The 72,089-nt window shown below is 43.4% G+C and overlaps 1 protein-coding gene across 1 annotated transcript; it reads right to left on the minus strand.

Annotated features, from left to right (window-relative positions):
• Positions 1 to 11,890: 11,890 nt before the first annotated feature.
• Positions 11,891 to 59,047, minus strand: ly6pge (lymphocyte antigen 6 family member pge; the record flags this gene model as incomplete). Its single annotated transcript, XM_084321849.1, has 3 exons — positions 11,891 to 12,084; positions 41,669 to 41,785; positions 58,987 to 59,047. 3 exons carry the CDS (start codon positions 59,045 to 59,047, stop codon positions 11,891 to 11,893), a joined length of 372 nt encoding a protein of 123 aa, XP_084177975.1.
• Between the last annotated feature and the right edge of the window lie 13,042 nt (positions 59,048 to 72,089).

The raw sequence follows: 72,089 nt of genomic DNA on the forward strand, positions 1-72,089 counted from the left end.
AGATAAGTCTTCCAGAATAACTATTTGAAAAATTTTCGGGAATGAGACCCACTGTGTTATCTCCTGGACAGAATCCAAAAAGAAACAATTGAATTGGGTGGCTAGAGTCAGTGGGGTTTTCACTAATTCATTATTAATTTTGAGTTCTAATTCTTTGTTGCTTTGTTTGTTTTGTCTACCAATTAGTTTATTAATATGTTGCCAAATTATCTTACCATTCCTTTAGCATCTTTGATCATGTCCATAAAATAATTCGCTTTGGCCATTCGCATAGTATTTATTACTTTATTCCTCATTGAAGTGAATTTCTGTCTGTCTGTCTGCCAGGCCAGAATTCAGAAATGTTTTGAGCAGAAGGTCTCTTTCTTTCATCTGTCTCCTACATTCATCATTCAACCAGGGTAACATTTCCTTCTTTCTTCTCTTTTGACTCCTCATCTTGGTAAAGGAGGACACAACTTCATTAATTGTTGCCAAGAATGAATTGCAGCCACTCTCTATGTCCTTACTTAGGAGAACTTTACTCCAGTCCTGCTCTTTAAGAGCTGCCACAAGATGGTGCTGTTGACTCTTTGGAACTGTGTTCTGATACACAGTAGGTCTAGATTTGAATTAATTAGAGAATTGTTGTTTTGTTAGCTTTCTTGAAAAAAAAAATGCATTATGATCTGATAGACCGGTCAAAAATTATAGGTCTTAGTTATTCTTTCTGGTCGATTGGTAAACAATAGATCTATTCTAGTTTTTGAAGTAGGAGTTATCCTAGTAGGCTTTTCTATAAATTGAGTAAAACCCAAGTAATCAGTAATCTGTTCAAGATTTTTCCTTTCCTTATTTACATCCCAGTTAATGTTAACACTTTGGATGTCAGCGACGCGTTTTGTCGTTAGTTCATGCCGACCTATGAATGCCACCAACGCTATATAGCGTTTGTTTGTCGTATTTTTTTTTTGGCGATTTGAATTCATATTTCATCAATCGAGCAGGAAATGAGAGAATCGATATTTCAGCCCGCTTCTATAGCGTGCATAAGTACACATATACTATCGTTAATCTAGCGTTTATTTGAAAACGATTTATAAATAGGCCAAAAAATTACCGTTTTTGTATATGCCAGAATATTCCAGTAAATGCCGTTTATCACGGAATCTTTATATTTTCCTGAAAAACTAGGGCTTTTCAAAATGCTATAAAACGGAAATTAAGCAATTAAAAAACAATCCGTTTCGACAATGTTGACTGCAAACAAGTCATTGATAAGCGACGGGCAGATTAGACACATAGCCATAATTTAAGACAGAGATTATGCGTTCACAACGCTATCATTGAAGTGGTGCTGGCATTCAGCCAGATAAGTACGACACCCCCTGGTGGCTCTGAAAGTGTTAAGGTCACCAACAACAATTATTTCCTTCTTAGAATCACAGTGATTGAGGGCGGCCTTCAACTCATCATAGAAGTCTACCTTTGTTGAGGGTTTCCTGTAAATACAAATGACAGAAGGACATTTCGGGAGAAAGTGAGATGTTCACACCAACACACTCCAAATCTACTTCTCTTGGCCATTCGATTTGAGTACATTTCAAGGAGCTTTTGACATACAGCAGAACCCCTCCATGCCTGTCTTGGTCCCGGTCTTTCCTAAAAACATTATAACCGGGCATAATTATTGCTGCCTGTGGAGAGGAATGGGTTAACCAAGTTTCTGTCAGACCTAGAAAGTCAATATTAGAATTGCAGAGTAGATGCTCCAGTTGTTCATGTTTAGGTATCATACTCCGAATATTTAGGTGTCCACCAAATAGCCCCTTTGCTTTACATTATGGGTTCCAGACTATTTTGGATGATTCAATGTTTTGAAGAATTTAGTTTTTCTGTGTCTTTTGAAAACTGGATTCCTTTGTCTGGTTGGCCTGGTTTGTTGTCCATTTTGTTGGTCTAAAGGTGGCAGAGTCAAACACTCCCCACTGGAAAGATCTGCACTTTGCTGAGCCATTTGCACCATAGTTGAGTGCATTAACTCTGGGTGTAACAGTTCCAAATTGATCAGGGGCGTATGCAGCATCTGAACTGGGAGGTCTGTGGAAACAGCATACTAGGACTGGTTTCAGATGGGGCAGGTGGACCTTGACATTAAAATAACCAGGGTGTGATGTTGGAGTCTCTGAAAAAGTTGGTGTTCAATGTACAGTCTGTCAACTACCAGAGCGACCCATCTGCCTTGGCTTCGATGTTCTTTCATGATAGGGATAAGTACTTTACGCCTGTCATTGATCATCATCTCAGGGTGGAATTGGTCGTTCATGCCAAAGGTGGTATTTCTCAGCTCTTTGCCCCTCCCCTTGACATGTTCTGTATCGTATGGCTCTCGCTCGGCGTCACTCTCTGCACTGTCCTCGCACACGTGCACGCGCACTGAATAAAGACCACAATGTACCTTTAATCCCAATATTTGTCTGACCACACCCCTATCAGCTTACCCATATAAGCAGGGGTGGGGCCACCCACTCGCCTCCTTTTTCGCTTTCACCACAAGGAAGTGCCTCGGTAGATCCCCACTTGATGTGATGTGATGGTAGGAGAGGAGTTGGAAAACGAGATACGTTGACATCATATCTTTATTTTCTCTCTCACTATATTCGAGAAAATACGGCGATATTGTCTTCGTACTGGAGTGTCTGGAAGATGATGATCATTCTAAAAATCCTCCACCGGTTTTCGTATTGGGAGTTCGCGCCGCTGCATGCCTTCCAACTGCAGTCCTTGCTGTGTGCTGGTTGCGGTAAAGGCACAGCTGGACTGTAGGACGCGCCGCTGTTGTGAGAAGCGGTGGGTTCCAGATTTGGTGAGTTATGTTTTGCTGGCGGGCTGCACTTGTCTGTTAGTGCTATGGGGGCTAGTTGACAATGTTTATGAAAACCGGCCCCAGACTAGGGTCTTTTGTTCAAGCCTCTTAGGCAACAGCGGAAGACCTTGGTCTGAAGCCCATTATAGAAACTAGTGGGCCACGACCATTAACACCTGTGTTTTCTGGACGAGTGGATGTTTTCTCTGTCACCGTGTTAGGCCCCATCTTTCATATCCAAATGAGAGTATTCCCTCACGAGGAAATATGGGCATGGATGTTCGTTAGCGGAAGATCTGTGTTCAAGTCAGCTACACAGGCCGGTTGGGTATTGTGCTGGCTCCGTCGGGTGTTGGTAAAATCACTGTTGTAAAACTGTGTTAACATCTTGTTTCTCTTTTCTCTTAAAAAGTGAGGAGGGTTTCAGAACGGCGGCCTGTCTGGGTGAGTGTTATATCATTGTGTACAAGTTCAGGTGATAGCTGCTTAGCTTACGTGCTAGTGGTGGCCTACTGTTAGCCAGTCAGCTGTTAGCTGTGGCGCTAGCCTGCTGTGATCACTAGGTGGCCTGCCTAGGTTAGGCTAGGAAACGTTAGCTTGTTGCTATCGGCCGAGGCCCAGCGCGGGGTGGCTCCGGCCCCTCGCGCGCCGCCGCGGTTCCCAACTCCCCTCTCCCTCGCGGGGAGAGGCGGGGGGGATTCGAAGTCTCCCCTCTGGTCACGTGCGCCGTTCGCTCGGCGTCTCGCGGGCAGGGGCGGTAGCGCCCGACGGTTAGAGCGGCCGTTAGCTTAATGCTACACTGTTGAACGTGCTTTGATTATAACATGTTTTAAACACTCTTGACTTCGACGTCATCTTTGACAGAGGATGTTCGTCGACCCTGCCCTGAGCCAGGACGGCAAGGACTGCGTCAACAAAGGGGACCGTAGCGACGAGCGGCGACGCTGCCCGGGTCGACAACACAGAACGGCTGTGTTTACTTCGGTGCCTTGAGACTGCACTTCGCTTGATCTGCGCTCCGGGTAGGCTAGGTCTGGACCAGACCTTGAACACTTCTTCTTGCTTTCCCTTCTAAATGTTTTGTAAATAACGATGTTTTCCAAAACGAGTGTTGCTGCACTACATTTAGGATACGATGCGAGTTATGTGTGAATTGTCTTGTCACTGGTATTAGCTTCTCCATGCAAAACGGGTTGTTTGTTACAGATGTGGAAATGATCTGGTTTGTTGTGTTGAGAAACATCATGTGTGTTTATGTACTGTGTACTCACAACTAAGGGGGTTAAACTAACCTATAAAGCTATGCTTAGTGACATATGAGTAAAGAATGATTCTTTTCTCAGCCTGTAATGACAATGAACAGTGTGTTCACATATTAACAGGTTTACCTGTTCAACTGGCCGTATTAAGGGTAGTGTTGTTGCACTACATTGTGTCACTGTGTGGTAGGGATACGATGTAACCCTTAGCTTGATTGCTGAGGTTGTGCTAAACACTGCTTGAGAAACTTTATTTTCCTAAAAGAAAAGATTGTTTGGTCGCTTTTCGTGTGTGCTTAGCAAGGCCTGTGGCCGATACTAATCGAGAATTATGTATTCTCTCATTATGAAAAACGGCGTTCCTCTGTAGAGTGTTTTTGCCATTTTTTGTAGGTGATGATGGGTTGTGTGTGTCATGTGACCTACAACTGGGTTGGGCTGGCCACAGAAGCACATGTGTAAGTGTGGTACCGGGGCTCTTGGAAAGCCCTCTCTATTCTGTGTTTTTTCCTTAGTAAAAATCAGATAGCGGTTAGCACATGCGCTGTGTGAAGCTGTTAGACGCTTCGTGGAGCTGACTATGACTGTGTCATACTCTCTTTTTGTCATTACATCGTATCATGGGTGTGGGGTCGTAAAGGGGTGAACTGGTAACCTTTCCTCCCCCTTTTTTCTGTTGGTCAGGGGTAAACCCACCTGTCCTTCAAGGTTCCTGTCACGTTGCGGTTCGGCACGTTACAAGGTGAGGGGGGGGGGGGGGGGGGGGAGGGAGTTTCCTGGTCCCACGCCCTGGAATATTGGGCGTGTGCACCGCAGAAATTCCCCCGCCATAGAGTACGTCACCGTGCGCGTCTCTGTTGGTAGGACTTCCGTGTGCTGTTCAGGTCCATATGATGGATCTGTTTAAAACGGGGGGTGGTCAGGGCTCCTCCTCACGAAGCTCCTATTCGGGCCTTCTGTGAGTTGGGACTCTCCTTCCATGTGAGGGAGCCTCCTCAGAGTACAGAGCCTCCTCCTCAGATTGATAAGGTGAGTGGAACCTCAAGAAGGAGTCCTACTCTATTGTGTATGTATTCGATTCAATTCGATTATTGAGTGTGTATGGGTTCAGTGCCTCCTCCCCGGAGAGCCCTAAAACCAAACTTTTACATGGCTCAAGGTGCAATATATTCTTTTCAATCTGTACAGCTTGCGTGGGAAGTCTCTCTGGGGATTCCCGTCTCCTCTCTATGGGAGGGTGGTGGAATGTAAAAATGTAAAAAAAAATTACCCCCGGCTGTGTAGACTGTTGGTGCTTCCTTCTTTTCTTTAAAAATAGTTGGAGTTAGGAAGTGTCACACCCCTCTTGTCGTTCCCCTGGGCGCCTTGGGGATTCAATGACAGGTCTAAATAGCCTGTTCATTGATGTGGGTGTGTCCCGACGCACGCATAGTGCTAGCTCGGGGTGTTCTGTAAACAGGCGACTGACTGGCACGCCTTGGTTGCTTGAGGTTAAAACGGCGTTTTTATAAAGCAACTGGGATGGAGGTTTTTTCCTCTTCCGACGACCAAATCCGACGACCTGGTTTGGTTATCGACGGATTCTCGTTCATATCTGGGGGATGATGACGGAATGGATCTAAACATATGTAGAGGGGTCTCACGCCCTGGGGGTGGGCCACCGGGCGCGGTTCGCCCCGAACGTCTGGGTGGCACCTTCTTTTCATGTTTAAGATCAACACGCATATCTGCCCCTTCTTCTGGAGTAGGCATGTCGGCGTGGTTAGGGCACGGGACTGGTTCTGGTCACGCTGGTCCGGATCAGTTGAACCCGTTGTCCGCCGGGGATGCAGATCTGCTGTTCTGGTACCCTGAGGGACTTGGGCTTTTTTCAGGGGGAAAAATGCCAGGTCGGTCCGGGTGTCACAGGGTTAAGCGCTATGGAGACCCTGGTTGGGTAAGTTTTTTACTCAGCACTGTCGTAATGGCTTACGGCCATGCCAACCTGTACACGCTCGATCTCGTCAGATCTCGGCCGCTACACAGGTTGGTCCTGGTTAGTACTTGGTTGGGAGACCGCCTGGGAATACCAAGTACGGTGTGCTTGGGGCTGGTTCTCCATTCTTTTTCGCTCCTCTCTCACGCATGGCGAAGAGGGGCCTGTTGGGGTGGTCTTTGACCTCCTCTGGTGACCCTGTGCTTCCTGTATCGCCGGGCCCGGTCCGAAGTAATGTTTCGTCGACCCGTAGGCCTGGGTTAACCCTTTTTTGAAAACTGAAACACTTGTACTGCGGTATAGCCAGTGTATACCCGCAGGTGTGTTTTGGAGTTTTTTCTTGAGGGGTTATAGGAACAACCACCACATTGGGTAACACCAAGGTGGTTGATTCACTGGTGTGTTGGAGCAGTGTCAACTCCCGGGTTACCCGGTTGAGGGTGCCCCTGCACGTTCATGACGTCTGCCAATCGTGTCAGCCTTCTCTGCCTCAACCCCTCTGGGTGGGGGTTTTTAAATGGAGGCTTGGTCATGCAACAACGCCAGCATACGCCCCTTCCGCCGGGGCGACTGTGTTCAGCTGTCCCCTCTGGCGCCTGTCTCGTCCGCAGTCTCCAGGCTAGGGTTAACAGCCTGTTGCCTGGTTTTTCCCCGGTGCGCTGCCTGCTTCCGTTGGTTAACCTTTTTTGTGTGCTTACGGCCATGCTGACTGCCTGTTCTGCAGGGTCAGTGTGCCAGGCGGTGTACTATTGGGGGGACAGGGCCCGCTCGGCTGAGGGGCCTTTGTCCGAATACGCTGGCGATGTGGGGGGCGGGGTCACTAAGTGCCCACCTGGTGGGGTCTTGATGCTGGCATCATGGACTTCTCTGGGCCCCCATTCCAGGGGGTCCAGTCCCTTTGGTGGGTCTGGGCCTTCCTTCGCGCTCCGCTGCTACGGCCTTGCCACAGGGTTTGGTTTGCCCTTGACCCCGTGATTCTGGGGGCAGTAACGAGGTTGTTCCCTCCGTTCGTTCCCGGGTGGCATGCGGGTTGTGCGTGTGTGTAGTCGTGGGGTCAGGCCACGGTCTGCTCACCCTGTGCGTTGAGTTGCTTGAGTGCCTCTTCGCACGGTCGGGTCCGTCGCCCTCCCGGGAATGAATGAATGAATGAATGAATGAATGACTTTATTTGACAATATAAAAATAAACATGTGACAGAAGAGCACAGTCGGGATATACTGCCAAGGATGTAACACAAAAAAGCTCAGAGCTTATTTCCATTGTGGTCCTTGTAGGGGGGTGGGGGAATGTGATGCTTAACACATGCATCATACAAAACGTGACATCACAACACATCACATATACCATTTAACATTTATATACATACAGACTCATACAACATGCAAGGGTGCCTTAAGCTAAGTGTCTAGGTATAGTCCCTTTTGAGCCATGTCTTCAGGCTGGACTTGAATCTAACGGCACTGTCTATGGTTTTCAGTTCACTGGGCAGACTATTCCAATAGACAGCTGCTGAATATAAAAATGACTCCTTCCCCATACAGCTCCATTGGAAACCTCCAATAGGGGGGGTGCCCTCCATTAGGGTGGGTCAGGGGGGCTCGGCCCTCCCTGTTCTGATGGTTGTGGGGGGCTTTCAGCGGGGTGTATTTGTCGGCCGATGGCTCTCGCTCGGCCTCCCTTGTGCAGAGAGTGACGCCGAGCGAGAGCCATACGATACAGAACGTTAGGTTATGACTATAACCAAGTTCTGTTAGTAGTGGTGACGCTCGGCGTCCGACGCCGCTGCAGCCCTTGATCTAGCCTTGTGGTGAAAGCTTGGGAAGGAGGCGAGTGGGTGGCCCCACCCCTGCTTATATGGGTACGCTGATAGGGGTGTGGTCAGACAAATATTGGGATTAAAGGTACATTGTGGTCTTTATTCAGTGCGCGTGCACGTGTGCGAGGACAGTGCAGAGAGTGACGCCGAGCGTCACCACTACTAACAGAACTTGGTTATAGTCATAACCTAACGTTCCTTTTGCTTATAGTGTTCGAAACGAGCCACAATTGCACAGGGTCTGTCCTTGAGGGTCTTCCCATTATGTGCACCCGAGAGAATGTGATACCCCTTGGTTGAACAGCTTGTAGCGCTGTAAGCAGCTTCAGGTGGTGGGGATCATGTATAATGGACCTGGCCACAGGTGGTGGGATCATGTATAATGGACCTGGCCACAGCTTCAGGTGGTGGGATCATGTATAATGGACCTGGCCACAGCTTCAGGTGGTGGGATCATGTATAATGGACCTGGCCACAGCTTCAGGTGGTGGGATCATGTATAATGGACCTGGCCACAGCTTCAGGTGGTGGGATCATGTATAATGGACCTGGCCACAGCTTCAGGTGGTGGGATCATGTATAATGGACCTGGCTACAGCTTCAGGTGGTGGGATCATGTATAATGGACCTGGCCACAGGTGGTGGGATCATGTATAATGGACCTGGCCACAGGTGGTTGTCATAATCACAGCAAGAGCATTCTTCACTCCTCCTCATCCCCCCTTCACATTCACCACACACCCTCCTCACTCCTCTTCATCCTCCCTTCCATCCACCATGGAAGCCTCACGCCCATATATGGTCAGCACCCCTTCACCCCCTGTCACTCAACTCAGCTGCACCTCATCTCCTGATTTGCACGCTGCCAGGCACCTCACTCTTCACAGCTGTATCCCATTCCCTGATGATGAAGACTCTACCGGAGGATGCTGACCAGCAGTCGTCGTGGTATTATTATCATTACCTCAGTCCAAAGACCTGCTAGACACTCTCGTGTGATTATTCCCTGTTCTAACATTCCTTCTCTTGTGCCCAGGACCTCCGTTCCAGCGAGCCCCTGTCTGGACCCCCTGGATCTTACCAAGGAGTCCCTGCTCACTCTCTCGACACGGACCTGTGTCTTCCGTCCGCAGTAGCACTGGAGTGCACCTGCTCTCATTGCCCCAAGAACATTCCCAATTCCTATCTGTTGTACATTTCTGGATGTAACTCTTGTCTGCTTGGGAATACTATTAAATATCCTGAAACGCTCCATTCTCTCTTCTCCTGTGTTCAGCGATTGGGCTCTGCTTAAAACCAATTCTCACAGTGGTGGGATCATGTATAATGGACCTGGCCACAGCTAAAAGGCTTACGTGCGGATCTGCACCACGTGGTCTCGGTTCTCACACGGGTCCAAAATACCTCCCGGCGCTAAGTACGGTCTTACGTGTGTGAGACCCGCGGTACACAGATCAACAGGTCAACCACTTAGGCTGCATTAGCCTCTGGATCCGGGCCGTATATTTAACCCCTGTAGTATCTTTCGAGTGACAGCCATCTAGACACAAACAGCCAATCAGAGACGTTGGTAGAGGTTTCTAAAGTTGGTAACTATATACTATATACAACTAAATTATATATGGACTGCATTTATAAAAAAAGAAAATTCTTTAAATGCATACATTTATATACACAATATATACATTTAAAATGCATAAATGAAGTCCATATATTATATGTTTCATAATGTGAGTTTGTTCATTTTTAATTAACAAGTGTTATGGAACTGACCAATCAATGTGAAGAATTCCCTAATCAGTCCATATGGACACAGATTCCCCCTATAGTGTCCTGCTCTGGTCCAAAAACACCATTACATTTGCTTTTGTCCATTACTTAAACATTAAAAAAATCAATCAATCAATCAATCAATCAATCAATAACATTTATGGAGGACTTGTTCACAGTAAAACCAGTCTTGATCTGAAAAATACAATGTGGTAGAAATATTACACTTCATCAACAAGAGTGGAAATACAAATAAATTGTAAACCAAAAATAGGAATGCAGTGACATGAAACAAATGGGAGCAGAGGAAATATATAATAATAAATAATAGATAAGGATTTAAAGGTCCCTACTGTGAATCTCAGTCCTTCAGACTTCTCCTTCAGTCTTGCAGGTGGAGGAGGAGAAGCTCATGTTACTGACTGGCCTCTGCGCTCTCTCCATTAAAAACAATGTTCAGGTCTCAGAGAGTTAAGAAACATTTATAGAAGATCATCGTTGTATCAAACTATATTTTATTTTCACTTTACAGTAAATACACATTGTTTTTGATGGAGAACGCATGCATAGCACCTATCTCATACCACAGTTCTAAAAATTTAAAGAATATATATATATATATATATATATATATATATATATATATATATATATATATATATATATATATATATATATATATATATATATATATATATATATATATATATATATATATACTGTATAAATAAGAATGTACAATTGCACATGTTAGTGTTACATAAAGAAATTTTTTCCTGCTTATACATTTATATATTTTTTGGAGAAAGAATAAAGAAAAAACATTCTTCAAATACATTTCATTTAAAGGACAAGCAAAGTTTGGTCAGAGAACTGTTTGGTCAGGGAACTGTTTTGTCAGGGAACAGTGGAATACAGTATGAAGATACTGTGTGTGTGTGTGTGTGTGTGTGTGTGTGTGTGTGTGTGTGTGTGTGTGTGTGTGTGTGTGTGTGTGTGTGTGTGTGTGTGTGTGTGTGTGTGTGTGTGTGTGTGTGTGTGTGTGTGTGTGTGTGTGTGTGTGTGTGTGTGTGTGTGTGTGAATATCAAATGTAGATGAGCCATGCAGACATGTAGCCTTCATCACAACTGTAAATTGGAGTGTGTGTGTGTGTGTGTGTGTGTGTGTGTGTGTGTGTGTGTGTGTGTGTGTGTGTGTGTGTGTGTGTGTGTGTGTGTGTGTGTGTGTGTGTGTGTGTGTGTGTGTGTGTGTGTGTGTGTGTGTGTGTGTGTGTGTGTGTGTGTAGGTAGCAAGGGAGAGTGGAAGTGAGGGAGTGAGGTACGAATGGGGACACATAATAGTAGAGTAGAGCAGAGTAGAGTATAGAGTAGAGTAGAGTAGAGTAGAGTAGAGTAGAGTAGAGTAGAGTAGAGTAGAGTAGAGTAGAGTAGAGTAGAGTAGAGTAGAGTAGAGTAGAGTAGAGCAGAGCAGAGTAGAGTAGAGTAGAGTTAGAGTAGAGTTAGAGTAGAGTAGAACAGAGTAGAGTAGAGTAGAGTAGAGTAGAGTAGAGTAGAGTAGAGTAGAGTAGAGTAGAGTAGAGTAGAGTAGAGTAGAGTAGAGTAGAGTAGAGTAGAGTAGAGTAGAGCACAGGGTAGTGTAGGGCATAACAGTAGGATAGGGTAGGATATAAGGTAGGATAGAGTATAACAGTAGAGGGTAACAGTAGGGTAGAGCAGGGTAGGGTATAACAGTAGGGTATAGCAGGGTAGAGTATAACAGTAGGGTAAAGGGTAACAGTAGGGTACAGGGTAACAGTAGGGTAGAGCAGGGTAGGGTATAACAGTAGGGTAGAGTATAACAGTAGAGTATAACAGTAGGGTAGAGGGTAACAGTAGGGTAGAGGTAGAGCAGGGTAACATAGGTTAGAGTTACATCAGGGTAGTTGGCATTGGTAGCAGCTGGGCTGATGGGTACTGGTCAGAGCTCCATTAGATCCTGGGGGGGAGGGGCAGCCTGAACCCAACTAATGCCGGAAATAAATACATTTAAATCTAATAAAGATATCTTTATTTTTAGCATTCATTTTGAGCCTGAATCTCACCCAAACCCAAATAAGTAACTGAGAAAGTGAGCCTGACACAACCCAAGTCCTCCGTCCATCCAGGTCCCTCCCGCCTGACGCCGGCATCAGAAGCTCCGGCGCGGGGTCCTGTTGGGCCTAGCGGGGGCAGAGCCCTGTGTCTCTCTAGTCGTGCAGCAGGTGAAACAGCAGCGGGAGCAGCAGCAGCAGGAGAACGCTGACCCTCTGCAGCCTGGGGGCACCGGACACGTTGCAGTCATCGCTGTAGCAACAGTGGACTCTGACGCCAGGCGACCGGTAACCCTGGCTGCCGGCCTGACTGCAGAAGGACCTGTAGGAGCACGACTTCATCACACCGCCTGAGGGAGAGGAGAGGGGGAGGGGGTCTGTTAGTTAAACACACCACCTGAGGGAGAGGGGGAGGGGGACTGTTATTTAAACACACCACTTGAGGGAGAGGGGGAGGGGGTCTGTTACTTAAAAGCCCAATCGGTTGTTTCAGTCATGGTCCCTTTGTGCTTAAATACTGCTTCACCGTCGCTCCAGCACTCTCGTCTCGAATATCACACCCAGGGCCGCCTCAGGGGGTGTGCGAGCAGTGCGGTCGCAAAGGGCCTCGCGGGAAGGGGGGCCTCGCACAATTTAAAAAAAATAAAAATAAAAAAAATATATATTTTATTTTTATTTTTATTTTTTTATTATTATTATTATAATAAAATTTTTTTGCGAGGCCCCCCTTCCCGCGAGGCCCTTTTTCATCACAGACCTAAAATCTAGTTTTGCTTATATGCTTATATATTTCACATTAGACACGTTTGTAGAATGTTCCTGGCTCTGCGGCTCTGCAGACATACTCACTATTGGAGCTCTGGGGCTCTGCAGCAGACATACTATTGGTTTCAACGAAGGGAGGGGTTACATCATGTGTACGCCGGCGTGCGTCAGCTGCGTTTGACTATTTCGCGCGTGCAGCTTTGGAGGTTATGCTTAGTTATGCCAGCCAAAATGAAGAGGGCGGTCATTCGGCAGATGGACTGAAGATGAAAGTTGTTGCATGTTAGACAGTTCAGTCAGGCTAGTCATCCCGGCTAAAGGCAGGGACAGCTAGTTAGCTTTAGCTACGTTATAATATTGAGTGCTAATGTCGGGATAGCCATGATGATGTCGGCTAGTAGCTAGCTTAGCTAAAGGCTAACTAGCGTTAGCTAACCTAGAGAGAGCGCGTGCAGCATTGTTATGCCAAGATGAAGAGGACGGTCGTTCGGCAGATGAACTTCGTCAACTCCACGCGGTTGTCTCCATCCTCTTGGACGTTTGGTGAGTTTTTAATGCACTCTATTCTATTCTCTCTCTCTCTGGAGCCAAACGGGCCAGCTAGGTAGTAGCTAACGGTGTGTGGCCTGGTGTCAGCACCTGGTGCGAGGGAGGTGAGCTTGGTGTTTCATTATGAGAATATCTCCATGCTCAAGTCGGCTATAGTCCGCGAGGGACTTGTTGCCGGCACCGCTATGGTAAACACCACTCTGTAGTGGGACGTGTATTGCCTTCTTTTTCCCTTCTCTCTTCGTATGAGAAGAGGAAAACACAGCGGCTGTCTGAAGTGTTGGCCTGTATTGCTTTTCTCACGTTGTACAGTTTTTCAGTGGTAGCCGCATAGCTTGCTTCTGCGTTAGCTAGTGGTTAGCGATAGCCGGGTTGAGCTAACTGTTATCCAGTTAGCTGTTTAGCTACGACGTTAGCTGCTCGTTTTCGCTCGGCTGGGAACGTTAGCTTGATGCTATCAGTTAGCCTAGAGTTAGCTGTTAGCTTGTGCTACGACCATTGACATTAGCCGTGAGAATAGCCCTGGCACTCTGACTACGACATCATCTTTGACAGAAGATGTAGTCGGGCCTGCACCATGACAAGGCTCCGGCCATAGCTTCTTTTTGTCCCGCCAGCGAGAGGCCTTTCGTCAACGTGGAGACCTGTGTTGCGGCCTTTCGCCCTGCGTTCCTTGGTGCAGGTAAGATGTCCATTGGACATTACCCCACTCTTCCTTCCTTCCCCTCCCGAATGTTTTGTTAATAACAATGTTTTTTTCCAGGCAAAACATATGTTACTTCACAACATTTGGAGATACGACATGTGCTGTGTGTGAATTGTCTTGGTCGTTTGTGTAGCTTGGTTAGCGTTGGCCAAAGCTGTGTGTGGCCTGGTGTCAGTACCTGGCTACTCTATTTGCAGTTAGCCTATTTAGCTGATGTCGGCCATTGGCTCCTTGCTACTTTGTTTTCTCTGGTATAGACCCTCTTCTCTTTGGATTTAAGTGTTGATCTTTGTCCTTTTGGATCTATGTATATTCATGTTGCCTTTGTGAAGTTATCTTTTCCTTCTGTTTTGTTCTTCCATTAAAAGTTGAATATCCTTTAGGGGCTCATCTTTGCTTATCTCTCTCATACATGCTCTCTCTCTAACACACACACACAGACATGCTCTCTCTCTCTAACACACAAACACACATGCTCTCTCTCTCTCTCTCTAACACACACAGACATGCTCTATATCTCTCTCTAACACACAAAATGACATGCTCTCTCTCTATATATTTCTCTCTCTTTCTAACACACATATACATGCTCTCTCTCTAACACACACACACAAACAGACATGCTCTCTCTCTATCTCTCTCTTTCTAACACACACAACTGTGCAGCGATAACACTGTATATTGACTGTAGAACGGGAGCTCTCTCTCGCTCTCTCTCTTGCTATATGTTGACTGTATCATGCCCAGCCTCGGGCAGCGCTATTATTTAAGAATATGTTGACTGTTGACTGTTTAAATCTCGCACAGGGCCTCGCATTTCTCCCAGGCGGCCCTGATCACACCTGCCTGTTATCACTGTCCAGGCAACCCTGCTTGCTGGTGCAGTGTCCACAAATGCGACCAAGACCTCACCGCCTTCGGCTAGGGTGGAAGCGCTCAACACAACTCTTTGTACAGGACTAGGAGGTACCTCCAACTGAGGTGGGCCCACACGGAACCCTGCCTACAGCACCCGGAGACGATGTGCCCCGAGAAGCTAAGCGCTTACAAAGTCCGGTCGCTCTGGCAGTCATGCCTCGAATATCACACCTGCCTGTTATCACTGCCCAGACAACCCTGCTGCCTGGCGCACTGTCCACAAATGCAACCGAGACTTCACTGCCTTCGGCTAGGGCGGAAGCGTCGACACGACTCTTTGTACAGGAATCGGAGGTAGTATAAGGAGTTTGGGGGAGGATTCGTGAAACATGTGTTTACCTGTGGTCAGGGAGAACCAGGAGTTGCGTGAAACCTACCAAGCAACCCAGATAAACCCCCACGACCAAGGTTATCGGACTACCAAGTCAGACTGGCCTTCTTAGTCTCGCTCTGAGTGGGCTGGCTGGGGAAGATGAATGCCAATTGTATGTATCCTCAACCATGGAGGGGAACCCACAAGCGGTAGGAACCGTCCGCCCGAACACCGGCTGTCAGGCCGGCCGGCGGGGGCCCTACCAAGGCGGGTCACGTTTTCCATTTGGTCGGTGTGGGTGTTCGATGCGTTCACTGTGTCCCAGAGCCAGGGCCCGGAGCGTGCTGCTTTTGTCCCTGATTTGATCCGACTACCCCGGGCCGAGAATTTTCACTGTCCCCGGAATCGGACTGAAAAACGAACTTTTCGTTTTTCCCCCATAAAAAAATTAAATATTAAAAAAGAAATATATATATAAAATAAATTACTTATTAAAAAACTTTTTCAACGTTTTTAAATTTTTCGGGACTTCCATGTTTGGGGGGTCATGTTGACCAAAATCGCTTCCGGGATTCAACTCCCGACCGTCGGACACGAACGGTGGGTCTTCAGCCTCTCTCTCCTGGAGCTCTGACACTGAGAGAGGCTCTCTCATATACTCGGGATGGAACCTGTCTGTCAGTACCCCCCTGTGCACGACATAGCGGAGGAAGGCCGATTTTCGAGGGTGGTGTGGGAGTGCCGCCCAAAAGCAATTTCTTTTGGTTTGGCCATGTCCGCTTTTTCTTTCCGCGATTTTGCGGGCAGCGTGGGAGCATAATCGAGAGACATAATCGATTGCGAAAAGGTGTCCCACGCTCATATCTACGCCCGTGAATATTTTCACATGAATCGGAATCACGACGCGCCCGTGGGACACTTTACCGTTTCGGAGAGTTTTTTTTACACGCTTTCGGCTTTCCTTTTCTAAGCATTTTCGGTGATAGAAGTGATTGGGGAAAGGTGGCGGGACGCCAAGATGTAGCCACGGTAGAAAGCTTGCGTGGATCCCATATTAGGTTCTTTTAATACAGCGTTTTTAAAATCACGCTAAATGTTAAACAGACCTGAACACCACACAAGGGTTAAACAGACCTGAACACCACACAAGGGTTAAACAGACCTGAACACCACACAAGGGTTAAACAGACCTGAACACCACACAAGGGTTAAACAGACCTGAACACAGACCAGAGCACAGACCGGAGCGCCACACAAGGGTTAATGTAAGCATAGTTTCACCAGAGCAGGGTTTGGTATGTAGCATGGTGAAGGAGACACATGGTCCTCATTAAGGACAGACACTCAGCAGAATAAACACATCTGTTCTCATACAGAACCCCTGCTGGAATGAGACAACACACACACACACACACACACACACACACACACACACACACACACACACACACACACACACACACACACACACACACACACACACACACACACACACACACACACACACACACACACACACACACACACACACACACACACACACACACACACACACACACAGATACACAAAGATTGATATAATGCAAACACAGATACTGATAAACACACACAGAGACACAAACACAGATGCATACAGTAGTCTCCAGTTCCAAACAAACAGTGTAGAAAGATGAACGCTGCCTTCTTCCACCATTTCCATCATCCTACAACTGGGTGTGGTTTCTACCATCGATCACCAGCCATTTGTAATAGAAACAATCAGCGCAATTAGCATGTGTATAGATGGTTAACCTGTTAAGCCTTAACCAAATTATCATATCATGGGGTATCATTGGAAAGCCACACTCATTGGCTACAACCCTGTGTATTTTTCGAGATCGCCAAATGATTGAAGGAGCTAGAGCCCCGGGAGTCGGGGTGGTAATGTGTACTTTTGCATACTTTGGGGCACGCCTCACATATCGGCATGTAACTCGAGAACCGCTGAACGGATTTTGTCACCTGAAAGGGCAATCGACAGGCAACAAATAGGGCTTTAATTCTATCTATATATTGTATTAAAATAAATGCACACCCGAACCACTAGAGGTCGGCAAAGAATCGTCCACATGTGGGCCCTTGGATGTTAAGAGGTCAATGTTTTTAAATATATTTTTTTGTAGCCAAGAGTAAATACCATAACCCTATCAAAAACAGTAGTCAAAGTGTATATTTTCATTTTTACCGATGTTTTATATGCTTTATCGGAAATACACATTTATCAGAAAATGCTAATTATCGTAAAAACCGCAAGAAATGACTAAATCCAGATTCAACCCTGCCATTGGAAAGAGGAGCATTTCCCCTATCCATAGATGTATGATTTGGCCATAATAAGGTCAAGGTCAAGTTCAAGGTCAAATATGAATTTATAATTAAAGTTGATTATCATTAATTACTGTATCTACAAATCCTTCTGTTTAATCATCTTCCCGCGGTTCATTTGCTTAGATTCTTTGTACACATGATCTCAATAAGGTGGTGAATGAGCTCAGTGAGCATTTTCTCGTGCCTGCATCAATTTTTGATCATCATCATCAAAAATCATAATTAATCATAATTAATTTATTCATTACAATTTACTCAGCCTAGTAACAGACACAATATTTCTGACACTGGAAATACATACCCCCAGGTCCCTAGATGTTCCTAGATACCAAGAACATGCAAATTGACCATGCAGAAGTGGAGCAATCTTCCATTTACTTAGGCATGTACCTTTTAGGCGAAAACGGTCTACAGCAGGGGTTCTCAACCTTTCTGCTGCCAAGGCACCCCTGTGTCCAATAAAATATTCCAGGGCACCCCTACATACGATAAAGACTTTTCCGGTCCTGTCTTTTTTGCTACAATGATGACAAAAGTGCTTGCTTTCAAAATAACCCATTGAAACCGGGAAACACATTTGTGTGTATATGCAGGCTATATAATGCATTATTAGCATGCGTTTCAGGTCTAAATGTATAAATAAATATAGCAATAGTGTGACCATTTCTCAAACAGAAAATCATGTATTTCTTTTAAATACAGAAAAGGATCACACAACATGATAACAGTCTGGTTTAGCATGAGAACACAACATGATAACAGTCTGGTTTAGCATGAGAACACAACATGATAACAGTCTGGTTTAGCATGAGAACACAACATGATAACAGTCTGGTTTAGCATGAGAACACAATATGATAACAGTCTGGTTTAGCATGAGAACACAACATGATAACAGTCTGGTTTAGCATGAGAACACAACATTGCAGCTGCACTGTTTGACTGGGGCAATCTCAGCGGTCGAATTGGTACTGGAAGGTACTGAATTGGTATTGGTAACTGTAACCTGTTTCGATGGACGAGTTAAAAACTTGTCCATTTTGTGTGAAAATTCAGCTTTGCGGTTCACGTTGGAAATATTATTCTAATGAGGTGACGATTGATTATGACATCACATCCCTGCAGAGTGCCTTTTACTGTTTATCTGTTAAATACAGTTTTCATTCATTCATTCATTTACATTTTGTATCATAATAATCATAACACAGCGGCGGATACACTCACTTGTTCTGCGAGTAGACCATCGCCGTCGGAAGCGTGTAATTAGCACTTTTCAGAAGCTGTGTGGTCCGGTCTTGAACTTTCCATAACGTGTCTCGATAAATCCATTTGATTAGATCCAGCACTGAATGCATTTAGTGATTATTATCACGACGATGATTGCGATAGCCGCTTTGCATTTCCTTGATAACGGACATAGGACCCATGATGTCACACGAATGCGACTGCTCTGGAAATGCGTTGGAAAATCTATTGGTAAAAGTAATGACGCCTGCCGCGGAGTTGGTGAAGTTTCTATAATAACTTTACGAAACGTGTGATCGATTTCTTTTTTAGTTCATGTTATTAGATTAGGCAATTATTGTATACACATGAAGCACTAGATAGACTATTTGTTTAGTTAAATAGTTGCAGGGCTGTACGTTAACTTTTTTTGCACATAGCACTGGTGCTACAGAGGTTGATAGTTTTGTAGCACAGGTCATCCTGAGGGGCCTGCTTTTTGCCAAGGCATGACATCGAGCGGCATAAGAGATGCGGGAGACGAGGAGACGAACGGGACTATCTACACACTTGGTGCCTCCTGCACTTCTGCAGGCCTACCAGGCAGCCCAGAGACCGACCTAAGAAGGAGATGTATCCGCTGTGCTCCCTCCGTAGATGATGTTTCCGGACGGCCACCATGGAGGAGTAAGCAAGACAGGATCATCGGTCCCGGAGATATACACATCTACTGACATTTCAAGTGTTTATTTGAGTGATTAGCACCACTATGTCCTTGCTTAAGAGTGTACCGTATCTCTCTATTTTCTCCTAATGCAATCTTATTGTTTAAAGGACTTGTTAGTCTACAATGCCCTCAGAGGGGAGACAGGTTACTATATTCATTTGATTAATGGCTCTGTACCAAAGGGAATGAATGAAAAAATGTTGTTATCCTGCTTCCTACAAGTGACTTTTTATTACTTTTATTTTCATGAGTATATTATTATTATTTTATGAATTGAGAAAAGTTTTCCTTCTGTTGTAGTGGTTCTTTGCTTATAGAATTTTGTGTTTGCTTTTGGCTTATTTAAGTTTCTGGTAAAAAATTTGTTTGCAACATGCTACATTAACGAGTCCTTACTCTGGAGGTCAAAGTTCACTAGCATTCCCAAGCTCACCTCTATGATGTCACTTCCTGCCCACATGGTATATAGCTCCCATTTTTACAAGCTATCACTGCTAGCCTATTACACTGAAGATGGAACACCTGTTCCGAAACATGTCTGTACTATAGGCTGCCATTAAAAACAATTTTTTTAAATCTGAGAGTGCTGGTCCGGCCTTCGGCTTTATTCTGCTTAAATGTTTGGGATTTCAGCACCCAGTGTCATATACTGAGAGCGCGGTCTAACTTGACTTTTGATACATAGCTACTTTGGTAGTTTAGAGACCTGCAGCTCCAGAGTTTACAGTCCACCCTGTCCCTAGTGGATTTACATCAGCTTTCGTAGCTACAACGATGGAGTCAAGAGACATCCTACTCCATGGCGTGACCCTTATTAACGATTGGCAGGATGCCATCATCCTGAGGGGCCTGCTTTTTGCCAAGGCATGACATCGAGCGGCATAAGAGATGCGGGAGACGAGGAGACGAACGGGACTATCTACACACTTGGTGCCTCCTGCACTTCTGCAGGCCTACCAGGCAGCCCAGAGACCGACCTAAGAAGGAGATGTATCCGCTGTGCTCCCTCCGTAGATGATGTTTCCGGACGGCCACCATGGAGGAGTAAGCAAGACAGGATCATCGGTCCCGGAGATATACACATCTACTGACATTTCAAGTGTTTATTTGAGTGATTAGCACCACTATGTCCTTGCTTAAGAGTGTACCGTATCTCTCTATTTTCTCCTAATGCAATCTTATTGTTTAAAGGACTTGTTAGTCTACAATGCCCTCAGAGGGGAGACAGGTTACTATATTCATTTGATTAATGGCTCTGTACCAAAGGGAATGAATGACATTTTTTTTGTTATCCTGCTTCCTACAAGTGACTTTTTATTACTTTTATTTTCATGAGTATATTATTATTATTTTATGAATTGAGAAAAGTTTTCCTTCTGTTGTAGTGGTTATTTGCTTATATAATTTTGTGTTTGCTTTTGGCTTATTTAAGTTTCTGGTAAAAATTTGTTTGCAACATGCTACATTAACGAGTCCTTACTCTGGAGGTCAAAGTTCACTAGCATTCCCAAGCTCACCTCTATGATGTCACTTCCTGCCCACATGGTATATAGCTCCCATTTTTACAAGCTATCACTGCTAGCCTATTACACTGAAGATGGAACACCTGTTCCGAAACATGTCTGTACTATAGGCTGCCATTAAAAAAAAAAATTTTAAATCTGAGAGTGCTGGTCCGGCCTTCGGCTTTATTCTGCTTAAATGTTTGGGATTTCAGCACCCAGTGTCATATACTGAGAGCGCGGTCTAACTTGACTTTTGATACATAGCTACTTTGGTAGTTTAGAGACCTGCAGCTCCAGAGTTTACAGTCCACCCTGTCCCTAGTGGATTTACATCAGCTTTCGTAGCTACAACGATGGAGTCAAGAGACATCCTACTCCATGGCGTGACCCTTATTAACGATTGGCAGGATGCCATCATCCTGAGGGGCCTGCTTTTTGCCAAGGCATGACATCGAGCGGCATAAGAGATGCGGGAGACGAGGAGACGAACGGGACTATCTACACACTTGGTGCCTCCTGCACTTCTGCAGGCCTACCAGGCAGCCCAGAGACCGACCTAAGAAGGAGATGTATCCGCTGTGCTCCCTCCGTAGATGATGTTTCCGGACAGCCACCATGGAGGAGTAAGCAAGACAGGATCATCGGTCCCGGAGATATACACATCTACTGACATTTCAAGTGTTTATTTGAGTGATTAGCACCACTATGTCCTTGCTTAAGAGTGTACCGTATCTCTCTATTTTCTCCTAATGCAATCTTATTGTTTAAAGGACTTGTTAGTCTACAATGCCCTCAGAGGGGAGACAGGTTACTATATTCATTTGATTAATGGCTCTGTACCAAAGGGAATGAATGAAAAAATTTTGTTATCCTGCTTCCTACAAGTGACTTTTTATTACTTTTATTTTCATGAGTATATTATTATTATTTTATGAATTGAGAAAAGTTTTCCTTCTGTTGTAGTGGTTCTTTGCTTATAGAATTTTGTGTTTGCTTTTGGCTTATTTAAGTTTCTGGTAAAAATGTGTTTGCAACATGCTACATTAACGAGTCCTTACTCTGGAGGTCAAAGTTCACTAGCATTCCCAAGCTCACCTCTATGATGTCACTTCCTGCCCACATGGTATATAGCTCCCATTTTTACAAGCTATCACTGCTAGCCTATTACACTGAAGATGGAACACCTGTTCCGAAACATGTCTGTACTATAGGCTGCCATTAAAAACAATTTTTTAAAATCTGAGAGTGCTGGTCCGGCCTTCGGCTTTATTCTGCTTAAATGTTTGGGATTTCAGCACCCAGTGTCATATACTGAGAGCGCGGTCTAACTTGACTTTTGTAGCACAGGTCAAAATCTTGTAGCACAAGTATAAAACGGGTTATATTTGTAACAGTCACAAATGTGCCTATTGTATTTGTGTTATTTAGTTTTATGTTGCATGATGATCATGCATACATTTATTATGTATTGTATTTTTTATGTTTAAATATCAACATCATCTGTCTGTCCACCCTCAGTACATTTACTATCAATATAATATACTCGTCTGACTTCATCATATCTTTTCAAACGCACACACAGAGGGAAAATGCCCCCCCCCCCCCTCCTTCCCAGTCCTCCTTCACAGTCCCCACTCTGCTGTTCTCTGTCGCTCTGAACAGGGCTTTAGCTTGTTGTTAGCTTATGCTAACTGACGTTAATTCCGGTCTTAAACACAACGTGGTCATAAAGGAATGGCAAGGGTTGCAAAGCATGTTATATGCATTTGACCCGTTGCGGAATAAAACAGCAGGGATTTGTTTTGGGTCGCGAAAACACTATCCTTGCTCTGTTGCAACGCGTTCCAGACGCTACTGCTGCTACTGAGACAAGTCCTGCTGTCAGTGCTGTGTTGAGATGCATCCGATTGGCTGTGTGCTGTAGAGCGGATATGAGTCACGACACCACGGACTTTCAAAATAAGAGTATCATAATCAACTGAATGTTGCTAGCTGTCGGAGCCTAGTTATTATAGCTGGAGCTGCGCTTGGGCAGAAATGAGACCCGCTACAGGATTTTCAAAATAAGACTGTTGTCATTCTATATTTTTAGAGAAACATACCCAAGCATCTCGCGGAACCCCTGTTGAGAACCGCTGGTCTACAGGACTGGAGTGAGTTCTTGAGGCACTGACATCAAGGTGTGCATTTCAATGGAGACTTTTCTGGAGACTACTGTATAAAAACAGACTATCGTACACACATACTTAACCCTTTCACTGCCACACTACAGAAGGTTAAGGGCTCTACATGCTCGAGCAAAAGGAACGCAACAGCGACACGACGTGGACAATGCAACAATGTTGCAAGCACTTTGCATTTATACTTCTGGAACGGCTACACACAGTCTAAGCAACATTGTACCCCGTATGCAGTGTTGGGAAAGTTCACATTCTACATGAACTAGTTCAGTTCACAGTTCACAATTTTTTAAATGAACTAGTTCAGTTCATAGTTCATAATTAAAAAATGTTAACTAAAGTTCATGGTTTCAAAAATGAACTAATTTAGTTATTTTATGATTTTTTGATTTTTTTTATATATTTTTCACGTACAGTTACTTACATTACAAAAACACACATTGGGACAAGGGGGGGATGGGTCCTCCAGTTCATCTCTATGCCATCATCCACACCATAAGCAAGCAAAAACAAAACAAAAAGAAAATCAAGCAAAAAGGAAAGCAGACCAAGACAGGCACTGTACAGTATTGCACAATATGCCTCGAGCCCATTCACATGTAGACATACATCAATTTATTTTTTCCTATCCTAGGTCTGTCCATACAATGGGGCACTGGGCCTTTAGAAGGATCCGAGAAATGTCAGCAGGAAAATAGTCTAATAGTGGGGCCCACACCTCCTGAAAGCGTCGTTGCCTCTATGCATTGCACAGTGTCTTTCATGGGGTAGCACACCGAAGATCTCTCTATACCACATTTGTAAAAATGGAGGCTTATCCTTAATCCAGTTTATCAGAATGCATTTCCGGGCTGAAAATAGAAGTTTATCAAATAGTTTGAATTGTAAAGGGTGTCACCCCTCCTACCCAACCCTACCCCCACCCACCCACCCAACCACCTCCAATGTACAGTCCCCCCCCAGCCCACCCCACCTACCCAACCTCCTCCAATGTAGTTTCAACGTCAAATGTATACTCTCTTTTCTGGACTTTTTTTGTATCACAAACAGTACTGTATTTGCAATTATACAACGGCATGCAAATTTCTCGATTCTGATTGGCTGAAACAGTCCATTTACAACCGAATCACATCACTCCGCCGGATCACTCCGTCGGAAAAAACAAGATGGCGGACAATAATCTTTAACAAATGGATATGTTGATAGCGTCATAACGACTAAATATAAAGCGATTCTGTCACGGCGAATGTCTTAGTCCTTTAAACAATGTTGGATGATGTAATTGATGGGTCATGAGTCATTGTAGAACAAAATAAAAATCGCGCGAATTGATTGATTGATTGATTAATTTGCAATTCTTTTTCCTTCCCCTTCCTTGCCAGAGCTCATCTCTCACACTGTCTGGCTTCCAGACACACTCACTCGGTCGCGCGCGCGCGCGCACACACACACACACACACACACACACACACACACACACACACACACACACACACACATATGGGACACGTTGATATATCTGTGAAAAAAGCTCTGATTATCCCAAGACTGGTAAAATAGATTCCTTAACTCAGATCAGATGTTATCCAAAAAGATTATTCCAATTCCTGATCGCCATTCCAAATATCTATCGCGTTTATTGATTCAGCGTTGGGTGCTGGAAATACATAATCCACGCTGTTCTGGGGTCGGCGATCAACTTGGGTCTCTTCAGTTGGCTTGACGGAAAAGTAAAATGAGGAAACTGGCCCTCCCCCCATCAGTCTAAACTAATGGGGTGCAGTTACACACACACACACACACACACACACACACACACACACACACACACACACACACACACACACACACACACACACACACACACACACACACACACACACACACACACACACACACACACACACACACACACACACACACACACACACACACACAACAATGTTGGATGATGTAATTGATGGGTCATGAGTCATTGTAGAACAAAAGAAAAATCGTGCGGATTGATTGATTGATTATTGCAATTCCTTTTTTTTTTTTTTTTTACCTACTTTCAATAGAAGCATCTAAGAATGAAGTTCTATAGAAAGTAGGTCTGCATCCCCTTAACAATTGTGTGTATTGAGCCGTACTGTATTGTACCCATTCTGCATCTGGTAATACAATTTTCAATCAATCAATCAATCATTCCAATAACCACTAACTTCATAATTAAAAACTAAAGAAAAGTTGGATATGTTAGTTGGTTGGATGTCTTAGTTGAAAGGCAGTTGGATGTGTTAGTTGGTTCGATGTCTTAGTTGAAAGGCAGTTGGATGTGTTAGTTGGTTGGATGCCTTAGTTGAAAGGCAGTTGGATGTGTTAGTTTGTTGGATCCGTTGGATGCACTTCCGAGCTGCTTCCACATGGAGGCAACTTCTCTCAATCATTCCAATAACACACAGTTGGATGTGTTAGTTTGTTGGATCCGTTGGATGCACTTCCGAGCTGCTTCCACATGGAGGCAACTTGTCTTTTTTGTTGTTGTGGGAACAACTTTTTCTGGCGGATGGTTTTTTCAATAAATCTTCTATTAATGTGTGTTTATTGTATAGCAATACGGTTGGATGAATGTGGCAGTTGTATAAAAGCATTACACCACTTGCAGTCGTGATTTGTGAAAAATAAACCATGCCTAGGGGGGTCTAACGACCACCCCTAGGCATGGCTTATTGTTCACAAACCACTCCTGCGCGTGATGTAATGCTTAAATCTGGTATGTTATAAATGTATCGATGTAGCAGTTCTGTCTATCTGTATGTCATGTATGTCATATGTTATGATGAATTGAAAATGGGGGACCCTGATGTAAACAAGACGAAAGTCTTTCTCTGGTCTGCATCCCCTTAACAATTGTATGTTTGATTGATTGATTGATTGATTGAAAAGTGTATTAACAGATTGCAGAATGGGTACAGTACAGTACAGCTCAATACATACAATTGTTAAGGGGATGCAGACCTAAGAAAGACTTTCGTCTTGTTTACATCAGGGTCCTCCATTTTCAATTCATCATAACATATATGACTGAGCTGTACTGTACTGTACCCATTCTGCAATCTGTTAATAAAGTGTTCAATCAATCAATCAATCAATCACTTGGCCCCAGAACCTGGATAAACACTTAGATTCCCAAAAGTAGTGATAGACTGTAGGTACCCAGGTCTGTTTGACATTTCGAACATAAAGGAGATATTGAACGGCCCATTTTGTTAGTTCTTTTTTCAATACGTTGCTGCAAGCTATTATTTGTAAAAATGATTGAACCACAGACAGCAATCGGAATACTGGCATTTCCATAACGCTTTGCTGCCGCCCATTCAGTCCACACTAGTAGCAGCTGCAGCTTTCATCTCTACAGTATATTTTCAAAAACATGAGGAAAAACTTTGCTTGAATTGTCTTTATTATGAAAACTAAAACAGGACGTTTGCATATTCTCAATGTTGCTGTCGATGTCGATGTACGGACTTGCTTCTTCAAACCGGGTGGACAAAGTTTACAGACAAACGTTAGATTGTTTCCGTACTGACTTTAACGTTAAACTCTTTTAAATGCTCATACGCCGACGTCTAGAGGTAGAGTCTGACTCTAAGCGAGTGCTGCTCTCGACCTGCTGCTGCAGCTCTCGGCTTCTGCTCGCAGATTCCGCTGGTCCACTGTTGTTGTGAGGAGTCTGATGACGTAGCCAGGGGTGACAGGCGCGTTGCCAGATCGGGTGGTTTTACGCATAAATTTGAAGCCTGTTTACAGTGTGTTTTAACTGGGTTTTCGGCTGAAATGCATATGAAATCTGGCACATCTTTGAACGCTGTTATAATAGAGTGCTGAGAATGAACGCACGTTTGAACGCCTATTGCTTAATAACAGCGGAGCAGTGCTGCCGTTGCTTCCGCGTTTTCCCTGATTGGCCGCGACACGCCCCGCGGCAGGCGCGGCAACCGCAGAGTGGAGCGCTCTGCCGCGGAGCGGAGCGGCAGAGCTTGCGGAATTATGTAACCGCCCTAATCCGCCATGATTTTCATTCGGCGCTCAGCTCACCTGGCAGAGCAGCGGTCCTGCGGTCCTGCGGTCCATTGTTGACAAGTTCGAATCCCATCAATTTTAATTTTTTTAACGTGATTTTTTTTTTTACGTGTATTCTTTCGCCGGTTAAGGTTAGGCATGGTTAAGGTTAAGGTTAAGGTTAGGCATTGTTTCGGAGTTGGTTAAGGTTAGAACGGTTAAGTTTAGGCGCTGTTAAGGAGCTGGTTAAGGTTAGAGTTTGTCTTAGAGAATGGCAATATTCTTTCTATGGTTAAGGTTAAGGTTAGGCATGGTTAAGATTAAGGTTAAGGTTAGGCATTGTTTCGGAGTTGGTTAAGGTTAGAACGGTTAAGTTTAGGCGCTGTTAAGGAGCTGGTTAAGGTTAGAGTTTGTCTTAGAGAATGGCAATATTCTTTCTATGGTTAAGGTTAAGGTTAGGCATGGTTAAGGTTAAGGTTAAGGTTAGGCATTGTTTCGGAGTTGGTTAAGGTTAGAACGGTTAAGTTTAGGCGCTGTTAAGGAGCTGGTTAAGGTTAGCGTTTGTCTTAGAGACAGCCTATTTCCGCACTGCCGCTCTCCCGCGTTGCCGCGGTCACATGGTCAAATTGTCACATTCTTGCACTGCTCCGCTGTTAAAAAGCAACACGCCGTTTGAACGCCGTTATACAGCTCTGAGAATGAACGCGTTCTCAATTACATTCATTTAGCGGATATACAGTACGTTCAGTTCACGTTCGCCCAAAATACGAACGCGTTCATGAACTATCGTTCATTGAACGCGTTCAGGTACATCACTGCCCGTATGTAGATATGTTCCCTAGATGAAACATAACCGATTTCCCTTCTCAACCAACCCATTGATAACAACCCATATAATAGCCGTGTTTATGTTTGTTTTTGCTCGTGTTCTTGTATATAGTGTAATAGTTATATTTAGTTTGTTAGTTACGTTTGTTAGTTCGTTAGTTTAGGTTTGTTTTAACGTTAGCTAACATTAGATAAGTTAACGTTAGTTAAGTTAGCAGCAGGGATGGACGCCGTTGTGCAAATGCAGCTACAGGCAATCGATGATGAGGAGGAAGAGCTGCTGATTTTATTCGGCAGGAGAGAGAGAGCTCGTCAAAGCCGTATATAATAGAATATCCCTGTGGTGCGGTCGTAGGCACGACAGTGCAGCTTGAACTACCTGTTGTATTAAATTAATTGATTTCTGTTCTTGTCCCTCTGTCCAGTCCTTTCGACTAGCCCCACCCGTTCATTGTAAACAATGATGCATGTAATTATATTAACGTTACTGTGTGTTGTAGCTATGTTAATAAATTCTGAATGGCATTAACGTTAGTTGGGTATGTTAGCTAGTATGATAGTCCAGACAAACAAAGCTATTTAGTTAGCTTGCTAGCTATCATTGCAAATCAAAAGTTGTTTGTATTTAACGTTACCTCAGGATACCACTGTCATTGTATTTAGCTAATGTTGATAGCATTGAATAGCATCAACGCTAGCTGGTTGGCTACAACGAATTCTCACAAGCTGGCATCATAAAATCTCAACACCAGCCATGGGAATATTGTTTAATAAATTATGGAGGCTTTTTAACACTTTCATTGCCAACAGCGCTATATGTCGTTGGTTCATGCCGACCGTTTATTGCCGACCGTTTATTGCCACCATATAGCGTTTTTTTTTTTATTATCGATTTGAATTCATATTTCATCATTCTAGTATCACGTCAGTGCTGCAAACTCTCTCTGAGCTCCATTGGGAAAATACCACCCCCTATCATCTCCCGGATGGTAATGCACCCTTTTGGAATGGACTCAATGAAAATTGATGAGAAAAGAAGAATCCGGAATCCACATTTTACTTCTCAGGCAAGTAATCCGAGCCCATCGGACTCATTGTGGCCCATCAGAAGAGTGTGGAATACATATTTCCAGTATGCAGCGTTGGATCAATAAACGCGATCGATATTTGGAATGGCGATCAGAAATTGGAATAATCTTTTTGGGGAACATCTGATCTGAGGTAAGGAATCTATTTTACCAGTCTTGGGATAATCAGAGCTGTTTTCACCTATATATCAACGTGTCCCATATGTGTGTATGTGTGTGTGTGTGTGTGTGTGTGTGTGTGTGTGTGTGTGTGTGTGTGTGTGTGTGTGTGTGTGTGTGTGCGTGCGATCAGGAAATGAGAGAATTGATTTTTCAGCCCGCTTCTCTAGCGTGCATAAGTACACATATACTATCGATAATCTAGCGTTTATTTGAAAACGATTAATAAATAGGCAGAAAAATTTGAACGTTTTTTGTGTATTACAGTAAAGAGCGTTTATCACAGCATCTTTATATTTTCCTGAAACTTTCAAAAAACTAGCGATTTTCAAAATGCTATAAAACGGAAATGAACCAATTAAAAAACAATCCGTTTAGACAATGTTGACTGCAAACAAATCATTGATAAGCGACGGCCAGATTAGACACATAGCCATAATTTAAGACATAGATTATGCGTTCACAAATATGAGAGCGCTATCATTGAAGTGGGTGGCAGCATTCAAGGGGGTAAAAAGGAAAACACGGCCGGCAATGAAAGTGTTAATCGTCAAGGTAAGAGGATTTGTCATGATGATACATTAAATGTAACAGTCAAATTCAATGTAACTATCGATAACGTTAGCTAAGTTAGCTATTTTTGGATCGCGAGGAACCAATATTATATGACAGCCCCACCCCCATTCGCTAACCAACCAATCAATGCTACGCAACATCAACGCGAACGGTTGTGTTGCAGTCACTAGTTCGATTTTTGTGATAGGTACGCAACACCCTCTGCAACCCACTCTGCGACGGTTGCAGATGTCGCAGAGCCCATGTTGTGTCGCAGTTGTGTTGCAGTTGCGTTGCAGTTGCTCGAGCATGTAGAGCCCTTTATACATACACACAGACGTATACATACACACAGATTTATACATACACACAGACTTATACATACACACAGACTTATACACAGTGATGTACCTGAACGCGTTCAATGAACGATCGTTCATGAACGCGTTCGTATTTTGGGCGAACTTGAACTGAACGTACTGTATATCCGCTAAATGAACGTAATTGAGAACGCGTTCATTCTCAGCGCTGTGTAACGGAGTTCAAAAGTGCGTTCATTCTCAGCACTCTATTATAACGGCGTTCAAAGATGTGCCATATTTCATAATGCATTTCAGCCGAAAAACTCATTTAAAACACTGTAAACAGGCTTAAAAATTATGCGTAAAACCACCCGATCTGGCAACGTGCCTGTCACCCCCTGCTACGTCATCAGACTCCTCCTCACAACAAGCAGTGGAACAGAGGAATCTGCGCACAGAAGCCGAGAGCTGCAGCAGCAGCACTCGCTCAGTCAGAGTCAGACTCTACCTCTAGACGTCGCGTATGCATTTAAAAGAGTTTACAATTCAAACTATTTGATAAACTTCTACTTTCAGCCCGGAAATGCATTCTGATAAACTGGATTAAGGATAAGCCTCCATTTTTACAAATGTGGTATAGAGAGATCTTTGGTGTGCTACCCCATGAAAGACACTGTGCAATGCATAGAGGAAACAACGCTTCCTTTCAGGAGGTGTGGGCCCCACTATTAGACTATTTTCCTGCTGAAATGTCTCGGATCCTTCTAAAGGCCCAGTGCCCCATTGTATGGACAGAAAAAATTTTGAACTGTGAACTGAACTAGTTCATGTAGAAAGTGAACTTTCCCAACACTGCTTATACATACACACAGACTTATACATACAGCGGTTTTAAATAAAAAAAAAGTTAAACTAATGTTTACAGTATAATGTTTACAGTATATCTAATGTTTACAGTATAATGTTTACAGTATATCTAATGTTTACAGTATAATGTTTACAGTATATCTAATGTTTACAGTATAATGTTTACAGTATATATAATGTTTACAGTATAATGTTTACAGTATATATAATGTTTACAGTATAATGTTTACAGTATAATGTTTACAGTATAATGTTTACAGTATATCTAATGTTTACAGTATAATGTTTACAGTATATATAATGTTTACAGTATAATGTTTACAGTATAATGTTTACAGTATATATAATGTTTACAGTATATATAATTGTAACTGAGGGGTACAATTCCCTGACTGTATTGATAAGTATGGTATCATTAAACCACTACCGCTTTATGTACTTTAACTACTGGCCACACAGTACATGATATAGATATGATGAACACTTTCCCACCATGAAACCAAGTCCACACAAATGTATCCGTCGAATATTTAATATATAGCAAAGGGTATATACAACGTTCACGTAATGACATTTATGATTTGAATGCACTTGTAAGGCAAATGAGTATTCGTAGGCAAATCAACATTGAATGTCCAATCTCTGGTTACGCAGGAAGCAAGTATACAACCTGGTTCTTTAGGGAACTATAGCGATGGTACTTAATGATTATAGCTGGATATACTAAAGGGGGGTCCTGCTGGTTGTAAGTCAGTAGGGGGGGGGGGTTAGGAGAGCCGCCGGCGATATCCCATCTGGCCAACGATTTCTTGGGAGAATTCAGAGTGCTGAACACGGTGCCCACAGAACCTTGGTCCACAGATGAATACAGTTGGGCCCTCTTGTAGACGGTAGCTGCCGGTCCACAACGAAGAGACGTGAGGCGACCTCACTCGGGGTAGAGCGCCGTCTCACCTGGACTCCTCTCGGGGGGTAGTTCCAACACTCACCAGTGTTGGCTGTTATCCATGGCATAAATCAAAGCACCCAAAGCAAGTAGATAATCCAAGCCGTGTAGGGCTCGCCGTCGTCCGGGTAAGGTAATCCAATGTGCAGGTCCACTCGTCCTAGCCCAGAACTCCTCGGATGAAAGCACCACACGTGGTCTGCCCAGCCTGGTTAAGACTCTAGATAACGCGAGGAAAACGATGGGGGTACTACTCACTGTATAACTCTAACCGAACGATGCACCATACATAATAGACTATTATTAACTTAATAGAAATACGTCCCACTCGACGGTATAGTGCCAAACTATGACAATTCAACTATTAATCCACACGATGTCTCAATGCCATTCTGAGGCCAAGTTGACCATACTGCACCACACGTGTATCGTGGGTGAGGCTTAACGTCTTGCCACTAGGTTGGAGGGTAAAGAACTAAGGGCTAAGGGACTAAAAGGAAGTTCTACTTTACTTGCGCCATATATATATGCGCTGTGAACAAATAGTACCATTTGTATTTCGGTAGACGTATTCCTACGCGGAACCGGGGCTAGTAACGACATGTTTGTCAGCACGATTGAACTTGAACCAAGGGGCTTGGCTGCTGGCGCCAAGTTCTTGTCCAATGAGAGAATGAAACTATTATGGGCTGTTAGTAGACTAAAGGGATATTCAGTGTATATGTACAAGGAATATACAAGGGATATCAAACGATATACAAATACTATTAAATATATATCCATAAATAAATATATATATTCGGTTTAATCTGATCCTTCACAACAGCCGCCCCCTAATTAGTCCCACCTAATTAGCTAAGCAGAGACAGATTAACCGCACTGTCTACCACTCAAGGTCCGCTGTAAGGGCCAGTCAACTCACAAAGTCGTGGGGTCATGGTCGTCATCGATAGTGTCTGGGAGTCTGGGCAGTTCTATTAGCCTCGCCACGGGTCGTGTGTAAGTTCGCCCTTGGACGAGCACTTCAGCTGCTCGGACCTTTCCATCGGCACCGGTGATCACTTTGCTTACGCGGCCAGCCGGCCACATAGCTCTGGGTAGTGACTGGTCGATAATCATGACGACTGTTCCTTCTGTCAAATTGTCTCTCTCTTTTACCCACTTCTGGCGGGTCTGTAGAGACGGTAGGTAGTGGAGTAGAAAGCTGTTCCAAAACTTGTCGGCCAGTACTTGACTGTACCTCCACATTCTTCGGCCGTTCGCTTCTTCAGGCCTGTACATTGTCTGTGGTAGCGCGGGGTCCAGCCGCCCAATCAAGAGGGTGTTGGGGGTGACTGGGTGGACATCTGCTACATCACTTGAGACGTAACCGAGGGGCTTGGAGTTCAATACTCCCTCGATCTCCGTGAAGACTGTCATTAGGACTTCTTCCGCTACAGTCTGGGCCCCAAGCACGGCGTACAGGGCTGTCTTTATAGAACGTACTTCTCGTTCCCAAGTTCCACCGAAGTGGGGTGCGTTCGGGGGATTAAACTGGAAGTCAATCTGGGATGGAGCGAGGTGGGTCTTAAGTTCTGGGCCCATAGCTTGGAAGCTCTCTCTCAGCTCTCTTTCTCCGCCTTTGAAGTTTGTCCCGTGATCAGACAACAACGTAGACGGTTTTCCTTCCCGTGATGTGAATCTTCGGAAGGCCATAAGGAATGAGTCTGTGCTCATGGTTGGAAGGAGTTCGATATGTATCGCTCTGGTGGTCATGCATTTGAATACAATACCCCACCGCTTCTCGGTTCCTCTTCCTTTCTTTATATACAACGGGCCAAAACAGTCCATGCCTGTGGAGTGGAATGGCTTGTCGCCGAGTCGGAGGCGACTGGGGGGTAGGTCAGCCATCCGGGGTATGCTGGGCTGCGCGCGCCACTTTCGGCAGTCTAGACAGGTTCGCTGGAAGCGTCGCACTGCTTCTCTCCCTTGAAGTATCCAATAGCGACGTCTGATCTCCGCGAAGACTCTCTCTGCTCCTGCGTGATGCACATCCTCGTCGTATTTCTTTATGATCAGCTCTGTGACCTTGTGTCGGCTGTTCAAGACTATCGGGTACTTAACGTCATCCGGTAGATTGGGGGCCCTCCGCAGACGACCACCCACTCTGATGAGATTATGGGCGTCGCTCTCGGGTGCCAGGTGGAGCAATCTGCTGTCTGATGGGACGGGCTTTCCTCCCTGTAGACAGTCTAGCTCGTCGGGGAACGAGTCTCTCTGGGCTCGTTGTAGTAGAAGAAGTTCTGCTTCTTCGTAGTCAGCTGCTGAAATGTCGGCAGTGGGCTGAATCTCTGGGTGGTGCCACAGAAATGTCTTTAGTTGCGCACTTTGTAGGGTGAGGCAATCATCTATGTTGGGGTCTGTGGAGGCGACTGTGCTCAGTCCACAGAACATAGGTTTCTTGTTCTCAGCCTCCTCTTTACTCGCTTCCCGTGGGGTGGGCGTAGGCCACTCTTCTTCCGGGAGCTTGAGGAACTCTGGTCCGTCACTGTAGATGTTGTGACGGGTGAGGTCATCTAGGGACATTCCCCGGGTGATGACGTCAGCTGGGTTGTGTTTGGTGTCCACATACCACCAGCTCGCTGTTTCTGTTAACTCTTGAATCTCGGTGACTCTGACTCCCACGAAGACTTTGTATCTGCATGAATCAGACTTGATCCATGTGAGTACTGTCGTGGAATCTGACCACAAGATTGTTCTGTGCACCGGAATGGTGAGTTCACGTTGGATTAACGTGGCTAGATGCGCTCCTGCTAGGGCTGCGCAGAGCTCTAGACGCGGGATAGATTGTTGCTTTCGTGGGGCTATTCTTGAGCGAGCCAGGATGAAAGCGGTGTGTATCTCTCCTCCCTTCTCTTGGGCACGCAAGTAGGCCACTGATCCATAGGCTACTTCGGAGGCGTCGCTGAAGACGTGTAGATCCATCTTGCATGTCTCTGGCCTCACTGTGGGTGGGAAGTAGCTGCGGCGTATATTGACGCCTGGGAGTGAGCGGAGTTCCGTCTCCCACTCTCTCCATGTGGAGGCAAGGGGTGCGGGTATTGGGTCGTCCCAGCCCTGGTCCTTGTCCCATAGTGCTCGTACAATCATCTTTGCCCTGGTGGTGTAAGGTAGAATACATCCCAACGGGTCATATTGTCTGGCGAGTGTTCTGTACACACTCCGTCTGGTGGTCGGTATCGCCGTCGACCTTCCCTGCTCCGTGGTCAGGGGTTTGTGTCTATAGTGGAGCGAGTCTGTTTTGAAGCGCCAGACTAATCCTAGTGTCATTTCTTGGGCTTCTCCTGGGATGGTCGCCATCCAGGTCTCGCTGCTGGCAGCCTTGTCCGCGGGGGAGAGGCTGCGCAATACGTGCGGGTCGCTGCTGGCCCACTGCCTGAGATCAAAGCCGCCTTTGATCAGGGAGGCGCGTAGCTTGAGTAGGAGAGCCTCGGCTTCTTCTTGAGTCGAAACGCTTTGTAAACAGTTGTCCACGTAGAAACTGTTCTTCACACTGTGTCGGACCTCTTCATCTGCTGCTGGGTCCTCTGCGACGTGTTTCTGTAGTGCAAATGTAGCACAGCACGGGCTGCATGTAGTTCCGAAAGGGAGGACTTCCCATTGATAGATGGCGGGGTGCTCATCTCCGATCCTCTCTCTCCATAGGAACCGCAGCAGGGGCTTGTCCTCCTCCACTAGTCTCACCTGCAGGAACATCCCTTTGATATCCCCGCTGATAGCCACCTTGTCCTGGCGGAAGCGTAGTAGCACGCCTAGTAGAGAGGGGCCGAGTGTGGGGCCGGGCAAGAGCTCTTTATTCAGATTCTGGGATCCGATCTGGTAGCTGCAGTTAAACACAATGCGATCCTTGCCGTTGTGGTGGACCTTGTGGTGCGGCACGTACCATGATTCGGTCGTCTGATCGGCCTCTTTAATGTCAATCTTCATTACGTGTCTCGCTGTGATTAGCTTCTCAATCTCAGCGCGGTACACACTCTCTTGAGCGGGGTCTTTGGCTAGGCGCCGCTCTGTGTTCAATAGATACCGCTCCGTAGCTTCTTTCGTGGCGTGAAAGGTGGGCATTCCCTCTCGCCTCAGGAGTGGAGTTGCGTATCTCATCACTCCGCCGACTGTGACTCTCTTTGTCCCTTGCTCGAGGAGGTTTATGGCGTAAATGTCTTCTTTAGAACGAATGTCTTTCTTTTCGTTCTTAAAGGGCATTGTCTCTAGTGTCCATAGCCTCTCGACATGCTGCAGGAGAGTGGTGTCTTCTTCTGTCACTCTGGAGTGGAGGCAGCTAGTGGCTGCTGTTCGGTTGAGAGATTTAGCGAGGGGGCCTTGTAGTGTCCATCCTAGGCGGGTCTCGACTGCTGCAGGACAGCCTCTGGGTCCTGTATGGACCCGGTCTATCGGGACTATGAGGTCTGCATGGTCGGAGCCTATCAGCAGGGTCGGGGTGGCGCCGTCTATGAGCGGGATAGGTAGTTGACGCAGGTGCACATATTTATCCATCAGCTTGGCGATGGGGTAGGTGTACTGTGATAGTCCTATTTCTTGGCTGGTGAAAGCATTTGTAATCCTATACCGTCTCTCTGGCTGCCCGCTTGCTGCAATAGTGAAGGAGACATTCTCGCCTTTTATCGTCTTTAAATCTCTTCTTATTGTCCGAATTGTCATTTGGTTCTCGCTCCCCCGCAGTCCCAGCTGGGCCGCAGCAAACGCGAGCAGAAGGGTCTTCTCTGACCCGTCATCAAGGACGGCGTAAGTGTCCATGACTTTATCTTGGTAGCTCAATGTTACACGGACTACCTTTAAGAGCACTTGGGCGCCGCTGCTGCTGGCGGGGTCAATGTACATGACACTTGCCTTTGTGCTGCTCGATGGTGCAGGTGCAGGCTTTCTTCTGTTACTGTCGTGTAGGACATCTAGGTGGGCTCCGTCACACCGACTGCACCTCTTCTTTAGGCGGCACTCGGCTGCCATGTGACTGCGCGCACATCGGTAACAGCGCCTGTTGGACTTTATCCATTGACTCACTTCTTCTGCATTCATCTTCTTGAACAGGTCACATTGTGACAGCCAGTGTTCCTTCTCGCAGTACGGGCACACCATCTTCCACTTCTCTTTTCTCGAGGGGGTACTGTGGTTCTTACTGCTCGGTACTGATTCTGATTGGTGCATGACAGTCACCGATCTTCTTCCATCGTTTATTCTCCTGGGTCCCTCTCTGGAGCTTGGTGTGCTCCGCACGAACGTATCTAGTCGTAGGCTGCTGACTTCTCTCGCCAGGAAGTCGGCTAGATCGAGGAGGGATGGTTCGGGACCGTTAGGATCACGGTGGTCTCTCTGCCGCCTGAAGCGCTCTTGTCTGGCGGGTGGCAGCTTCTCTAAAATCCTCTCGACGTTAGAGTTGGCGTATAGCTCGTGCATACCCTTTTCTCGTTGCGCTCCCAGCATCCCTACCAGGGACTGCACTTTTATAGACAGGTCGTCTAATGAGCGATTGTCTGTTGCTGGGGGTAGGCGGTCAATATGCCTTATCTCTTGGATTACGTAATCCCATATACGTCCATATCTCTGGTCCAGCGCTGCTAGAGCCGCGGTGTATGGGGTCGTAGAGGTGGCATAGGCTAGCGCTATATTGTGCGCTCGGGGTACTTTCAGGTGCTTCAGTAATATTGCATACTTGTGACGTTCATCAACGACATCCACCATCATTGTCTCTAAGCACATTCGGAGCTCCGTGTACTGTGCCCGATTCTCATGGGTGAAGTCTGGGATGGTCGGTGTGGCAATGTATGACGCCGTGGATGGCTGATACATCGGCGAGCGTTGGGGGAGAGGCCTCCTAGGCGAGTCTCCTCTTGCGCCTCTCTGTGGGCTGGTACCGGCAGGGTACCATGGCCCGCTGGTCCAGGTGCTATTCCTCGGGGCTGGTCGTGCGTCATGCTCACCCGTGAATAGAGTCGGGGGTCTGTAGCGCAGCGCCGCGGGGGTATAGCCTGGGCTGTACTGGACCTCCTGGTCCGGTGGAGTACTGTGCTGTCGTCGGGCTTGGTTCTCCTCCTCTCCCTCTTCTTCTTCTGTCAGGTCCTCTAGATCCTGTAGTCGTTTATTTAGCCTCTCCGCAGTGTATGCTGCTCCTTCCTTGTAGCTGGGTCTCGCTTGGACCGGTCGGGGAAGGGGGTCTGCGGGGGGTATAGGCTTGGTCTGTTGGTCAAGTTCAGGGTCGCTTGCTCGGTTAGGGGATGCTGCCCTTGACTGTTGTCTCGACGAGTTCCTTGAACCCCTGGCGGAGGGAGAGGGTGTTGCCTTGGTGATCAGCTGCTCCATTAGCTGCGCTTGTAACTTGTCGCGCTCGGCTTGTAGTCTGTCGCGCTCGCCCTGTAGTCTGTCGCGCTCGGTTTCGCGCTGGATGAGAGCGAGGTCGCGCTCTGTTTCTCTTTGGGCACCGGCAGCGGCACGCTGGGTGTCTGCTCGGTCTCTTGCCATATTCTCTTCCGTCTGAAGGCGTCTCATCTCCAGGCGTATGCGCTCTTCTTCGCTCCGTTGCTGTGTCTGGAGTCGATCGCGTTCACCCTGAAGTCGATCGCGTTCACCCTGGAGTCGATCGCGTTCGGTAGAGGCTGTCAGGCTGACGAGGAACGCCTGTGATAGCATCCTCTCCGCTTCGCTGGGGGAAGACGGTTGTAGAGGTGAGCCGCTCCTGGCTGTACTCGTTGGGGAGTCCTGGAGCTCTATCTCCTTGGCGCTCTCCTCATCTTGTTCCGTGCAGAGTTCTCTCTCTGTAGGGTTGTCTTCCTCCCGGGGCTGGTCGGGGACTACTTCTTCGGTATTGGCGGGGGGTAAAGGCATGTCAGCTCCCTCCTGGTCCCCACCGTGAGCTTGGTCAGTTACATTAGAACCCACTAGGGCCTCTGTGGTCGGGGTAACCTGGTCGTTAAGGTCAGACATAATTTTACTTTCTACTTTTACCGCGTTTACCGTTTGTCGAAGGCTAGGTAGTTGACTGACAGCGTAATCCTCTAAGTACGGAGGTGGCTGTCGTCTGCGCCGCGGGCGTTCTACGTTAGGAGGACCGTTTCGTGGAGTGTTCATCATAGGCCATTTCAATATTAATAACACTATATTAATATTACACTAGTTACCCTCCGGCTCGAAGGACCAATTGTAACTGAGGGGTACAATTCCCTGACTGTATTGATAAGTATGGTATCATTAAACCACTACCGCTTTATGTACTTTAACTACTGGCCACACAGTACATGATATAGATATGATGAACACTTTCCCACCATGAAACCAAGTCCACACAAATGTATCCGTCGAATATTTAATATATAGCAAAGGGTATATACAACGTTCACGTAATAACATTTATGATTTGAATGCACTTGTAAGGCAAATGAGTATTCGTAGGCAAATCAACATTGAATGTCCAATCTCTGGTTACGCAGGAAGCAAGTATACAACCTGGTTCTTTAGGGAACTATAGCGATGGTACTTAATGATTATAGCTGGATATACTAAAGGGGGGTCCTGCTGGTTGTAAGTCAGTAGGGGGGGGGGGTTAGGAGAGCCGCCGGCGATATCCCATCTGGCCAACGATTTCTTGGGAGAATTCAGAGTGCTGAACACGGTGCCCACAGAACCTTGGTCCACAGATTAATACAGTTGGGCCCTCTTGTAGACGGTAGCTGCCGGTCCACAACGAAGAGACGTGAGGCGACCTCACTCGGGGTAGAGCGCCGTCTCACCTGGACTCCTCTCGGGGGGTAGTTCCAACACTCACCAGTGTTGGCTGTTATCCATGGCATAAATCAAAGCACCCAAAGCAAGTAGATAATCCAAGCCGTGTAGGGCTCGCCGTCGTCCGGGTAAGGTAATCCAATGTGCAGGTCCACTCGTCCTAGCCCAGAACTCCTCGGATGAAAGCACCACACGTGGTCTGCCCAGCCTGGTTAAGACTCTAGATAACGCGAGGAAAACGATGGGGGTACTACTCACTGTATAACTCTAACCGAACGATGCACCATACATAATAGACTATTATTAACTTAATAGAAATACGTCCCACTCGACGGTATAGTGCCAAACTATGACAATTCAACTATTAATCCACACGATGTCTCAATGCCATTCTGAGGCCAAGTTGACCATACTGCACCACACGTGTATCGTGGGTGAGGCTTAACGTCTTGCCACTAGGTTGGAGGGTAAAGAACTAAGGGCTAAGGGACTAAAAGGAAGTTCTACTTTACTTGCGCCATATATATATGCGCTGTGAACAAATAGTACCATTCGTATTTCGGTAGACGTATTCCTACGCGGAACCGGGGCTAGTAACGACATGTTCGTCGGCACGATTGAACTTGAACCAAGGGGCTTGGCTGCTGGCGCCAAGTTCTTGTCCAATGAGAGAATGAAACTATTATGGGCTGTTAGTAGACTAAAGGGATATTCAGTGTATATGTACAAGGAATATACAAGGGATATCAAACGATATACAAATACTATTAAATATATATCCATAAATAAATATATATATTCGGTTTAATCTGATCCTTCACAACAATAATGTTTACAGTATAATGTTTACAGTATATCTAATGTTTACAGTATGTTTACAGTATATCTAATGTTTACAGTATAATGTTTACAGTATATATAATGTTTACAGTATATATAATGTTTACAGTATAATGTTTACAGTATATATAATGTTTACAGTATAATGTTTACAGTATATCTAATGTTTACAGTCTAATGTTTACAGTAAGATGTTTACAGTATAATGTTTACAGTATATCTAATGTTTACAGTATAATGTTTACAGAATATCTAATGTTTACAGTATAATGTGTACAGTATATCTAATGTTTACAGTATAATGTTTACAGTATATATAATGTTTACAGTATAATGTTTACTGTATATTGTTTACAGTATATCTAATGTTTACAGTATAATGTTTACAGTATAATGTTTACAGTATATCTAATGTTTACAGTATATCTAATATTTACAGTATAAGTATATCTAATGTTTACAGTATAATGTTTACAGTATATCTAATGTTTACAGTATATCTAATGTTTACAGTATAATGTTTACAGTATAATGTTTACAGTATATCTAATGTTTACAGTATAATGTTTACAGTATATCTAATGTTTACAGTATAATGTGTACAGTATATCTAATGTTCACAGTATAATGTTTACAGTATATCTAATGTTTACAGTATAATGTTTACTGTATATTGTTTACAGTATATCTAATGTTTACAGTATAATGTTTACAGTATATCTAATGTTTACAGTATAATAATTAATTAATTAATAATAATATTACACCCTTGAGATACAGTTGTGCTTCCTTTTAAACTTCCTGTTAATAAATATCCTTTTTGTTTACAAACCTGGTCATCATTTCTGTCAACCAATATTTATGTTACAGCCCTTTACCCCTATACCTCAGGGGTCGTAAAACAATACCATTAACCCTTTCACTACCACACTACCAAAGGGTTAACCCTTTCACGGCGACAATACAGAAGGTTAACCCTTTCACTGCCACACTAACCGTTTGCAGTGTGGTAGTGAACGGGTTAACCTTCTGTAGTGTGGTAGTGAACGGGTTAACCTTCTGTAGTGTGGTAGTTAAAGGATTAACCTTCTGTATTGTTGCCATGAAAGGGTGAACCTTCTGTAGTAGTGAAAGGGTTAAGAATGCCCCCCCCCCCCACCACCAGAAACCAGGAGCTTCATGGTAATTGGATGGAACCTTGGACTAAACTACTAAACTACTAATGGAGGAGGGCCTCTGAATGAAACTACAGTGCACTAGTAGCTTCTGAAGCGTCAGACTCACTGTCATGTCCCACGACGACGGCGCAGGCGTCCGAGTAGCTGGGGCAGGTTTTGGAGCCTTGCCGGTTGCAGTCATCGTTGTTGGAAGCCATACAGGTGTGGCACTGCAGCGCCTCGCCTGGGGAGGAGGGAGACATGCACTGTTAAAGGGGATCACACGCTCTGGAAGTACAGGAGCTCAGGAGGGACATGCTCTGGAAGTACAGGAGCTCAGGAGGGACACACTCTGGAAGTACAGGAGCTCAGGATGGATTTTTGAGGTCCTTTGCTGAGACAGACACTCTTTTTTGAATGCATTCTAACAGCCTCTATACCTCTCTGTTTCAGTCCTGTTCTCATTCTAGCAGCCTCTATACCTCTCTGTTTCAGTCCTGTTCTCATTCTAGCAGCCTCTATACCTCTGTTTCAGTCCTGTTCTCATTCTAGCAGCCTCTATACCTCTCTGTTTCAGTCCTGTTGTCATTCTAGCAGCCTCTATACATATCTGTTTCAGTCCTGTTCTCATTCTAGCAGCCTCTATACCTCTCTGTTTCAGTACTGTTCTCATTCTAGCAGCCTCTATACCTCTCTGTTTCAGTCCTGTTATCATTCTAGCAGCCTCTATACCTCTCTGTTTCAGTTCTGTTCTCATTCTAGCAGCCTCTATACCTCTCTGTTTCAGTCCTGTTCTCATTCTAGCAGCCTCTATACCTCTCTGTTTCAGTCCTGTTCTCATTCTAGCAGCCTTTATACAATGGCATGCACATTTCTTGATTCTGATTGGCTGAAACAGTCAAGTTACACGTTGTTATTTCTCACACACTCCCAGAACCCGCCCACAACCGAATTATGTTTTTTTTCCGAATAACTCCACCGTTCGGGTTTTTAGGAATGAAACCAAGATGGTGGACAATAATCTTTATGAATGGATGTATTGATAGCGTCATAACGACTCATTCAAAAATGATTCTGTCACGTGGAATGTGTTAGTTGCTTACAAAATGTTGGATTATGTAATTGGTTGGTCATGACTCATTGTGAAACAAAATATAAATTGCAGGAAGTGTGTTGTTAGATGTCATTCGTTGTAGAACCTCCCTCTCCTTCAAAAGGACACTGTCGTTTCACTGTTAATAAAATGTTCAATCAATCAATCAATCAATCAATCAATCCAATAACAACCGCTCACTTCACTGTTAGATGCCATACTTTGAAGCAACCTATTGCTTCGAAGTGGTTATGCTTTGGCCCTCTTCGAAGTGGGTTATGCTTAGAGTCTATCTTTAGAGCAGGGCGATAGACCACCAGCCCTGATTCCAAACTCTAAGCATAACCCACTTCGAAAGAGGGCCAAAGCATAACCACTTCGAAGCAGAGAATATTATGTACAAGGCGGACATTAATAACATTTTCAATCAATCAATCAATCAATCCAATAACAACCGCTCACTTCACTCTTAGATGGAATGCGTTGAAACACCGCACCACCGAGCTGCTTCTAGACACGGAGTCAACTTCTCTTCTTTTTTTCTGGAACTACTTTTTCTGCGGATGGTTTTGTGAATAAATCTTCAATTAATGTGTTTATTGTATAGCAATAAGGTTGGATGAATTCGGCAATTGTATAAAAGACATTACACCACTTGTAGTTGTGCGTTATAAGAATTAGATAATGCCTAGGGGGGTTTAACGACCACCCCTAGGCATGATCTAATTCTTATAACGCACTCCTGCACGTGATGTAATGCTTAAATATACCTCTCTGTTTCAGTCCTGTTGTCGTTCTAGCAGCCTCTATACCTCTCTGTTTCAGTCCTGTTCTCATTCTAGCAGCCTCTATGCCTCTGTTTCAGTCCTGTTCTCATTCTAGCAGCCTCTATGCCTCTGTTTCAGTCCTGTTCTCATTCTAGCAGCCTCTATGCCTCTCTGTTTCAGTCCTGTTCTTAACGGGCTGTTTATGTGCCTGTAACAAGTGAGCTGCTTTTATCGTACAAATACAATAAATATCGTACATCTAGCAGTGGTGTGCAAGCCTGTACCATTGAAATAAATTCTGATCAAACTTTCAGACTAGACATTGAGTCAAATATGACTCCAGATCCAGCAATCTTGTCATTTATTATTTGTAAATATTTTAGGTTAAACTTTAGGTAGAAAAGAGAAGATTTACGTGTGAGCCGCCATTTTGTACTACACGCACATTTGATCAAGATATCCTCACACGCACGTTATTAACTGCAGTGATTGTGTTTCAAGAGGGAGGGTTCTTGTCACAGCTGAACTGCAGAAAAGGCACAATGCACATATATGTAACATATTCTCAGTGTTGGGACAACCCCTCATTTTGTAACAGCAATGCAACACACAGGACAAGAGAGAAGCCTTGTATACAGTGAGACAGATCATCACTGTATTTAACTATATCACAGTACTCTTGTATACAGTAGACATCACTGTATTTAACTATAAGCATTAAAAACTCAAGTCACGTACAGAACTGCGATGCAACACGGCCGTCCCGCAGTGGCGGCCGGTGGGTACTTCGCCACTAGGGGCGCTATACCAAACATTTTGCAACAGACTCATGGCAAGACGTGAGCGATTCGACTCACGCTCACGGCAATGAATCGGCTCTTATGAACGAGTCGCTCAGCTGTTACTACAACAACACACAACCAGTGAAATAAAGTATAGTCTAGACTCTAATTCACAACTTGAAACACAATATATAAATAGAAAAGTTAGAAACAAAACTCGCCCCGTCTCCAAACACAGGCAGATCTCTCCCTCTCTCCTTCTCTCTCTCACACACAGCGCGACGTGGAATCGATTCGTTACACAATCAGACCTATTATATACCAAGAATAACTTCAGTATGAGTACAGGGCTGTACACATATTTTGCATATTGTTAAACGAGCCAAGGCTAGCTATTAAACTATCGATATGAATCGAAAATCGGGGACCCTGATGTAAACAAGACAAAAGTCTTTCTCTGGTCTGCATCCCCTTAACAATTGTGTGTATTGAGCCGTACTGTATTGTACCCATTCTGCAATCTGTTAAATAAAGTTTTCATTCATTCATTCATTCATAGGTAAGGGATATGTACAGATAGATATAGTAACTAGAGTAAGTAAGGGATATGTACAGATATAGTAACTAGTAAGAGTAGGTAAGGGATATGTACAGATATAGATATAGTAACTAGTAAGAATAGGTAAGGGATATGTACAGATATAGATATAGTAACTAGTAGGAGTAGGTAAGGGATATGTAGATATAGTAACTAGAAAGAGTAGGTAAGGGATATGTACAGATATAGATATAGTAACTATAAGAGTAGGTAAGGGCTATGTAGATATAGATATAGTAACTAGAAAGAGTAGGCTATGGATAGATGGGATATGTACAGATATAGTAACTAGAAAGAGTAGGCTAGGGATATGTACAGATATTAACTAGTAAGAGTAGGTAAAGGATATGTACAGATATAGTAACTAGAAAGAGTAGGCTAGGGATATGTACAGATATAGTAACTACTAGTAAGAGTAGTACTATTTGCATATCGTATCTGTCACAAATGTAACAGTACTATATACCTGTATGTCATGTATGTCCCTATGCCATAAATGTCATGATGTCATGTATGTTGTGTATGTCATACATGTCACTATGAATTGAAAATGGGGGACCCTGATGTAAACAAGACAAACGTCTTTCTCTGGTCTGCATCCCCTTAACAATTGTGTGTATTGAGCCGTACTGTATTGTACCCATTCTGCAATCTGTTAAATAAAGTTTTTATTCATTAATTAATTAATTAATTCATTCATCATTCATTCATAGGTAATCTATATGTACAGATAGATATAGTAACTAGTAAGAGTAGGTAAGGGATATGTACAGATTATAGTAACTAGAAAGAGTAGGCTAGGGATATGTACAGATATAGTAACTAGAGTGTTATATATATATATATATATATATATATATATATATATATATATATATATATATTATGACTGGGCACGTAGTGAGCATACACATATAGACAAACATACCAGTACACACACACACACACACACACACACACACACACACACACACACACACACACACACACACACACACACACACACACACACACACACACACACACACACACACACACACACACACACACACACACACACACACACACACACACACACACTATATAGATTATATAGATATATAATGAGCACAACATGGGCCGTTTATTGACCGTATGTCCAGATATAGATATAGTAACTATTAGCAAGGGTAGGCAAGGGATTATGTACATATATAGATATAGTAACTAGTAAGAGTAGGCAAGGGATTATGTACAGATATAGATATAGTAACTAGTAAGAGTAGGCAAGGGATTATGTACAGATATAGATATAGTAACTAGTAAGAGTAGGTAAGGGATATGTACAGATATACATATAGTAACTAGTAAGAGTAGGCAAGGGATTATGTACAGATATAGATATAGTAACTATAAGAGTAGGTAAGGGATATGTACAGATATAGATATAGTAACTAGTACGAGTAGGTAAGGGATATGTAGATATAGATATAGTAACTAGTAAGAGTAGGTAAGGGATATGTACAGATATAGATATAGTAAGAGTAGGTAAGGGATATGTACAGATATAGATATAATAACTAGTAAGAGTAGGTAAGGATATGTACAGATATAGATATAATAACTAGTAAGAGTAGGTAAGGGATATGTACAGATATAGGGATGCGTGATGTCTTGGGAATTATCACGTTAGCCTAGCTTAGCACAATGAACTGAAGCGGACAGTGCAGGTTAGCTAGGCCAGGGGTTCCGAAAGTCGGGGTCGCGACCCCCAGATATGCAGTCAGGCCACTGAACTTAGAAGCAGGCCAGGCCAGTGTTTCTAGTTGCACCAGAGCAATAGTTAGATAACCTAGGTGGGGAACAACCAGGAAATCACTGCAACTCACACAAGTTGGAGAACTATCTCTCTCTCTCTCTCTTGCTCTCACACACACACAAAGGGAGCAGCATGTGATTGGTGGAGGCGGGACCCTTACAAAAAACTGCTAATCATTGACACATGCTAGCCTGTAATAATCCCCCCCAGAAAAATCTACTTTGCATTTGATATATTGCAAATATATGCCATCACACACACTGGCATTTAAAGGGTTAGAATTATAAAATGAATATGTGGTGTTATGATCAGGGCTGAAGTTGAATAAAAGATTGTATTTTTTATCAATTACAAAAAAACTGAAAATCCATAAAAATCTATGTTGTTGCTAATCATACATATGCTAGCCTGTTTTTTAACAATAATTTGTGATGCCATCACAAACACTGGCATTTAAAGGGTACAAATAAAAAAAATGCCTGCACCAGAATGCAGGAAATTAAGTCTTTGTAACAAACAAATTTCCTGGTGGGCTGACTGGGGCTATATTTTGCACTATATTTCCTGGCCTGAATGATTTCCCCAGTCCGGCCCTGGTTAAAAGCCTCCAAAAGCTTATTAGTGTGTGTGCGTTTGAACGTTTGCATGTTTCAACCATACAGTTCCTGAGCTAGGCGACGTCATCGTTGGATTAACTCCAATGCTTTCGCTCGCCGGCTCAGTCTTCATTGAGACAGAGACAAAATAATAATAATAATCATTCAACAATACTCTCTTATTATTTTTCTTATATTCTTGCTTACCTGTCTGTTAAGAGAACAATAAGAAAAGCCACGCCACATTCATCAAGCCGTTCTTAACGTCAAAATCGGTTCTTACCCAGGTCGTTTGCATGATGAATCCCACTCATTCTTAAACTCAAAAGCGCGTTCGCGCTAAAGTCATTTGCATACACACGCCCACCATCTCCTTATAAGGCGAATGAGGCGTGTGTAAAACAGCCGTGGTTCGGCATCTGATCCCTTTTTTTTATATTTTTTTTATTATTGCAAAACAAAAAATTATTAAAAGTCAGTACTCAACACACAATGCATAATGAAACTTTCAGTAAAGGTGGTTATAATATATGCAAGTACAGAAACAGGATAAAACAAAAATAGTCTATAATAACATTTTAGCCGTATACAGTGTATATCCAGCGAAATTACAATTATATAAATGTTAGTATATAATATACCCCTAATACCTATTTTCTAAAACCCTACACACATATGCTCCAGCTCAAACCCCCCCCTCCCAGACCCCCTCTTGGATAGTACCTCCATTATCCCTCACTCCTAACCAGACACCACCATTATAAGCTAGCTTTTATTCTCTCCACCACTTCTAACCACATTGACATTTTGGATTCATTGAGCCCCAGAATTCTTGCTGTAGATATTTCTTGATATATCACATCAAGATATGTAAGAAACCACACTTTTCGGCACATTTTTTCCGGTTGAAACCAACGTGATGCGATCAGTTTTTTAGCTACTGTGATACCCGATAAAACCAATCTTTTTAGTTGTGGATTCACTGCAAACTCAAAAACATCATTCAATAGTAATACCGCGGGGTGTACAGGTATATTCCAAAATACGAGTGTTGATAATTGTTGGGATACATCTTTCCAGAATGCCTTAACTGGTGGGCAGTCCCAATACATGTGCATAAATGTTCCTTCGTCCCCATTTGTACATTGGGAGCATTTGGAGTCTTGTATAAGCCCCATTTTGCACAGCCTTATAGGAGTCAAGTATGTCCTGTGAATATAGTTCAGATTGATTTGTTGATGATCCGGGTTCCTTGATGTAAGTCGGACATTTGCCCAGGCTCCTTGCCAATCAAAGTCATATTCCAGGTCTGGTATATCCCTCCTCCAGACAGTGTCTATTTGAAGGGTTTCATACGAGGACGTTAGTAATTGATAATAAAAACTTGATACAAAACCTCCCAATGTATCTCTTTCATAGAAAAATTTGTGGTATCTGTGGTGTTCAATTGGTACTAGTAATGGAACACCGTGAGATCTCATACAAAGTCGTAACTGTATGTAAAAAAGCCATGTGGACTCGGTGAGGTTAAACTTTATACATATTTCGACATAACTACAGAGGCCCTTGTTATTAAAAATATCCCCTAATGTGTGTATGCCTTTCTCTTCCCATATAGGGAATCTTATAGGTCGCTTTCCCATTAAGAGTGCATTGTTATTGAATATGGGAGTGTGATTATGCCATTCTTGAGGTTTAGGATATTTCTTTTGTGTTTCCCGCCATGTTCTGATTGCATGGGTAATTATTGGGCCAAATTCTCGCTCACAATGCTTGATTGAAAGTTTAGTGTGTGCTATGTCTTCCAGTCTCTGTGGGGCTACCATGTTTCCTTCTAATTCTCTCCAAGATACCAAAGCCTGGGGATCAGACCATATCTTCACTGGTCTTAAAGTGAAGGCCTTAAAATATTGTAAAAAATCTGGGACTGCCATGCCACCGTCTGCTTTATTTCTCTGTGCGGTGGATCTTTTTATGCGAGGTGGTTTGTTATTCCAAATAAATTTGTATGTGGAGGTTTGTAATCTTTTCCAGTAGCCCTCTGGAGGAGGTAACGGAAGCATTGAGCTGAAGAAATTGATTCTTGGTAATACATCCATCTTAACTATTGATACCCTTGCCTGTACTGAGTTTTTAAGTTTTGCCCACCTGTCCAGGTCGTCTTTGATTTTGTTCTGTATTTTTGTGTAATTGTGCTTCACCGTTTGTCTTATGGTGGGAAATATTTCCACACCCAAGCATCTGAAATGTTTGACCATAGGTATCGCACCTGGGAGGGTTGTGTCTTTTTTTGCACTGGTGTTAAGAGGAAGAAACGCCGACTTAGGCCAATTTATTTTAAATCCCGATAAATCACCAAAGTTTTCTATCAACTTGAGTATATGCGGCAATGTGTTGTTGGGGTTTTGCATGAACAATATTACGTCGTCCGCATATAAACTAATTTTAAGATGTGTGCCCTTGATTACTATTGGTTCTATGTGTTGGGATTGTCTTATAAATTGTGCTAAAGGTTCTAATGATAGATCGAATAGTCCGGGACTAAGAGGGCAACCCTGTCTGGCTGAGCGTGATACCGGAAAGATATCGGAGATGAATGTGCCTGTTGTAATCCTGGCCGATGGGTCCTTGTATAGTACTTTAATCATATCAATGAATCCTTTTCCTAACCCCATCCTTTCTAATACTGCCCATAGAAACGACCATTCTAACCTGTCAAATGCTTTCATAGCATCCAGGGATAGTATCGCCTTAGGTGTGTTGTCCTCTTTGTCAGCATCTAGTACGTGCAGTATTCGCCTTATGTTATCATTGATCAGACGACCTTTTATGAAGCCTGTTTGGTCCGGATGGACTAAAGACTTCATATGCTTTTGCAATCTGATGGCTAATATCTTAGAGTACAGTTTGACATCGGTTCCAAGGAGGCTTAAAGGACGGTAACTACCGCACTCAGTGGGGTCTTTGTCTTTTTTGTGAAGAACTGAAATGAGTGCGGTATTTTGGTGTTTATGGAAACTTCCCTCTTTGACTGAGTATAAGATCATATTTAGTAATAAGGGTCCAAATATGTCCCAGCAAGAAATGTACATTTCTGATGGGATACCGTCAATTCCCGGAGCCTTGCCGTTTTTCATTCCGGATATGGCCTCCTTGAGTTCTTCTAATGTGATCGGTACTTCTAACTGTTTAGCGTCTTCCTCCGTAATTTTAGGGAGAGTAATTTGATTAAGATATGTGTCTAATTTGTCTTGATCAAAGGTCGTTTCTGAATTATATAAATCGGAGTAGAATTCTTTGAATGTATCGTTTATTATTTTGGGTTCTGTTACTAGAGCTTGTTGTTTCCTAATGGCAGTTATATCTGCAAATTTTGCATTAATTCTTAGTCGCATGGCTAATAGGTGACTAGGTTTAGAGCCTTGGAAGTACTGCTGTTGTCTTGTGCTGCGTATTTGCAATTCCGATTTTTGTCTGTATATTGCTTTGATCTCTGTCTTTAGAATGTTTACTTGGTTTTCTAGTCTAGTAGAGTTGTTGTATTTTAAAGAATTAAAAAGCGTTGAGTAAAGCGTTTCCATTTCAGATAGTTTTGTGTTTTGATTTTTGCGCAATATGGAGGAAAATCTATCCGAGAAATCCTTAATCATAGTCTTTACCGACATCCATAATATTCTGGGATCTTGCACCGAGTTAGTATTATCCCGTAGGAATATTGCGAGGGCTTCTTTAATTTGTGTAATGAATTCATTGTTGTTAAGCAGCATAGAATTAAAACGCCATCTTGGGGCCCGGGAAGATAGTGTACCAAATGTTGCTTTCAGGATTAAGTAGCAGTGGTCTGATAGCGCATTGGGTGTCATTTCCACTTCATATTTATCAAATATTCTCGGGGATGCAAAGACGTAATCAATTCTGGATAGTGTGTTGTGTCTCGACGAACGACAGGAGTACTTGCGGGTCATGGGGTTAAGTGAACGCCATAAATCAGTTACCCCTGTTGATTTCGACCAATCTTTTAATGCTTTAGATGAATTTTTTTGTTCGCTGGAAAAGGTAAGGTAAGTTTTGTCCATCCTTGGGTTCCAAATGGCATTAAAATCTGCACCTATTATATATGAGTATTCGGGATGGTTTAACATTTCTTCGGTTAGTGAAGTGAAGAAACCCACTTCGTACAAATTTGGGGCATATACCGCTGCTAATGCAATTTTCCTGTTATTGTGTATAATCCTAGCTATAGTTATGCGCCCCTCAGCATCCGACCATACCCCTTTCAATTCGATATTTAATTTGCGTCTGACGACTATGGCTACCCCTCTAGTTCTCGTAACAAAAGAAGAGTGACTAATATTATGGTATATGTTATCCGCTAACGTATTTATGTCTTCCTCTAAAATGTGCGTTTCGCTTAATAAAGCCAAGTCCACATGTTCTTTTTTCATCAGTGTGAGCACGCTTTTGCGTTTGTGTTGTTTGTTTATCCCTCCGGTGTTCCATACCATTATATTCAAACTAGCCATAATCTATGCATGTTTTTGTGTAGTTTTTGGTAATGTTTCTGGAGTGTGAAGCTACAATAGATGTACATCCAATTAATGAGGTCCCGTTGAGAGCTGAGCTTAAAAACATATATATATACAAATAAAAATCCCCTAATTTCCCCTCACCCAGAAAGTCGTACAGGCCTGTGTTCCAAGAACACATCCTCCGCGATTGACTTTCTCCCCTAGTCCACCGGATTGCCCAAACTGAGCATTGTAATCTTAATCTACCTATGCTAATTGCCATAGGATCTAACATTTCCACTCTATTGCAATAGAATGTCGCTTTTGGTCTTGCACCTTCCCTTACTGTAATGAAGTGTTGTGATAAATGACAGAAAAAATAAAATAAACAATAAAAAAAAGAGAATAAACCATTATCGACATATTCATTTGAACCCTCTACTAACGTGTGGAAAAAAGGAAAAAAGGAAAAGATTGTAGAGCAATATTGACACCTTAATGTGAAGAACATTGGAAAAGAACAATGTAAGTTAAAATATATTTTAAAAATATAGATTAATGAGAAGAAAAAATTAAATAAAATAAAAATCAATGGAAAGATATAGATAAGGAATGAGAGATAGAATAATTATCAACGTGGAGAAGCCACTAGTCTCGAATTAACATATTAGATAAGATAGAATAGAAAAGCAGCGCCTTTTAGAGCTTCAATGTGCCTTCAATGGAGTGATTACTTAAATTGTTAGAATAACCTTGTAGTGTTCATACGTTTAAGTGTGGTTAATTTTTAAAATATTATTAAAGACTGATAGAACTTCATTTAATTTGTTATCTGCTATGTGTATACACACCGGATGTTTATTGTTAGAGTTGTAGGCTTCGTTGTCATGGTGCCTTATATTCTAGAAGGTTGTAGAGTATGCTAGTGCCTATACTATTTTATGTTCCAGAATGATCTAAGAGACCCAGGGCATTTGAGCGATAAACCCAGAATATTCCAGATAGATCTTTTTGCAATGATATGTATTTGTCTCCTCCAAGACCAGAGTCTGAAATTATAATGTATTATGAATCGTATTATACACAATACACATTGTTATAGACGGCTTGCATATCGTCTGCTACCTTGATGAACACAATAAAGTCATTCTAACACTGGTATACAATGAGAAAGGCATCTGATCCCTGTCTGATATATTCAACAGGAAGCGCTTTGCGATCTCAAAATGACACACACACGTCTCACGACTTGCGACTCAGTGCATGTGTGTGTGTTCCTGTGGGTCGCTCATCGCATGTGTGTGTGTGTTAATCTGATGACAAATAAAGACTTATACTTGTACTTATATGTATACGTACTGTATAGTGCGAAATAAATCGGTCAAAAGTACAGTAGGCTTTGTCAATACTGAACGACTGGCTGCGCGCTTGTCAAGAACCAATCGCGGCGCGCAGTATACTGATATATGCTGCTGATCCATATGCTCTCTCCTTTCAGAGAGAGATGTCATCTCTCTCTGAAATGTCCGTGGCTAAAACTCCAAGTGCGCTCAGAACTTTAGGTGTGGAGCAGAGTTTTGATTGATTGATTGAACATTTTATGAACAGATTGCAGAATTGGTACAATACAGTACGGCTCAATACACACAATTGTTAAGGGGATGCAGACCAGAGAAATACCTTTGTGTTGTTTACATCAGGGTCCCCCATTTTCAATTCATCATAACATAATATGACATACAGATAGACAGTACTGCTACATCTATACAGAGAAGAGAAGAGAAGAGAGAAGAAAGAAAAGAAAAGAAAAGAAAAGAAAAGAAAAGAAAAGAAAAGAAAAGAAAAGAAAAGAAAAGAAAAGAAAAGAAAAGAAAAGAAAAGAAAAGAAAAGAAAAGAAAAGAGAAGAGAAGAGAAGAGAAGAGAAGAGAAGAGAAGAGAAGAGAAGAGAAGAGAAGAGAAGAGAAGAGAAGAGAGGAGAGGTTGTAAATATGCGCTATATGCATATGGCCTGGGCAGCAATATATATATATATATATATATATATATATATATATATATATATATATATATATATTCTAACAGCAATATATAATCCATTTCAGAAGCAGAATGCACGCAATAAGTTATAATAAGTATTTTAGATTATTTTTTTTAAATGTTTCTCATCTGGGTAAGCATTTCTTATTTCGGTAAGAGTGCTCTCGACCACTCTTAGAATTTGTTCTTGCCTGAGAAAAAAGCAACAATAAGAAAACTTTGCTGAATCCCAGGTAAGAACAAAGTAAGAGGAAATGCTAGTTAAGAACAAAATCTGTTCTTATATCGCTTCATGCATAAGGCCCATTCATGGCCTAATATCTGTCCTCTTCGCCGTGAACACAGAATTCTCCAATACGATTGATAGCTGCTGCCTGCCAACGCTAATGCTGTGTAATGCTGTGTTGTCGATAGCTTTTCAGCTCAGAGCTCAGTCAGTGTTTACTTATGGAAATCGCGTCAATGATCACCGACACTTAAATAAGCCTCTCCCCTCCACATTGTAGTTCTTTCAACTATTGCGGGGGAAAACAGCCTTGCAATCTAACAACAATTAACGTATTTACAAGTCATATTAAGTTTTGCAAATAAGGAGACATATATAACATCTCGAAGCACAAAAAAATGCAATTTTTCTATTTTTATCGATTTCTGAAATCCGTGACTTTCTGGCCATTTCTGAGAAATTCTCAATCCCTTTGTTACCCGCGGGCGGGTGCAAACAGCATGAGCTGCCAGGAGAGGGTTTTAAGGCGAGACACTGCAGGTGAATAGTCAAATATACTTTTTTTGTTGATTTTGAGATTTTGTTATATTTTGCTTCCTAAACATGACTTCTATGAAACTAGTGACAATAAAACGTCAATAACACACATTTAGTTGTTTATTTTACATCATTTTGCCTTATTGCATCCATAAATGTGCACATATTTAATTGGGAAGTGCCTCATTTGCATATATAAACATACATTTCAGAAAACTTGCAATATATTTTTTCTTAGTTTATATGTACATAACAAATTGGGAAAGTTTCATAGTGATATCTATTCAAATATGTTTTGCCTATTAGGGGGTACTACACTGACACTGTTTGTAGCCTGTGTGTAGTTCTGTTCAGTTCAATAACATCATTATTATTATTATTATTATTATTATTATTATTATTATTATTATTATTATTATTATTATTATTATTATTATTATTATTATTATTATTATTATTATTATTATTATTATTATTATTATTATTATTATTATTATTATTATTATTATTATTATTATTCAGTTATCAGGCATGTGTTTAGGTTGTCTATTACTAATGGTTTGATTAGGTATTGTGTTTGTAAATATCTGTTTAAAAAAAAAGTGTGGCATTTTACAATACAGAACTTTGAAGGCGTTTTCCCAAAAATGAGTTTTAAGAGTTTTTCCTCATACTCTGAGCCAGAAATCTCCACTTCAGTAGCACTCACATACACCAAACCTTTCAGTTCTATTCATATCTATGTTCTGAAGGTATTTACAGAAGGGTTTGTTGATATCGCATTCATACCCTGATTTATATCACATTTTATTCCTAAAAACATGGCGAAATATGGAATTTTACCATAAAAATGGACTGAATGGAGTATTTTCTGATTTATGGAGTGATAAAAAGAGATATCCAAAATCCCCTCTGTAATAACCTTTGGCTCTAATATGTCAACAAAATGAAACTATAATTTTGAAAATGGTTTTATCCAATGTTCAGATTTCTGTCCTGGAATTATATGCAAATTGGTGCATATTTAAGTAGATCATGCCTCATTTGCATATTTAAACATACAATTTCAGAAAACTTGTAATACAAAAAAGTCTTGTCTTAATATAAGTAATCAACTGGGGAAGTTTCATTGTGATATCTATTAGTTAATTTTTTTACCCTATTCACCTGCAGTGTCTCCCCTTAAGGTGGTATTGAGAGGGCACATTATATCTTATCATAAGATATAATGTGCCCTCTCAATACCACCTTAAGGCTCTCTTCACTTCTCACAGTCAAGAAAAGCACTCGCAAATATCACTGTCACAACACAACCTGCTGCAAAATATCATTGCGCATGCTCCCACGCACGCGCCCGTATTCCGATCCGTGCAATAATATTCACAGGGTATGTCTTGTCATGCGAAACAAGTTCCCAATGCATTGTTCCGTGAGATTATGCCCCCCACGGCGAAATTAATTAGCCCCACAGAGCCAGGCGTCAGCACATACACGGGAGAGACGATAGCGCTGCCGGTAAAGCACGTCATTCTATCTCATTTGATCTGGGTTGAAACGCTAGCTATAGCAAACCAACTAGGTGCATACAGCACCTGCTGTATTCGAGTGTTGCTCTCCTCTTGTGCTTGGGAACGAAACGAGGTTGTAGGTGAAAGCAGGCCAGAAGGGGGAGTGGGAGGGGGGGGCTATCACTCTTGAGGACGGCGCGAGGACGGAGCGGACCAACCGTTCCTAATGAGAAAACGCTCTAAGACCACTGCTAACCTGGGATCAGAGCCCACCAGAACTTTCTCTCCTGTGTCTCCTCTACTCTGTCTCCCTCTCAGCCTTCCTACTGTCTCAATAAAGAACCTTCTCTCCTGTGTCTCCTCTACTATGTCTCCCTCTCAGCATTCCTACTGTCTCAATAAAGAACCTTCTCTCCTGTGCCTCCTCTACTCTGTCTCCCTCTCAGCCTTCCTACTGTCTCAATAAAGAACCTTCTCTCCTGTGTCTCCTCTACTCTGTCTCCCTCTCAACCTTCCTACTGTCTAAAAAAAAGCACATTCTCTCCTGTTTCTCCCCTACTCTGTCTCCCTCTACTGTCTCAATAAAGAAATGTAATTTGCACAGTGTAATGTCTTGTGAACTACCCACTCTTTAAAACAAATTTAATCAGATCAGTAGTAGATGTGTTTGTCGTGCTGGACACTCCTGCAGTTGCATGCAAACATTCACACCTGGAGCAGTGCCTTGCTGAAGAGCGCAATCACAGTAGCTGTTAAGAGCAGCTCACCTCCTAAGAATCAAGCCAGCAACCTTCCAGTCACAAAGTTCTCTAACCTGATCCACCACACACACACACACACACACACACACACACACACACACACACACACACACACACACACACACACACACACACACACACACACACACACACACACACACACACACACACACACACACACACACACACACACACACACACACACACACACACACACACACAAGCTTGGGGACCAGGTTGCTGGGTTGCCAGGTAACTGACTCCAGCTGTGTGTGTGTTGCCAGGTAACTGACTCCAGCTGTGTGCGTGTTGCCAGGTAACTGACTCCAGCTGTGTGTGTGTTGCCAGGTAACTGACTCCAGCTGTGTGCGTGTTGCCAGGTAACTGACTCCAGCTGTGTGTGTTTGCAGGTAACTGACTCCAGCTGTGTGCGTGTTGCCAGGTAACTGACTCCAGCTGTGTGTGTGTTGCCAGGTAACTGACTCCAGCTGTGTGTGTGTTGCCAGGTAACTGACTCCAGCTGTGTGTGTTTTGCCAGGTAACTGACTTCCAGCTGTGCGTGTGTTGCCAGGTAACTGACTCCAGCTGTGTGTGTTGACGTGTAACTGATTCCAGCTGACCCCAATCCATGCCCACATCACAGCACCCCCCCCCCCCCCCCCCCCCCCCCCCCCCCCACGCTGCAGGCAGAATTAGCCTAGTAGAGGCCTATTAGGAGATTAGCTAGGGGGGGGGGGGGGGGGGGGGGGGGGCAAACTTAACTGTAGAGGGGCAGCACTCAAAGACAGTCTAAATCTAGAATATGCATCTTGTGTGTAATGGTATTAAAGCTCTGGACCATCTAAGATCCTCTTTGTGTACAGTACTGTATTGGTAATTGGTCTGTACAGTACTGTATTGGTAATTGGTCTGAACACAAGTTACACTCTTGTTATAATAATAATAATAATAATAGTAATAATAATAATAATAATAATAATAATAATAATAATAATAATAATAATAATCATAATCATAATCATAATCATAATCATAATCATAATCATAATCATAATCATAATAATAATAATAATAATAATAATAATAATAATAATAATAATAATAATAATAATAATAATAATGGAGCCATCTTGGTGGAGGGTTTCTTCAAAGGATTTCCTTCATAATGTCATTAAAGGGTGAGGAGAATGATCTATCTGTCGATCGATCGATCGACCTACCTACCTACCTACCTACCTACCTACCTACCTACCTACCTACCTACCTACCTACCTACCTACCTACCTACCTACCTACCTACCTACCTACCTACCTATATATTAGGGATGTCCGATATTATCGGCCTACCAATATTATCTGCCGATATCGGCATTCAAATGTGATATCGGAAAATATCGGTATCGGTTTTCAATTTTTTATTTTATTTTTGTCTTTACATTTCTATAACCTTTATTTACCCAGGCAAGCAAGTAAGAACAAATTCTGATTTTATTTATTGTCAAAAGTATGCATAATGTTATGTTAATTCCACAACAAGAGATATGTAATGTTAATTACCTGAAATTATTAAATTTCAGGGGGGACCCTGCATATATCGGTATCGGTTGATATCGGTATCGGAAATTAAGAGTTGGACAATATTGGTATATCGGTATCGGTAAAAAAGCCAATATCGAGCATCCCTAATATATATAAATATATATCTACTGTAGATATCTATCAGTCCTTAATGTAGGCAGGTATAGGAGAAGCAGGGTGAATAGATATTAAATCAGTCCTTACTGTAGGCAGGTAGGAGAAGCAGGGTGAATAGATATTAAATGAGTCCTTACTGTAGGCAGGTAGGAGAAGCAGGGTGAATAGATATTAAATCAGTCCTTACTGTAGGCAGGTAGGAGAAGCAGGGTGAATAGATATTAAATGAGTCCTTACTGTAGGCAGGTAGGAGAAGCAGGGTGAATAGATATTAAATCAGTCCTTACTGTAGGCAGGTAGGAGAAGCAGGGTGAATAGATATTAAATCAGTCCTTACTGTAGGCAGGTAGGAGAAGCAGGGTGAATAGATATTAAATCAGTCGTTACTGTAGGCAGGTAGGAGAAGCAGGGGTGAATAGATATTAAATGAGTGCTTACTGTAGGCAGGTAGGAGAAGCAGGGTGAATAGATATTAAATCAGTCGTTACTGTAGGCAGGTAGGAGAAGCAGGGTGAATAGATATTAAATGAGTGCTTACTGTAGGCAGGTAGGAGAAGCAGGGTGAACAGGACCAGGGAGCATCGCTGCACAGCCCTCATGGTGCCGTCGGTCCTTGTCCAGATCGCACACTAATAAGCAGGTTGTTTGTGGCTGAAAACCAAGGTGTTAATCTGAGTGAACTGATGAGCTAATGTCCCAGCAGATTAGCAGCTCCTCCAGCTCCTCGCAACACAGCCTCCCTCCTCACGTCCCAGAGCCACTTCCTCCACTGGGATGAGAGTGAGGGGAAGAAGATACCTTCAGGACCCTTCACCTCTCGCAGTCCGCGCTGTGTTCAGGCCACACCCCGTGCAGGTCCGAGCCCCGCCCACACACTCCTCTGCCTTCCCGGCCCTGACCTGGTCCGAGCCCCGCCCACACACTCCTCTGCCCTGGCCCCACCCTGAACTGGTCAGAGCCCCACCCACACACTCCTCTGCCCTGGCCCCACCCTGAACTGGTCCGAGCCTTTCTCTTTGTGGCGTCACAAGACATACAGTAACACAACTCTTTGTTGTTACTTTATATAGTTCTATGGTTGTTACTTCATATAGTTCTATGGTTGTTACTTTATATAGTTCTATGGTTGTTTCTACTAGTCTAGCGTACGTTGTTCCCTCATAGTTCTATGGTTGTTCCCTCATATAAAGTAGTTCCCTCATCTCCCCACGCCCCCCCTATAGTTCGCCTGGGCCCCACAATGGGGGGAACCACTGACTTATACCTGATCTTTGTTTTGCTTTGAAATGACTAAATACAAATTTCAATGAGAACAGACTTTTTGAATTTGAGAAACTGATTGGAAATTGATTTAAAAAGAAATAGTAAATAACAATAATAACAATAATAATAATAATAATAATAATAATAATAATAATAATAATAATAATAATAATAATAATAATAATAATAATAATAATAATAATAATAGATCAAATTTCTATAGCGCATTTCATGAAACCCAAGGTCGCTTCACAATCACAACAAAAAATAGGGCTAGGGAAGTAGGGAAAAAGGGGGGGGGGGTGAGGGCAGGTAAGGGGTAATGAACCTAATCTAATCTAAACTAACTGATGGGGAAAAGCCTTGGTGAAGAGGTGTGTTTTGAGAGCAGTTTTGAAGGTGTCCAGGGTTGGGGCGTTGCGGATTTCAGGGATAGTATCAGTGATAGTGATATAGTGGTATAAAACTAATTTCACATTGACATGGTGAGCAGTAGGGATGTTCGATATTGGCTTTTTTACCGATACCGATATTGTCCAACTCTTAATTTCCGATACCAATATCAATCGATACCGATATTGTGAGGGCTGTGTGTGTGTGTGTGTGTGTGTCATGAGCAGATAACAGGGACTCTTAAAGTTATCCTTAAAACGGACAACCACTAGACTGCTTACGCAGATATCTTAGGAGGGGAAAAATTAAACAGAAAACAACCTTTACAGGTGGAAATCTCAAAGTGAGTAATTAAGAAAATAAATCAAGTCCGAAAAAACAGGACTACTCTCAATAAAGAGGTATAGTATAAAAGTAAATAAGCCACAAGGACACCTCCTAATAAAAGGAGTTTATATTGGAAAAAGTAAAACAATAAACCTCCACTAAGGGAGTTTATGTGTAGAATCACGTGAGTAGCCTAAAATAAGAATGACTACCATAAAGCTCAATTCTGAATCAGAAATCAGACTACACTTCAATATAATGAACGTGAAAAAGGACAGCCAACACTAGGAAATGAAAAAGCAGTTGACACTGCGATCTCCAAACTTAGGCCCCGTTTAGACGGAAACGCTAGCAGGTGAATCCGCAAAAATATTTTTTCGGATGTGCCTTTCGTTTATACGGAAACGGCGTTTTTACGGGGTGAAACCGCAAAAAAGTGAGACTACCTTCCAGGGTGGAATTCCTAGAAACGCAAAAGCTTTGCGCTCTCGTCTAAACTGTTAAAACGTATAAATCTGATAAAACGATGACGAAAGGGTTGTCACGGCTCTGGTCGCGCGTACTGCTTACGTCACAGGTAGCAGGTATGCGCCAGTAGCCGAGACGTAAACAAAGCAAGTATGTCTGACTTATATCAACGGAGATCACCTGAAGGCTACATTGGCAGTACTTTTAACCCTTTCACTGCCACACGACAGAAGGTTAACCCTTTACTATCACACAACCGGCTGTCGTGTGGCAGTGAAAGGGTTAAATACACAAGAATCTGTCCCGCGGCGTGAGTGGACCCACTGTCTGTGAGTGACTCTGCTTTGGTGCAATCACATTCCCCATCCACAGTCTGCGAATCAGAGGCAGAGTAGGGCGGGTCTTCACAGCACGTCATGTGACATATGCGCCAATCGTGTGACAGTGGGGCTCCGTCGTCTCGAGTCGTTACAGCGTCGTCTGCACGCAGAATTCCATCCCAAAACGCTCGTCTAAACGTAAAATTAAAAGTGAAACCGCAAGTTGACTTTTGCGGTTTCTGTTCACAAAACGCTCGTCTAAACGGGGCCTTAAATACTCCACATGGCCATAGGCACAGCTGCACTGCATCAGGTGTAATCAAGCCCACACACCTGCCGACCCATGAGGCAATTAACCACAGGGAACAGGGATTGACAGCTATCCCTCACAGAGAGGTGAAATAAAGCAAAAATAGACAGCTGTCCCTCACAGAAAGGTGAAATAAGGCAAAAACCATGACAGATATATGCCAGGTTTCCCCCCCAAAAAAAACGTAATAATTTCAGGTAATTAACATTACATATCTCTTGTTGTGGAATTAACACAACATTATGCATACTTTTGACAATAAATAAAACCAGAATTTGTTCTTACTTGCTTGCCTGGGTAAATAAAGGTTAAATAAATAAAAATTGATTATTATAATTTTTTAATATTGAAAACCGATACAGATAATTTCCGATATCACATTTGAATGCCAATATCGGTAGGCCGATAATATCGGACATCCCTAGTGAGCAGTCATGATGGATGTTCTGTTAGCTGCAGCTGCTTCAAGTAACATCTGAGCTGTGACTATATACTCATGTATTGTATTGACCCGTTGTCTTATATACATTTTAAATGTTAAACCATGTCCATCCACCCAAACATCCAGAATCGATGCATCACTTTCTACACATCATTGGGAAACTAGATCTATTCCTGTACAGGGAGGGAAACCATTTTTTTTTACAGTCTAACCAACAGAAGAGAATGATCAACCGTATAAAATGCTTTGGACAAATCTATAAATAGGGCAGCACAATGTTTCTTTTTATCCAAAGCAGAAACCATGCCATTTATAACTAAAGTGGTAGCTGAGGTGGTACTGTGGTTGGCTCTGAAACCAGATTGATGGGGGCTTAGAACAGAGTGGTTAGAGAGACATGTTTTGAGTTGGTTATTCACTAGTGATTCCAGGATTTTAGCTAAGCAGGCCAACTTGGAAATTGGACAATAATTGTTCAGGTCAGTTGTTCTGACTCCACCTTTATGCAAAGGAGAGACATGGGCCGTTTTCCAAATACTGGGAACTGTGCCTGACTGCCTGTTGATGTAGAGAGATAAAAAATATATGCTATTTGCTCTGTGATTACTGGAGCAGCTCATTTAAATAAGCAAGGGTCCCAGTTGTCCTCCCCAGTCGACTTTCTGGTATCAATAGGGTTAGACACCAACATATTAAAAACTGCGTTAGCATTGAGTAGTGTAGAGGTGGATGGCAATGAATAAGACACTGGAGAGAGTGGATCCATTTCAATTGACTATTCTTTGTTTAGTTCCTGCATAGCATCACACATCATGGCATGCAAGCCTCACTTCCTGTATTCATGCTTCTTCTACATACCTGTCTAGGCAGGTCACCTCCGGTGACACCAAGTGGTGCAAATAAGTAACTGCATTCTTTAAACACTGTGTATAACAGTAGGACACAACAAGTAGTCAGCTAACAGAGCAGCTAGACCAGGAGGGTCCGTTCTGAAGAAGCTGCTGCTTGGAGGTCACCAGGAGGTCACCAGGAGAGGCCCGTTCTGAAGAAGCTGCTGCTTGGAGATCACCAGGAGAGGCCCGTTCTGAAGAAGCTGCTGCTTGGAGGTCACCAGGAGAGGCCCGTTCTGAAGAAGCTGCCCCTTGGAGGTCACCAGGAGGTCACCAGGAGAGGCCCGTTCTGAAGAAGCTGCCCCTTGGAGGTCACCAGGAGAGGCCCGTTCTGAAGAAGCTGCTGCTTGGAGGTCACCAGGAGGTCACCAGGAGAGGCCCGTTCTGAAGAAGCTGCTGCTTGGAGGTCACCAGGAGGTCACCAGGAGAGGCCCGTTCTGAAGAAGCTGCTGCTTGGAGGTCACCAGGAGGTCACCAGGAGCGGCCCGTTCTGAAGAAGCTGCCCCTTGGAGGTCACCAGGAGGTCAGCGGAGTGTAACCCTTGGAGAGCGAGCGAGCATGGACGTGAGGTAAAACACTTTATAAAACAAAGTATCAAACGTGACCGTAGCAGGGGTTGTATGTTCTGTAATGACATCATCATGTTGTATGTTCTGTAATGACATCATGTTGTATGTTCTGTAATGACATCATCATGTTGTATGTTCTGTAATGACAGCATCATGTTGTATGTTCTGTAATGACATCATCATGTTGTATATGTTCTGTAATGACATCATCATGTTGTATGTTCTGGAATGACATCATCATGTTGTATATGTTCTGTAATGACATCATCATGTTGTATGTTCTGTAATGACATCATCATGTTGTATGTTCTGTAATGACATCATCATGTTGTATATGTTCTGTAATGACATCATCATGTTGTATGTTCTGTAATGACATCATCATGTTGTATGTTATGTAATGACATCATCATGTTGTATGTCCTGTAATGACATCATCATGTTGTATGTCCTGTAATGACATCATCATGTTGTATGTTCTGCAATGACATCATCATGTTGTATATGTTCTGTAATGACATCATCATGTTGTATGTCCTGTAATGACATCATCATGTTGTATGTTCTGCAATGACATCATCAGTTGTATATGTTCTGTAATGACATCATCATGTTGTATGTCCTGCAATGACATCATCATGTTGTATGTTATGTAATGACATCATCATGTTGTATGTCCTGTAATGACATCATCATGTTGTATATGTTCTGTAATGACATCATCATGTTGTATATGTTCTGTAATGACATCATCATGTTGTATATGTTCTGTAATGACATCATCATGTTGTATGTTCTGTAATGACATCATCATGTTGTATGTTCTGTAATGACATCATCATGTTGTATATGTTCTGTAATGACATCATCATGTTGTATGTTCTGTAATGACATCATCATGTTGTATGTTCTGTAATGACATCATCATGTTGTATGTTCTGCAATGACATCATCATGTTGTATATGTTCTGTAATGACATCATCATGTTGTATGTTCTGTAATGACATCATCATGTTGTATATGTTCTGTAATGACATCATCATGTTGTATGTTCTGTAATGACTCATCATGTTGTATATGTTCTGTAATGACATCATCATGTTGTATATGTTCTGTAATGACATCATCATGTTGTATGTTCTGTAATGACATCATCATGTTGTATGTTCTGTAATGACATCATCATGTTGTATGTTCTGTAATGACATCATCATGTTGTATGTTCTGTAATGACATCATCATGTTGTATATGTTCTGTAATGACATCATCATGTTGTATGTTCGATGACATCATCATGTTGTATGTTCTGTAATGACATCATCATGTTGTATGTTCTGTAATGACAGCATCATGTTGTATGTTCTGTAATGACATCATCATGTTGTATGTTCTGTAATGACATCATCATGTTGTATGTTCTGTAATGACAGAGCCAGACTGACATCATCATGTTTTCAGTGTCATGTTTTATTGCACGTCATAAGCAGATGCTGTACAGTGGCTGAGCAGGTCTGTGTGACGTCACGACTACAGCAAGACTAGGACTTAATACATCATCCAGAAATTAAATAACCCCCGACTTACAACCTGTTATTACAGTCACAACCAGAATTCCTTTATATCAAAATAAAAACACCCACAAGTTCTGATCAGGAGAAGCTATGACACAGAGTAGGCACTATCTACAAGGTTATACAGCAGGACGCCTCTCCTCTCAGCACAATAGTATAAAACATTTAGGTTAGGCTCTTCATCCAGTGGGGATTTCCTATTTACAAACAGAAGTTCATCTTTCCTTGTTCACATGCATTAAGCTATAGTGTTGTTTGTTCTTTCTTCTCTCTTAGTGTTGTGAGCGAAACCTCTTGATTGGTTAGTCCGGGTCAGGTGGTACAGTGTAGGATATCTGTTGTACCAGGACGACAACTGGCAGGTAAACAGTGAGGTCATGATGTCATCCATGCAGACAAGTCAGCTTTCACTGTCTCCATCTCTCTCTCGCTCTCTCTCGCTCTCTCTCTCTTTCACACACACACTCTCTCTCTTTCTCTCTGTCTCTTTCACACACTCTCTCTCTCTATCTCTCTCTCGCACACGCACACACGCGCGCACACACACACACACACACACACACACCCCCACACCCCCCCCCCCCCCCCCCCCCCACACACACACACACACACACACACACACACACACACACACACACACACACGCTACAGTACCTCTCATGTATGACATGGTGTGTGCGTTTATAAGACCAGACTCCTGGTATCACCATGTAGTACAGTGAAGGTACAGTGAAGGTACAGTGAGATGAAGTCGTTCCACTGGAGCCTCTACGGACTGGATCAGTGGTACAGAGAACTCAACGTGACACCGAGGGGGCCAGTTAGGAGCAGTTAGAGAACGCCTCCTCTCCTCTCCTCTCCTGGCCTCTCCTCTCCTCCTCTCCTCCTCTCCTCTCCTCCCCTCCTCCTCTCCTCTCCTCTCCCCCTCCTCTCTACTCTGCTCTCCTTCCCTCCTCCTCCTATCCCCCTCCTCTCCTCTCCTCTCCTCCTCCTCTCCTCTCCTCCTCCTCTCCTCCCCCCAGGGGTCACTAGCTCTTGCCCATCTTGGCGATCAACTCATCACAGATCTTGGTCAGCTCTTCGATCTCTTTGTTCTGAGGAAAACAAACCAGAGGAAAGGAGAGGAGAGGAGAGGAGAGGAGAGGAGAGGAGAGGAGAGGAGGAGAGAGAGAGAGAGGAGAGAGGAGAGAGGAGGAGAGGAGAGGAGAGGCCGAGAGAGAGGAGAGGTGAGGGAGAGGAGAGGAGAGGAGAGGAGAGGAGATGAGAGGCCGAGAGGAGAGGAAAGAGGAGAGGAGGGGAGAGGAGGAGGAGAGGAGAGGAGAGGGGAGAGGAGATGAGAGGAGAGGTAAGGAGAGGGGAGAGGTGAGGAGAGGAGAGGAGAGCGGAGAGGAGAGGGGAGAGGAGAGGAGAGGAGAGGGGAAGGCAGAGAGAGAGGAACGGAGAGGAGATGAGAGGAGAGGGGAGGAGAGGAGAGGAGAGGACAGGGAGGAGAGGAGAGGAGAGGAGAGGAGAAGAGAGGAGAGGCCAGGAGGAAGAGAAGACAGAAGAGGAGAGAGGAGAGGAGAGGAGAGGAGAGGAGAGGAGAGAGGAGAGGAGAGGAGAGGAGAGGAGAGGAGAGGAGAGGAGAGGAGAGGAGAGGAGAGGAGAGGAGAGGAGAGGAGAGGAGAGGAGAAACTTTATTTAACAGATTGCAGAATGGGTACAATACAGTACGGCTCAATGCACACAATTGTTAAGGGGATGCAGACCAGAGAAAGACTTTCGTCTGGTTTACATCAGGGTCCCCCATTTTCAATTCATAGTGACATTTATGACATACACAACATACATGACATTTATGGCATAGGGACATACATGACATACAGGTATATAGTACTGTTACATTTGTGACATATACGATATGCAAATAGTACTACTCTTACTAGTAGTTACTATATCTGTACATATCCCTAGCCTATACTCTTTCTAGTTACTATATCTGTACATATCCCTTACCTACTCTTACTACTAGTTACTATATCTATCTGTACATATCCCTAGCCTACTCTTTCTAGTTACTATATCTGTACATATCACATACCACCCTCTCCACCACACCCTGGTGGGGCAGAGCAGCAGTCGCAGCGGACGGCTAATCTCCCTGCACTCACGGACTGAGCGGCATAGGAGGTCCTTTGTCCCCACTGCCATCAGACTGTACAACAGTGTAATATAGTGCGGGGGACCTTGATCTCTGACCCACACACCTGTTTTTACACCTGTTTTTATACACGGTTTTTCATACACCTGTTTTTTTACACACTTGTTTTATACACCTGCTTTTATCTCATCACGCTCTTATTGATATTGATAGATATGATTTCATTGAATTTTATCATGTGCTTATTTTTAATTCATGATGCAGACATAACGTGAAACAACTGAATGAGAACTGTCAATGTCTGTATACTGTGTGAGCTGCGAGATACCCTGAATTTCCCCAAGGGGATTAATAAAGTATCTATCTATCTATCTATCTATCTATCTATCTATCTATCTATCTATCTATCTATCTATCTATCTATCTATCTATCTATCTATCTATCTATCTATCTATCTATAGCTTTCTATCTATAGCTTTCTATCCATAGCCTACTCTTTCTAGTTACTATATATCTGTACATATCCTTACCTACTCTTACTAGTTACTATATCTATATCTGTAAATATCCCTTACCTACTCTTACTAGTTACTATATCTATATCTGTACATAATCCCTTACCTACTCTTACTAGTTACTATATCTATATCTGTACATAATCCCTTGCCTACTCTTACTAGTTACTATATGTATATCTGTACATATCCCTTACCTACCCTTGCTACTAGTTACTATATCTATATCTGGACATATGGTCAATAAACGGCCCATGGTGTGACAAGTCAGCACAAGCACACATTAGCACACACACGACACACACGCTGTGCACACTCGCACACTAGCAGCCACTTTAACATGAGAAAGCACTCACTCATGCTGCACACGCCCACACTTATGGACACAAAGAAAGGTCACTTTAAAAATAGTATAGTAACAGTGTATTGCACTACCTACGGACCTAGCATGTCCTTCATGCTCTGTAAATAACTATGTACAAATACCGTGATGTCCCACTATGTTACCTGTTTATTGCACAATGTTGTCTATTGGATTCTATTATATGTTGTACTACTGTATTGCACATCGTTGCGGGCAAGACCACCCGCATTTCATTGTATACTTGTATGCCGTGACAAATAAAACTCTTGACTTGACTTGTGCTCATTATATATCTATATAATCTATAGTGTGTGTGTGTGTGTGTGTGTGTGTGTGTGTGTGTGTGTGTGTGTGTGTGTGTGTGTGTGTGTGTGTGTGTGTGTGTGTGTGTGTGTGTGTGTGTGTGTGTGTGTGTGTACTGGTATGTTTGTCTATATGTGTATGCTCACTACGTGCCCAGTCATAATATATATATATAACACTGTAAATCTCAGCTCTCTGTTCAACAGCTAATCAGGAGGATCTCTCTCTCTCTCTCTCTCTCTCTCTCTCTCTCTCTCTCTCTCTCTCTCTCTCTCTCTCTCTCTCTCTCTCTCTCTCTCTCTCTCTCTCTCTCTCTCTCTCTCTCTCTCTCTCTCTCTCTCTTGTGCATCACAGGTACATTTATATCTAAAGCCCTAATAATAATAATAGTAATGTATTCAGGTAAACTTCTATCTAAAGCCCTAGCTTGTGTGTGTCACTCTAGGCCTCTTGGGTCCAGGAACGAAGGAACTAGAAGCTGTGTGATATTCTATTCCAGTTGTGTTTTATTTTTATATATATATATATATATATATATATATATATATATATATATATATATATATATATATATATATATATATATATATATATATATAGTGATATAAACTAGATATAAACATGTGTCACACACACAGCCTGGGCCTCTTGGGTCCTCTTGGAATAGTCACATTGAATTCTGGGAGTGTAGTCCTTTCATCAAATAGCTGAATTCACTTTCTTCCTTTCAAAGCCCTGTACTGGGATTTAGTTAGAATGTTACCAGAATGTTTCATAGGACATTGATTGAAAACTATCAGCTCGCATTTTACAATTGATGGCTTATTTTGAAGGTATGAACCTGTAGTTTCATATTATGTAAAAAAAAAAAGTTTAAATTCTGAGGGAGGAGGGGCTCAACAGCCCAGACTCTAGAGGGTTAAGAGTTGGACAATATCGGTATATCAGATATAGGTAATATCGCCAATATCGAACATCCCTAGTGGAAATACAATCTTCCAATTAACCCCACATGCAGCTCATCCCAGCTCATAGAAAATTAATGGTTATTGAAAGGCCTGGCGGTAAAGGTACCTTCTGCTCCAGCGTGCGCTCTAGAGAGTCCACCTTCATCTGCTCCTTCCTCAGACTGGCCTGGTGGGCGGCCTGCTCCTGACGGGCCTTGCACCGAACCTGAGCGATGTCTGCATTGGCCCTGGAAACACACACACGGAGAAGTTACACACACTCTGTCCGGTAGGTAGCGTGGCTACATGGGTAGAGCTCCGGATTCATGATCGGAAGATCACCGGTTCGAGCCCCGGTCAAGGCCGTTGTCGGAAAGTGGTGGTGTTGTCCAGCAGGGGGCACTCTGTCCTCTGGGACTGGCAGTAGCAATGCCCCTGTTACGGTACGCTGTACAGTTGTGAGTGCCGTCCTTCAGATGAGACGGTTTTGGTTGTTAACCCTTTCACTGCCACGCAACAGAAGATTAGCCCTTTACTATCACACAACCGACGGCGATGCTCCATCATTAGCGGAGCTAATGATGCTAATGATGGAGCATCGCCGTCGGTTGTGTGATAGTAAAGGGCTAACCTTCTGTATTGTCACAGTGAAAGGACTAACCGGCTGTCGTGTGGCAGTGAAAGGGTTAAAGAACCCAGGGCGCTTATCGTAAAGACATTCCTGGACAAATTCCTAATATGGTCTCTGACGTCAAGGCCACCTAATTAGTACTGACTTGTCTAGTTTCTCCTCAGTGTGGAGGTGTCTGTACTGACTTGTCTAGTTTCTCCTCAGTGTGGAGGTGTCTGTACTGACTTGTCTAGTTCCTCCTCAGCGTGGAGGTGTCTGTACTGACTTGTCTAGTTTCTCAGTGTGGAGGTGTCTGTACTGACTTGTCTAGTTTCTCAGTGTGGAGGTGTCTGTACTGACTTGTCTAGTTTCTCAGCGTGGAGGTGTCTGTACTGACTTGTCTAGTTCCTCAGTGTGGAGGTGTGTACTGACTTGTCTAGTTTCTCAGTGTGGAGGTGTCTGTACTGACTTGTCTAGTTTCTCCTCAGTGTGGATGTGTCTGTACTGACTTGTCTAGTTCCTCAGCGTGGAGGTGTCTGTACTGACTTGTCTAGTTCCTCAGCGTGGCGGTGTCTGTACTGACTTGTCTAGTTCATCAGCGTGGAGGTGTCTGTACTGACTTGTCTAGTTTCTCCTCAGTGTGGAGGTGTCTGTACTGACTTGTCTAGTTCCTCAGTGTGGAGGTGTCTGTACTGACTTGTCTAGTTCCTCAGCGTGGAGGTGTCTGTACTGACTTGTCTAGTTTCTCCTCAGTGTGGAGGTGTCTGTACTGACTTGTCTAGTTTCTCCTCAGTGTGGAGGTGTCTGTACTGACTTGTCTAGTTCCTCAGTGTGGAGGTGTCTGTACTGACTTGTCTAGTTCCTCAGCGTGGAGGTGTCTGTACTGACTTGTCTAGTCCCTCCTCAGCGTGGAGGTGTCTGTACTGACTTGTCTAGTTTCTCCTCAGTATGGAGGTGTCTGTACTGACTTGTCTAGTTTCTCCTCAGTATGGAGGTGTCTGTACTGACTTGTCTAGTTTCTCCTCAGTGTGGAGGTGTCTGTACTGACTTGTCTAGTTTCTCCTCAGCGTGGAGGTGTCTGTACTGACTTGTCTAGTTCCTCAGTGTGGAGGTGTCTGTACTGACTTGTCTAGTTCCTCAGCGTGGAGGTGTCTGTACTGACTTGTCTAGTTCCTCAGCGTGGAGGTGTCTGTACTGACTTGTCTAGTTTCTCGTCAGTATGGAGGTGTCTGTACTGACTTGTCTAGTTCCTCAGTGTGGAGGTGTCTGTACTGACTTGTCTAGTTCCTCAGTGTGGAGGTGTCTGTACTGACTTGTCTAGTTTCTCCTCAGTGTGGAGGTGTCTGTACTGACTTGTCTAGTTCCTCAGTATGGAGGTGTCTGTACTGACTTGTCTAGTTCCTCAGCGTGGAGGTGTCTGTACTGACTTGTCTAGTTTCTCCTCAGTGTGGAGGTGTCTGTACTGACTTGTCTAGTTCCTCAGTATGGAGGTGTCTGTACTGACTTGTCTAGTTCCTCAGCGTGGAGGTGTCTGTACTGACTTGTCTAGTTTCTCCTCAGTGTGGAGGTGTCTGTACTGACTTGTCTAGTTCCTCAGTATGGAGGTGTCTGTACTGACTTGTCTAGTTCCTCAGCGTGGAGGTGTCTGTACTGACTTGTCTAGTTCCTCAGCGTGGAGGTGTCTGTACTGACTTGTCTAGTTTCTCCTCAGTATGGAGGTGTCTGTACTGACTTGTCTAGTTCCTCAGTGTGGAGGTGTCTGTACTGACTTGTCTAGTTTCTCCTCAGTGTGGAGGTGTCTGTACTGACTTGTCTAGTTTCTCAGTGTGGAGGTGTCTGTACTGACTTGTCTAGTTCCTCAGTGTGGAGGTGTCTGTACTAACTTGTCTAGTTCCTCAGCGTGGAGGTGTCTGTACTGACTTGTCTAGTTTCTCCTCAGTGTGGAGGTGTCTGTACTGACTTGTCTAGTTCCTCAGCGTGGAGGTGTCTGTACTGACTTGTCTAGTTTCTCCTCAGTGTGGAGGTGTCTGTACTGACTTGTCTAGTTCCTCAGTGTGGAGGTGTCTGTACTGACTTGTCTAGTTTCTCAGTGTGGAGGTGTCTGTACTGACTTGTCTAGTTCCTCAGTGTGGAGGTGTCTGTACTGACTTGTCTAGTTCCTCAGCGTGGAGGTGTCTGTACTGACTTGTCTAGTTTCTCAGCGTGG

The sequence above is a fragment of the Notolepis coatsorum genome, assembly GCF_963971535.1.
Source record: "Notolepis coatsorum genome assembly, chromosome: 9".
In the NCBI taxonomy this organism is placed as follows: Eukaryota; Metazoa; Chordata; class Actinopteri; order Aulopiformes; family Paralepididae; genus Notolepis; species Notolepis coatsorum.